General features: G+C 37.3%; 1 protein-coding gene across 2 annotated transcripts; it reads left to right on the plus strand.

Moving 5' to 3' along the window:
* Positions 1-4,479: 4,479 nt before the first annotated feature.
* On the plus strand, positions 4,480-13,722 carry LOC149246420 (cysteine-rich receptor-like protein kinase 43). 2 transcript variants are annotated; one of them, XM_089457911.1, is made up of 10 exons: positions 4,480-4,776; positions 4,816-4,966; positions 5,093-5,168; positions 5,286-5,921; positions 8,675-8,811; positions 8,926-9,133; positions 9,208-9,442; positions 11,086-11,221; positions 11,426-11,638; positions 13,320-13,722. In XM_089457911.1, exons 2-10 carry the CDS (start codon positions 4,928-4,930, stop codon positions 13,398-13,400), a joined length of 1,761 nt encoding a protein of 586 aa, XP_089314037.1. In that variant the 5' UTR covers positions 4,480-4,776; positions 4,816-4,927; the 3' UTR covers positions 13,401-13,722. The 2 variants fall into 2 exon arrangements, with proteins under 2 accessions (XP_089314037.1, XP_089314036.1); XM_089457910.1 differs by having other exon boundaries at positions 4,480-4,966.
* Positions 13,723-72,089: the final 58,367 nt, after the last annotated feature.

Raw genomic sequence — 72,089 nt, forward strand, 5'->3', positions numbered from 1 at the left:
CAGATACAAAGAAGTAATGTCTGTGGCCCGGGGGCTACTACAGTGCACATATCCTCTCTATGTTCTCAGCCTCCTATCTCTCGTGGCTATCTTTTCTCAACTATGGAACAAAATACTCTCGAAAGAATGGAATGCCTCTTCCTCCTAATGACTCGGTTATAATACAACTCGATAGCCTACTAGTGGTTAAGTTTGACTACATCAACTCTTAACTAGAGTTACAAAATAGACTCTTATAGATTCTTTTACATCAAAAACACGTGGTTAGCCCCTTTTCCATGAATAATGGGGGCTAACACGACATCTTCCCGAACTATAGTTGTGAAAATAGGAAGGTCAACTTCTGAGTGGCATAACTTTTGCATACAGACTCCGATTGACGTGATTCTTGCGCCATTGGAAAAATTTCTCTGTGTACAATAGCATTAAAAGGTGCTACATTTAAGAAGAACATTTTTATCCCTAAAAAACGTCTTTTGATGCCTCAAAACGCTCCAGGAAGGTTTCGAACCCAGTTTCGCCAAACTGGATCCCGCTAGTAGAAACGGTCTTGTGAGCTGATTCTTCCACCTTTTCCACTCCAAATGCATCGAGATGGATGAAAAATATATAATGATCCAATTAAGATCATGAAATTAAGGTACCATTTGGAGATCTAATACAAGATATATTGAGATTGGGATTGGAAAGCCGAAAACATTTTGAAAATGAGAAGCATGGCTTAAAGCATTAGGTTGCGATTGGATGTGAGAGATATTTCCAGATTTCTTGATTTTATTTTTGAATATTTGAACTCTTTGGTAGATCAATTTCACTAGTATGGATCCATTCTCATATATATCCCAACTTGCAAGTTTGTTTATTTTTTGCATTACATATGTTGTTTTCTCCTCGTACTTCTTATTAGTTGATATTTATTCTATGATATTTCTACATTCATTATACTAAATTTATTATCCCCAACTGGTTTGCTTTTTAATTTTTTTATAAAAAATAAATTAGTTAAATTTTTGCTTTTACAATAATTGTTCTAGTAGAATTTTCTTCTTAACATTTTGGGTGATTGCAAACTTTAATACCTAGTATATATATTTAATAGTTTGGGTGATTGCAAACTTTAATACCAAATATATATTTACCAGCTTTTTAAGTGTTCAATTATAACGATAATTATGGGGTACGTATACATTAAATAAAATCAAATGTAAATATAAAAATTGAGAAGTTTGTAAACAATGAATGTCTATAGTGTTATTCTAAAAGAAAGAAAATTGTTCATTACAATCTAACTATTTTTATTTTATTTTTCCTTTGTGAGTTTGTTTATTTTCATTTCAAAGGCCCCATTATAACAGGGTCAATTTTCTATGTAAATAAAACATAAACAATGTTTTGTTTATAACTATCTTCCTTGAATTGTTTAGGGGCTAGGGGATATATGATGAAAAATATGGGGTGGTGGGCGATATTATGCAAGGGATGATGAGGGATATTATGCAAAACAAATACTTTTCACACAATATCTCTCTCCACCCATGTTTTTCATCATATATCTTACACCCTCGAACGTGAGGTGGGGTGTGAGGAGATATTAAGAGAAACATGGGTAACAAGGATTTATTATACAAAACAAATATGCTTTGTATAATATTTTCCCCCACCCCAACCCATATGAAGGTAGGGGCAGGGTGAGATATTATCAAGATATTATACAAAACAAATATGTTTTGCACAATATCTCCTCCCATCCCATGTAGTGCATGATATCTTCCACCAACCCCACCCTCGTATTCTGCCCTCATATTATGAGGGTTGGGTTGGGGGGAAAATATTATGTGAAACATATTTGTTTTGCATAATATTTCCCCCTACCTCCACCTTCACCCTCATCCTCATATTATGAGGATGGGGTGGTGGGAGACATTAAGCGAAACATATTTGTTTTGCATGATATCTTTGCCACCCAACCCATTACTAATGGGTAATTTGCATAGATGTTGTTCTTGCTAAATTGAATTAAGTGATAAGAATACTAAAGGGATCAAAGCATGGAAGTAAACATAATTTTTTAGTAAATCCTTTTAGCAATTTTGGTTTATGCAATGAATTTCATAAATTAAATAAATTTTCATAAGAAAGTGTAAAACAACACATATGAATTGATATATCATCACATCTACGTGAATATGCACATACACATTTTGATCATTCAAACAATCGAAATCAAGCATACGTAGAAATATATTTTTCTAAACTTGAGGGAAATTAGTGCAATGTGGGATATGGATTCTAGTCGAGTACCCCTTGGACATGCGGAAATGCAACCAGAACACGCTCTGCATTCATGAATCAACATGTCTTTGGGCATATGGACATGTATCTTTTGATTGCTCAAAGAATGGAAATCAAGTATATGCAAAAATAAATAAATAAATTCTATAGCTAAGGGAAATTATTGTAAAATGGGAATTTCATTGTAGCTGAGAAACCCTTGGAGATGTGGATATGCAACAAAATTCCAGAATCAACTCAAACATGTAACAAATTAGAGCAAGACAAGGAGACACCCATAAATGTACCACCCATTCTCAATGTCAAATAAGATATTATTGATTAAATCTTAATCTACCTCTCTAAAATTGAGTATCAGGTTGGTTGACACTGTAAATATGCATTCCCCCCTTTCTTTCTTAGATCTTCAATCTATATGTGTGTGCATCATCCTCTTTTTTCATATCTTCAAGCTCTATACATTTGCATCCTCCCTTTTGATTTAAATTTTCAAACTCTATATGTATCCATCGTCCTTTTCTGTTCACATTTAAAAACTAAGAGCAGAGACAACTAGACAAGAAAATTGCATTTGTAGAGAGATGCCCATACCACTTTTAAGAAGAATTGAAATACCACTTGTTAGAAAATTATATATTACAAAGCAATGGAACACATAAAATATTGCAGAAATGTAAACACAAAAAACACATAAAACAAGAGAGACACATATATACGTGGTTCACCCAATTTGGGCTACGTCCACGGAGAACAACCAATCCTTCCTTTTATATTATCCAGCAAAATGAAGAGATACAAGCTACAACAGCTCTGTTGTAATTCCCTCTTCGCTCTCACACAATCTCCTCTCTCTTTCTCGCCCAGAAAACACATCTACACAGATGCAATACAATTCGCTCATATATAGCGAGGCGTTTGCCTTCTAGGGAAAAAAACTCTAAATTAAACATAATTTCTACCATCATATTTTCGCCTAATGAATGACCCAGGTTGACTATGAAATTACAACATTTTACAAGGCAATTTTACATTTGTTTTTAGCTTTAGGGGCGTTGCCTCTGATCCCCCGGTGTCGCCCCCCTTGGACCCCCCTGGCGGCGCACATTTACAGGCGGCGTTTCCGCCACATTACGAACTAGGGTCCAATGCAGCGATACCTTTGAATAAAGAAGATAATGAGGCTCCACACCCAACACCACTCCTCAAAAGGCTATTTTAAAATAGTTAATGGTATACTATATATGTTTTTAATAATTCAATATTTATTAAATATATAATGAGCTAAATAATGCATAAAGTTGTATCTTAAAACTAGATTAGATCCATCTTAATTTTAGATCTACCAAGCCTAGAGAGTGACTAAATCTCTTCTCACTTTAAAAGAAGTTTGCACCTCAGATTTGATCTCTCCCATGTCTTGGTTGATCTCTCTCATATCTTGGTAGATCTCACTAGGACTACCCCAAAACTTCGTGTGAGATTTCATTTCCACAACCATTGTCAATGAAGCTACCCCAAACAGAAAAACATTTATATTTATAATTAAATTAATTAAATTCATAAATACAAGTGAACAAATATTTATATTTATAATTAAATTAGTTAATTTCATAAATATATTTTCACGCCTAAATTAATAAAATAATATAATCAATCATACATTTCCAATCATAATATAACACCATACATTTTTCAAATTAATAAAAAATAGTTTTAAAAATTTCCCAACTTTTGAAGAGAGGAGAAAGTATTATAAAGTTTGTAGACTTTCTCACCAAGACAACTCTGATGAAAAAACATCTTGATACTTTGCTTCGCGTCCACGAAAGAAAGAGCGCACACCTTTACAGTTTGAGGATGGATGAGATGCTTTGCCACGTGGAGATATTAATCATGTGAGTTAGGTGAAGGAGAAGGCATCCAAAATGAACGAATGATTGAGACTGTCTAGAAAATTATAATTTTAAATTATTAAATTTGTATAATGTATACATTAAAAATAATAATTTAAATGACAAAAATCTAATCAGAATCCAATCACTGAAATATGACAGAAATGGCCAAAAACTCACCTAAGACCATCCAATTTTAAAATATTTAAAAGTTAAATATAATTAAATTAAAAAATTAAAAATAATAAAGTTTACTTTATAAATTTATTTTAGTTTACAAAGATGTATTAGAGTCAAGGAATTTCCAAAGGATGAAGACCAAACAACATTTTCTCTTTTTTTTTTTTAGCAGCACACCGGAAGCTTCCTCATGTCTAGTGAACTCACTTATTGGTGCCTGGCACTCATGGATTCAAAGCAGAATTGAACTCGCTTAGTTTGGCACAAGGCTTCAACCCACTGGACTACTCATCGAACTAATAATCTCAGACTGATTGTTATATTTCTCTACCTTGTAAAATCCCAAAAAAAAGAACTGAGACTCTCTCTGCATTGTTATTTTCTCTTACAAAAGTAGTTTTTTTCAGTGGAGGTGGATTCCCCTGTGACTCCAAGTATTTTTTCAGTGGAGGTGGATTCCCCTGTGACTCCAAGTACTTAAAGAGGGCTTGTGCCAAGCAGCCGCAGTGGTTTGGGGATTTACGATTCCCAGTCAAATTGGGAATCTCTGAGAGTCCGGAGGCATGGCAGAATACGAAGATTCGAAGCATCCTATAATCCAGGTGTTTTGAAAAAACAAACTATTTCATTCTGTATAGAATAAATTTCATGCTCGTAGATCTGCGCTTCATAGGGATCTGTTTGGGAGTTAATGGCATTTTTTCAATCGTCGTATTTCCTTTGTGCAGACTTGGACTCTGAAGATTTACTGTTCGTGCGTGGGATGCCAGAAAAAGGTCAAGAGAGTTCTCCGGGACATCGATGGTAAGAATCGTTGCGATACCGCATGTTTGCACATAATTAGTTTTGTCTTCTTTAGTGCAGGTCGCGTGTTCGAATCTGGTTATGAATATTTACTAACCATATGGCTCGTTGTTGCAGGTGTGCACACCGTCAGTATCGATCCTGGCGAGCAGAAGGCGACTGTTACAGGAACACTGGTGTCTGCTGATGTCTTGTTGAAGAAGTTGCAGAAGAAATGTGGGAAGTATACAGAGTTGTGGCCAGTGACTCAGAATAAACAGAAGAACGAGTCCAAGACACAGATTCAATGCAGAGAGCAGAATTCAGGCAAAGATGTCGGTGCTGATAAGAAAGAACATACAGCGATGGCTGAGAGAGAAATGCAGAGGAACGAGGCCAAGATACAAAATCAACTCACAGAGCACAATTCAGGCAAAGATGTCGGTCGTGATAAGAAAGAACATACAACGATGGCTGAGAGAGAAATGCAGAGGAACGAGGCCAAGACACAAAATCAACACAGAGAGCAGAATTCAGTCAAAGATGTCGGTGGTTATAAGAAAGAACAGACAGCGTTGGCTCAGAGAGAAATGCAGGGGAAGAAGCCCAACGATCCGAAGCAACAGACAGAGCAAAAACTGGGTAACGGTGGAGCTGGTAATGCGAGTAACGCTGGAGGTGGTAAGGCGAATGAAAATGCACCAGTGGCACAGAGCAAAATGCAGAACAAGACGCTGAAGACACAGAGAGAGCAGAATTCGGGCCGACACGAAGGTAAAAAAATACTTCTCACACAGCTGAAAAGGAGTTACTAAGTAATAGGGAAATAGAGTCTAGTACACAGCATTCCTCCCAGCATTATAATGGAGAAAAGATTTTCAGAGAATCTTGTTATTAGGATGATGATAAGATTAATATGGTTTATAGGATTTTAAGTAGGTAAAATATTAATGGGGATTTTTTAATAATTGAATTATTTTTATGTTTTAAAAGAAGTCAGAGAAGTTTTATTGTAAGAATTATTGTAAGAATTATGGTGAAGTTAAGAATGTTGGTAGCGGTAAATATTTTGAAATTTAAAATGGATGACAAATAAAAATGCAGTAGTTTAATAAGACTGTTTTTTACTTTGAAAGTCATGGAAATTTGGATCATATTTTGAGAAAATTTGGTAAGGATTTTTGTAAATCCAGGTTATAGTTCTTAAATTTCAAAATTTTAGGTGCCCTAAATGTTTTTAATGGTGCTGAATCTATTTCCACCATAAAAATATGATTCAAACACTGCCTCTACAATTTTTTTTTGATTTTTTTTATCCTGATTCCTGCCACTTTTGACTGCTAAGGCAATTCCTCAGCCTCCATTGACTACTCCAATAAAAAATGAACAATCCAACAAAAAAGACTTTTCATCTTCAATCTTCTTTATTTAATATGGCATAAATAAAAAATTCTTTCCTCCCATGACATTTTGGGATTTAACTTCATTTTCACTTTAAAACCCATTTGAATTAGTTCTTATCTTAGCTTTTTGAACAAATAAATAATTCTGGTTTTCAAAATTAAAGTTAATGAGAGATCCCATTGCACACCAATTACAATCAATCTACTCATTACCAATTACAATCAATCTACTCATTGACCCTAATTAGATCTAATCAAACCAGTAATAATCTATCTTTTCCCTACTCCCTGCGGTGAAATTACCAAAAGCCATTACTCTAAATTGGCACACAAAACCAAACGATGGCGTTCAACCCAGTTACAATACCTTCTGTCTTGTCTGCGCAGCAGTTCTGGGCGTATGGCTCCTCTGAGCAATACAATCCCTTGCCCAGTTACACAGAGAAGCTGGTCTCTTTATATACAAAGATCGAAACTAGTTACTGACCTAAATTCCTCAACATAAATGCATTATACCACTCAGTTTAGGCTAGTTCGAATGACATTATACCCCTATGTATAGGGATAGTTGGAATGACAACAGGAACATCCTAAATTCCTTCGGAAATACATTGAACCTCTAAATTTATGGCTAGTTGGATTGACAACTCTAACATGGAAGCTGCGTCGATGTTGGGTATTGGAGACTGGCCACAATCGCATCGTATTCTTGGCCTCGCTGATATTGGTCTTCACACCTCTTGGCATCAAAATCGGCATTTTGTTTCTTATAATGAGCAGATCCAACTCTCAAAAATCTCAGATTTGGGAATATCTTGAAATTCAAAATTTCAGACTTGAGAATATCCTAAAAATCTGATGGTCAAGAGAAAGGGAAATCAATATAAATTCACAGTATTCTGCTTTACAGTCAGAACATGGATATATGCCATCAATATAAATTCACAGCATTCTGCTTTACAGTCAGAACATGGATATCGCATATGACTATTGTCTAATTATATGAATTAAGTTTAAATATTCAGGTGCATATGATTACAGTTAGGTTTAGATAATATGTTTGAGTAACCATAAACCCCTACAGTTAGGTTTAGATAATATGTTTTAGTAACCATAAACCCCTATTTTATTAGGTAGGGTTCATATCCAATTTTTTATTAACATTTTTTATACTTATTTATATTTTCTATTAACTAATTTTTATACTTGTCAATATAAAAAATTTTAATCTCTATTATATGGTCAATATATTACGTCATTTTTTCCTCAATATATATCCCTAATATGAATGCATTTGGTATGCTCCTCTAGTATCACCATTGTGAGTGTTGTCTCTAGTTACAGCCAGGTTTAGATGATATGCCTCAATAACCATATTCTGGGCATTCTGTAAAATGATATTGTCTGAAACTATTAGTAAGTAAAGCAATTTTTGGTAAAATAATAGTGTTTTGTTATTTAAAATGTGTTTTTTTTTGAATATATACACATAAATTTAACACCCTGAAAATTCTTGAATTAACCACTCAAATTTATCATCTAACAAATCTCTATCCTATTTTAGACAAATTCAAATGAAAAATATACCCCAAAACTTTCATATACCCCAAAACTCTTAAATTAGGCAGACTACGGCCAGTAGAATTAATATACTGTTACATACTACGGCCTGTAGAATTAATACACTGTTACATGGGCGTACACAGAGTTGATTATATCACCCCAGTCCTTTTGGGGCTGTGGAATGGATCTCATTTATCTGGGACATAAAAATATAAACGATGAATCATCGCAGGTACAATACAGTAGATATTCAGGTTAGAATAATGGATACTCTGTTCGTTTTGGAGAACGGAACTTTACAGTGTTCTAAAAGAGATTTACCAAATGATTACAGATTCAAGTTAGAGCAGTTGAATGAATGATTATTTATACAATAAATTTTTGAACAAAATAAAAGCACACTGTTATATCAAAAATGTTTTCACCTAAATTGAAACGTCTTTGAAATAACTAAAACTCAAAACAAAAATATGTTTCTTACTTCATAAAGCGTATAATGTCTTCAAAAACTTCTGCCCCCATCTTTTCTGATGTAATTGTATATTTCATTGTATCGAACAGATAATGGGCAAGTGGTCGAAGACGCATTATTCACTATTTGTCCAATAGTGTTTACGATGGAAGCACTGGTAGCTGCTACTAAGAATTTTGACATTGATAACAAGATTGGAGAGGGAGGATTTGGACCTGTATACAAGGTAACACAGGCTAGCACAAGGCTTCTACTGGTTTACATATAAAACGGGCATATAATATAATTAAGCTTTATTTTACAAAATCTTTCATACTGAGCATTTGTCTGAATCTCTCAGGGAACTACCCAAGACGGAAAACAAATAGCTGTGAAGAAGCTGTCGTCAAATTCTAGGCAAGGAAGGAAGGAATTTATGAATGAAAAGCTGCTTGCAAAAATTCAGCATCGGAATGTAGTGAATCTACTCGGCTGCTGTGCACAGGGATCAGAAAAGTTCCTTGTTTACGAGTACTTACCGAATAAGAGCCTTGATAAATGGCTATCGGGTGAGTCACTTGCACTTAATATGTATCGATCTAGATAGTTCGGTGTTGAATTGGTCTCTTATGCATGGATACAGATCCGGAGAAACGCAAAGAACTTGATTGGCGCAAACGCTATACGATTATCCTGGGAACAGCTAGTGGGCTTCGCTATCTTCACGAAGATTCTCAACTGCGGATTGTTCATCGAGATATTAAAACCAGTAATATTTTGTTGGACGAGAAACTAATTCCTAAGATAGCAGATTTCGGCACTGCTAAAGTTTTCCCTGAAGATAGGACTGCTGTCAGCACAGGGATTGTTGGAACCCCGTAAGTTTTTAATACAATTCTCAAGAGAACAGACAGGCAAAAGCTAATTTCAATTAGAATGCATGCATCTGGAAAATGTTCACATTTTAAACTACCTGTACATATAAGGGAAATAGTTAATGGCTAATAAATGCTAATAGGACCAGTATCTAATTCTGAGTACCTTTTAGAATGCTAAGTGTGAATTTATGTGAATTCATTTATAGAGTTCGCGACACAGACCCCCTTTGTGAGCCTGTGTCACTGATGTCATGACCCTTTCATAGTTGATTTTTGCTCAAAAGGAACCCTCCCAAGACCTTGCCTACTGTAATTCTGAGTGCCTTTTAGCATGCTAAGTGTGAATTTATGTGAATTCATTTATAGATTTCATGACACAGACCCCCTTTGTGAGTTTGTGTCACTGATGTCATGGCCCTTTCATGGTTGATTTTTTCTCAAAAGCAACCCTTATGAGACACTGCCCATTGTATATCGACTGCTACCTGTTCGACCTTTACCTCACTTGCATGACTCTTGTTTACTGTCAGTGCAATACCATGCAGGTATGTGACATGATCTTGCATTCAGAACTCTAATTCGCCTATATTTTCACGAGTCTTTGATTGCTGGTTCATTATTATAACTTTTGTCACGCAATTTTTTTAGTTGTAAGTGACAAAAATCGAAAAGAAAAAGTGGAATGGTGATTGTTCTTTTCAATATTCCAAAACAGTGAAATAAGATTATATGGGAGATATCAGTTATAAATGACTATAGTAAGACTGAACTGAGCTCAACTTAATTAGAATAAACTAAAACAGACTGTGACACTTGTTAAAGTTAGATAGAGAAAACAAAAGTGAAATGGGAAAGTGGTGATCAATGGTGGGAGAATTTTAATTTGATTTTTTCCATGATTCTTTGATTGCTGGTACACTATTTTGACTGTTTGTTATGCTGTGTGTTAAATCAGATAAGTAAGATTAGACTTTTTGAGGACTTTAAGGTACTTATTTTTTAATCAAATTTGTCCATAATTTAGTCTGGATTTGTTGGAATCACAAATTTGAGTAGTGAACTCTCCAGAATTATAGTTCCTATAGATTTTTAAAGATGCTGAATTCATATATGTTGTCAAAAACAAAATTTAAACAATAAAAATGAAGATTTGAAAAATACAAGTTTGACAAAAAATAGTTAAACATCACGTAATAAAAATTAAAAAGAAAAATAGCAATTAATAGTTTTCCTATCATGTATATAAAAAATAGATAATTTAATAATTATAAAATCATAATAATTAAATAAAATGATTAATAATAATTTTTTTCATAATATTATCAAAAAAATGATAATTAATATTGTTTTATGATTCAATAGAGATTAAATGACCGATGATATTTAAAGATTAAATTTTCTCATTATTCTATGTAAACCTCTCTCCAATTTCAATATATAGCCTTCATCCCATTCCAATATAGATGCTTATGGACGTAATTACTTTTTCATTGTTGTTAAATTTTTGAATTTCCATTCTTGATTAGTTTTTAACTTCTAAGATCAAGCATTACATTTTCTTCTGCAATTAAATTTCACATAATCATCGCTGAACTCCTAAAAGTTCCCTCACAGATCTCTTCCATTGGAATTTGAATATGCAGAGGGTATATGGCACCAGAGTATGTTATGGAAGGGCAGTTATCTGCAAATACAGATGTCTATAGCTTTGGCATTGTTCTCCTGGAACTTCTCACGGGAAAAAAGATATCATCTGAACCGAGGGAGCTTTTAGGATGGGTGAGATGCTCTGATAATGTTGTTGTATTTTCCTCAGGGGATATCTTTAGCCGAAGCATGAGATAACGGATTTCACTGATCTATTTTGATACGAATTCCTGATTCCTCATCTGTTGAAATGTATACTTATTTTATCAATAAACTAAAATTAAGCCAAAATTATCCATATCTCTCTTTCATGTATATATTTTATGAAAAATGCAGGTGTGGAGTTCATACAAACCAGGCAAACCACACAATGTTTTGCGGACGATTGATCCAACAATAATTAAAACATGTGATAAGGAGAAGGCCTCGAGATGCATTCAGGTTGGTCTTTTGTGTACACAGGAGGATTCATTGCGTCGTCCACCAATGTCAGAAGTTATTGCGATGCTTTCAACTTCTTTGATACTACCAGTTCCAACAAATCCACCGGTATCACATTCTCCATCTAATCTATCATTTCTGACTCTTTTGGTTACAAATATCATTTCTGACTCTTTTGGTTACAAATATGAAATTTGATGGGTTATATTTATGTTTAAGAAAGCAAAGATAAAGATAATTTTCCTCGGACACCGATGGAGTTTTATTTACAGGGGTTGTTGTTTTTTTTTTCCTTAAAAGAAAGGAGTATGTTGTCAAGTGTGGAGTTAGCTGGAACTTTAATATGGGTAATTATTTTTTAAATTAGTTATGATCAAATTTACTGATTAAAACTTATAACTTCATACCCCAATTCAAACTTATAATTTATTTTTACAATTTTTATATCTGTAATAACATTTTTAATATTTACTAATCATTTATCTTTACAATTTTTATATGTAATAACATTTTTAATATTTACTAATATTAATTTCTTATTATTTTATTCTATAATTCATTTTATATATATATATATAAAACACTCATCAAAACCCCATAAAAAAATTTGAACTTAATCATTGCCCAACTCAAAACCCTAACGATGTGACATTGTGAAAGTGTATTTCATTGTTTTGTGTTTCCCACAACAGTCAAAATGGTGATAACACTGCGTTTTAACGAATTATCAGTTTCAAGCTTTTGGCGAAGGGGTTGGGCAAAAGGTAAAACTTAAGAGGGGTAAATAAAAGTAATAACTCTAAAAATTTAGTAATTCCGCATATCTTTATCAGGTTTAGTTAAGAGTTTTGGTTTTACGCAGTAAAGCATGGAGCAGTCATAAATTTAGGGATATATGCTGAATCTGTAGCAAATTTGTGTAGAGATTTTGCTTTTAAAAAACTAGTGGTCTAACCAGCAGATGATTTTGCTTTTAAAATACTAGTAGTCTAACCAGCAGATGATTTTTACCAGGAAAGCCATAGAAATTTCATTATGATTTTTGAAAAAATAAGGTTGGAATTTTTGGAATTAAGTTCTAAGATTTTGGGCAGTTATTTTTTAATGGTGCTGCATTTATTTCTAAGGTAAAAAGCAATTCAAACAATCATGGATTTTTGAAAAAAAATACTATTATAAAACAGAATTGTCACATGCTTAGTAAATTTAGCTAGAATTGCTTAAATTTATTAGCTCTTTTTTATTTTTCCTAAAAAATTTGATAGTAAAAATGTTTAAATCTTATTTATTTTACACCATCAAAAACCTTTGAGCACCCAAAATTTTGAAACTTCTATTACTATTTCCAAAAACTTCACATATATTTTAACAAAATACTTCCAGAATTTCCATGGTTTCCGGGCAAAAACTATCCTGGGTTAGAATACAGCTTTATAAAATATTTAAAGGTTTGCTGGTGTCCTCATAAATGAGGTTAATGAAGAACCAAAACGGCGGGAAGTTGTGAATGTCTACCACATGCAGGAGAAACTCCAGGCTTCAATGCAAACCCTGTTCTCTCATAGCCTTGCAGGTGAAATAAATTTATGATCACCAAGCAACTTTAGAATTCATCTGTTGAGCTTTTACATCTGCATTTTAATGCTTTTTCTCTTTTGAATGAAGAATGCTTTTCCGTTCCGCTGTTGTCATTGATTCTACAAGGAGAACTCTGTGCGTTCATGCTTGGATGGTTTATGGTTTGAATGGTGATCTGATTTCTTTCACCTCCAAATGTTTGTAAATCCAGGGCTCTAATGTGCGAAGGAGAAAAGTGAAGCGCTCTAATGTGCGAAGCAGAAAAGTGAACCCTGTGGATGGAGGCATGTGACAGCAAGGTGGTGGAAAATGGCGAGCCTAGAATGTGAAAATTGATGCTGTGTAATTGAATTAAGACTGAAAGATCCAGGAGTGAAGAGAATAAATGCAATTACATAAAACTGAACACTTCTGTTCAGGCTATTTTAGATGTTTACGAAGCCCTCTATTTATTATTTGTTGATAGTGATTTTATTGAACGGGCACGTTATAGAAAATCTGAACAGTTTCGTGAAATGGTTACATTTTAACGGTCGATTTCGTGCGTTTATTTGCATAAAGCATTTTATGGTTAGGTCTAAAATGTCTATCCAAGAAGAAGAGATTTTGGAACATACATATAATTTTAATTTAAATGCAAAATGGTGGTATATTAAGTTATTTGGGTTAATAGTTTAGATAAAATGAGAAAAGGTTTGCATAGGAAAAGAAAAATGTTGCTCCATATCTCTAGGAGGTTAGATATGGAGGGTGGCATTTACGGTTAGCTTTAGCGTTTAGTCAATTCTTTACATGTTTGTTACTAGTTTAAAGTGTTTAGCTAATATAGAGAATGGTATAGTTAATATAGAGAATGGTATGTTTGGTATTAGTGTTTAGCCAATATAGAGAATGACATGTTTGTTACTAGTTTAAAGTGTTTAGTTAATATAGAGAATGGTATGTTTAGTATTAACATTTAGGCAATATAGAGAATGGCATGTTTGTTACTAGTTTAAAGTGTTAGCCAAGGTAGAGAATGTATGTTTGGTATTAGTTTAAAGTGCTATTTTATTTTTTTCTCTCTCAGTGCATTAGTTATTGTAACTTTATAGATCTCCTTAATAATCGTAAAGTTGTTTTTTTTTATTCCAAAAGTTTAGCCAATATAGAGAATGGCATGTTTGTTACTAGTTTAAAGTGTTTAGTCAATATAGAGAATGGTATGTTTGGTATTAGCGTTTAGCCAATATAGAGAATGACATGTTTGTTACTTGTTTAAAGTCTTTAGCCAATGTAGAGAATGGTATGTTTGGTATTAGTTTAAAGTGCTATTTTTATTTTTTTCTCTTCTAGTGCATTACTTATTGTAGCTTTATAGATAATCTCCTTAATAATCATAAAGTTGTTTTTTAATTCCAAAAGTTGTTTATAGCTTTCATATCATCCAAAATTATTTTGGTTATCAATAAAGCAACTTTGTTTTATAAGGTCTCTACTTAGTTAAACTTATACCTGTGTTCATAGAATATTAAAAAGTATCTCTAATCGCTCTAAATATTGATAAAAGCTTCCCAAAATCTTTTTGTTGGACCCTTTCCTAATACATGTCTTTAATAAAAATAACTCTTGTTTTGAATGTATATTCCCTATTTTCACTGGATACCCATTTTTATAGCCTTTGATAATATATTGATTCTATTTTGCACAATTTAAAAACCCCCTTTATAAATGAATGCAATAAGATATTGGTCAACAAGGTGAAGCCCCTGTGGCGTTTAAAATTTATTGTAAAGTTGTTTTGAAGGGGGACCCTAATGAACTCCAACCCTCTCCACTTCACATGGTCAATGAAACTTTAGTGACATCTATTGCTATAACTAAGGACACAATAGAGCAAGCAACATTATAAAGAGATAATGGTTTGATATGCAAATTCATTGTTCTTTGGTCTAAGCTTACGGACCTTTGTTAGTGGATTTTCTAGTCCTTTTATGCTCTTAGAAACTAAATATTAAGGAAGAAGCTTAGAATCTATCCTTTTGTTAAGGGCTTCGTCATAGTAATATTTGACCTAACAAAGGATAGAGATAGGGTCATCAACTTTAGTCATTGATTTTAGGGAAAATTTGAACTCTATATGAAGCCTTGGACTCTGATCCCTCTTAGGACTCACTCTTTTCAACATCTATATGGGTAAAGATTATCTAACATTCCTTTATATTTTTAGGATTACTATTCCCTAAGTTATATGGGAAACACTCTAGAAATTTTTTGTCTTAGAAGTGATATAATAGAGCATTGACATATCACAAATATGTGGACATGGATTTTACTAAGGACTTTTTGGAAAAAAAAAAGCAAGTTATTTGTCAAAAACTACTCAAAATATGGTTATCAACTTGATGAGAACTATGACCTCAAAACGAGATTTATAACTCTAAAATCCCTTATGTTTGGGTCAAAAGTAGCAACATGAACATTTGAATGAAAAAATGGTGCTTCTAATAACACCACCTTTTGCAACCATACTCCTATGAACTTCATATTATCACCAACAAAGACATTAAAACCAACCGCTAAATAAAAATTCTACGCCAAAAAAATCACATTTTTTCTTTTTGAGGTCAAAATTACATATTTGAATGGATAACAACAACTTGCAGTGTAACATCAAAAACTTAAAATCAACCCTAGAATCAAACAGTGGCACTTCAAACAATTTTTCACATATTTTTCCATCATCAAAATTGCAACACTTTTGAGACCCACATACTTGATAACCAATACTTTTACAACAGAATATTAAAATCAACCGCTGAAATGGAAAATTACACTACCAATAACACCTCCCTCTATTTTTTGAGCTTAAAATTACAACAAATTTTAAACCATAGCATAGAAGCCTTAATTTTGTAAACAAAATCATAAAAAGAAAAAGGGGAAAAAGAACATAAAATACATTTCAAATATTAAAAGAATAAAAAGATATATATATATATATATGAATGACATATTCCTTTGCTTCATTGAATTTCTTTTTTAAAATACAAAATAAATATAAAAACAATTATAATTTTAAAAGAAATATTAAATATAATTATTTGATTAAAAAATTCTAGGGGTAGTTTAATTGGTGATCACCATGATATGAAGTATTGTGTAAACTAAGATATCCAAGATTCAAATCCCCCCTAGAGTAGTCTATGAAGAGGGGGATTGTCAAAGGCCTCATAGCTATATTTGTAGTGGTTGGCAATGTCACATGGATTGGGTTCGAGTTCAGGTTGGACAATGATTAGATTCAATTTGAGTTTGAGATTTTTGATGAGGTTCAGATGAGATTGGCATTAAGTTTGTCTATTTATATAATGAATTATAGGATAAAATAGTAAAATATCAACATCAGTAAAAATAAAAAATGTTATCACAGACATGGAAACTCCATGTCTCTCAGGATAAATTACAAGCTTGAGTTGTGACATGAGGCTATGAGTTTTGATCTATGGACTTGGTCAATGGTTATGAGGTTCGTCGAACCTCAAAATTTTTTCAAGGTTCGCCAAAATTCAAACCTCAAGGTTAAAGTTCGATGAACCTTGTGACATAGGTGGTCGGAATCAACATCATGTCACGTGAGTATGAACCTGACCCAATTGTTAATTTCTGAGATTAAAAAATTACTAAATAATTAAAAAATCAAAATACAAATTAAAAAAAAGACGACTGAACATAGCCTTTCCACCCTCGAACTCACCCATTTCATCCCACTGAACTAAATTTGAATCTAACATGAGCTAAAGTTTATATCAATCAAATTCAACATTTTAATGCATTACAAACATATATTGACTTTTTTAACGTGTTCTCACACACACAGAACATGGGTGAGACTATTACAATTCGATTCCAAACACCAAAACTCCAGAGGCCGGAGTTGGTGATGGGACTTGCTTTAATATTGCTTGTATCCTCCTACACTATGGGCAAATGAGTGACGCCTCAAAAGGTATTGGGAATGAATTTAAATAAATAAAACATATATATGATTTTATTTTGTGGCCATATTTTTTCCCAATAAGTACAATAATAATGATTATTATGAAACAAATATCTATTTAAAAATAATTGTTATATATATATATATATATATATAAAATAATGCTATAAAGAAATAGTATTGTCTAATTAATAGACATTTAAGGTAAAGTTTGTTTGAAATTTAGTAAATATTGTTTAGCATTGTAAGTTTGATTTGTGTAATCTACGAAATTTGAGTACTCTAACAAATTTTTAAAGCTCTGAATCTGTTTACATATTCTAAAATACATTATTCAGAATTTCTAAAATACATTATCCAGAATTTTTAAAGCTTTGAAACGATTTACATATTTTAAATACATTTTTCATTTTTAATAATAAGAAATCATAATTTCACCTGAAATTACATTGCCATATTTTCATGGGAAAAAAACAAAAATGTTTATTAATTAAACTATATGCAAAACAATAATTATGAAGGAATAATTCTCATAAAAAAGTAAGGCGTTGGTGAAAGGGTGATGTCAACCATCACACACAACGATTTAAGGCCGAAAACATTAAAAAGGGTGTCACAAGTAGCACCACGTTGTGATTTGAGTTGTAATTTTAAGGTTTGTATCATAGTGGCATTCGTTGTCAAGGTCACTATATTAAACATGTTACAATTTTAACCTTGAAATAAAAAAGTGGGTGTGATTAGAAGCACTATTTTTTTTATTCATAGATCAATTTTAAGGTATTTGTTCATAATGGTACCAATTGTCAAAGCCACAATTTCAAACAACCTTGCAAAAAAATGAGTTGTTACTAGTAGCACTGCTTTTTGTCTTGGGGGTCGATGTAAGGTTTTTATTTTTTCAACGTTATAGATGATAGTGCAAAATTTGGAGATTTTATGTTTGATAAAAAATGGTGCTACCTTTAGCACCATTTTTTAAAATAGAGGTAAAAACATCCATCAAATCAACCTCTTAAAAACAAGAACTCTAGAGAGTTCATGTTAAGTTGGTAACTATGTTTCAAAAGTTGGATTATGAACAAGTAACATTTAGATGCAAAGCATGATTTGAAATAGGGCACATCATTACTGATTGCGTCAATCTCTCAAACACTAAGTTTTCAAGGGAACATTATCGAAATACCACCTAGTGGTTGGAGTAATAGAGGCATACCATTTGATTGGCAAGGACTCTCGATTGACCACACTAACCCTAGTCTATCAAGTAATCACATAGGTACCTCCTTTGCTAATAGCTCTTTCTTATGAAGAAGAAAGATCTTAAGGAAGAAGATCTTAAGGAAGAAAGATCTTAAGGAAGAAGAAATTTTTTTCCTCCATCTGTGACACTCTAGGTCCAAACTCTTAAAGAAAAAGATGAAGACAAACCTACTCTAATCACTCCTCAATATAAGATGAGTTAGGCTGACTAGTAGCAGAAGAATAAATAACATTGGAGACTACAAAAGCCCCATCCAAATCCAATGAAGGAAGAGATGAAAGAGGTCATTTAAGAGAAACAAGATCACATAGAAGCTACGACTCCACTATAATCTCAAAAGGAGGACTGGATAGAAGAAGGAAAGAAGAAAAAATGCAAGTCACCTCCACTGATGGTGACATACCAAAGTCATAATTGAAACCAAAATCTCGTTTAGCGTTGTATTGGTTTTGTATTTAGTGATTTTCTTAATTTGTTTGTGTATACCCATGCAAGCTAAGATGTGGTGGTTTTTACTACTAAATTGGAAGATGCAGGGTAGAAATATAAAATTAACCCAAACTTTACAACATCAATAGGAAATAAAGGAACTAAAATACCACAAAATATTATACCTTTATTGATGAGTGCAATTTTCACTTGCTTCTTTAAGGGGGAAACCTCTAATGAGTATAACTCTGATTACAGTATACTTCAAAAGACATCATATTACATTTTGTATATTTCTTTATATAGTATTATCCACCTCTTAGGAACATTCTAGACAAGGAAATTTTTAGTAGGCGAATCCTTATAAAAATCCCCTTTACAATTATTTCTTTCACTACTACATGGGCCTTATTTACTATAGATGGTCTCCATACATAGCAAACTATCTATCTGCTTAGGGGGTTGGGTTTGAACCTTAACATGCCACCCACTATAAAGTGTCATTGTCATCAAGGATCAAGATGAGAGAAACATTGAAGGATCTCTTTAGTTCCTTTGGCATCCTTAGATGGTGTATCATTCCACTGTATCAAGATATTTTAGAAAGTGCACTAGTAGAGACGGCACTCTCTTTTCTCAAGTATGGCATCTAGTGGTAACCAAATGAAACAATTTTCATATAATTTTCAAATGTTAGTTTGAATATGAAAATTAGTTTTGACACTTGCCTTAATTAGTATATGTGAGAGATTGGATGAATTTTATAGTTTCATGGAATTCTAATTTGTAATTCATTAGCCCAATACATTTGAGGACCTTATAGGTCCATAAAACTCAAGAGCAAGCTTGTGGTGGATATTTTCTTTGAGGGAGGTCTTCTTATAAAGTTGCAAATGAAAGAAAACTTGATCCCCTACTTCAAAATGATGTTTGGAAGAAACAATGCTGATAAAACTGTGATTTCATCCTATTTGAGTCATGATCAAATTATCCTTGAGAGTGCAAAGAATGTTGGCCAAAGATATGACAGTTTTGTCTACCTTCTACATTGTAGATACTTTGTCTAAGAAAGAATGGGGTATTTTGGCCATAGACAACCTTAAAGGGGGTCATTTAAGTGGAACTATAATAACTTGTATTATACCATCATTGTACTAAAGATAACTATTGAACCCATTAGGATTGTTTTCCTAAAGTAAATCACCTCAAATATGCTTCAAAGATATTGTTTATAGCTTCAGTTTTACCATCAATGTAGGGGTGATAGGCCTAAGATTTAATTGAGGGCTCTAGAGTCGGAAACAAATTCTTGCCAGAAATTGGTAGTGAAAGTCGGGCCATGGTACTTCACAATATATTGTAGCATACTATGGAGCTTAAAGATATTATCTGTGAATACTTGAGCAATCATGGAGGCCTTCAATAGGTGTTGTATAGAAAAAAAATAAGCATATTTTGGATGGTGATCAACCATAGCCATGATGGATTATTTATTTCCATATATGGGTAAATCCCATAATGAAGTCCATAGATATGTCAATCCACACACATGGTAGAATGGGTAAATGTTGTAGTTTTCTTATAGGTTTCATTGTCTCTCCCTTATATTTTTGTCTAAGGTTGCATTTTTCCACAATGGTGCATATGTTCTTTGTCATTCCTTCCTAAGAAAATGAATGTTTAATTCTTTCATATGTTCAATGAAATTTTGAATGACTTGTTGTTGGAGAGTCATGGAGTTCAAATAATACCATTTATTTAAATTTTGTTTTCTTGCTAAGAAAACATGCCCTCTATATCAAAGTTCTTTATTTTTCCAAGTGCATCGTTGACATGCATAGGGTTCCATTTGAATTTGTATCGTGCAGGCAATATTTCAATCTATTAACCATTCTTTGTAGATGTCATTTAATTAGTCTATGACAACAAAGGAGAGTGAAAAGAGTGACCCATACCCTTCATACTTTTAAGCAAGAACATATGCTAGCATATTCTCCTTTCCCCTCTTATAAATAATCTCATAATTATATTCCAACATTTTAGTGAACCATTTTTATTGCTTAGGGGATGTAATCCTTCTCTCTAGGAAGTATTTTATGTTGGCTATGTGTTATATTCTTTGCACGACTACCTCAACATGAAATTTGTTGCATTAGGCACAATGGAGGTGTCACAAGGGGGTGGAAATCCCCTTTCCCATAAATTCAAAGGAAATTCTCTAAAAAAACAAATTTGGTAGTTTTTTGTGTCCATTTTTAGTGGTTTTCGAAACATGATTTTTACTTTGGCGATTTTGTGGCACTGGTGGTTTCATCCCATGGTTTTGAAATTCTTGTTAATGAAATACAAAGTTATTCTAATCTAGGGTAAATGGATTGGAAGTTCATGGATGCCACGGGATATACATATTGTAAAGAAAAAATATACTAAAAAATATTTTTGGTTTTCCTAGTTTGAGTTTCTATGGTAAAATCTCTATGTTAATAAGTGTGTGCACTTGTTGGAGGCTAGAAATTTTTGTAAAACTTTTGCTAAGTAGGTGACCACATAGAAGGATAGTGGAGTGTGGAAGAGAATCATATCGTTCACAACAAAGGGAGTAGGCATAGGAGGAAGAGACACAACACAAGGAGGCACCACATAAGGGAGAATATGGCAACATCTAGAGAGAGAAGGATGAGTTTGAATAAGATACGGTAGTTAGGATTTTGTAGCTTATGGTGAGAGAGGAGAGGGATGTCATCACTAGGGAGGTTAGATATATTTATAGGTAGAGAAAGGTCGACGTAGTGGAGTAAACAAGCAGAAGATATTTTCAGTGGATGGTTAAGGCAACCTATGCCAGCTAAGGGGTAATGTCAGAAAACATCCTAATGGCCAGTTAGCTGAGAGGACAATTGCATGAGTGGAAGAAAATTCCAAGAATATTTGAAGATTCATCGAGGATAGATAAAAGGAGATGCTCGAGACAGATCATAGGTTAGAAGGTTTGTCAAGAGACAAGATGACTAGACAACATGATGATGAATACTCAAACTATAGCTACTGAATATGAGAGTCTTTCTATGCACATATATTCCTTTTTTTGTCAGTAGTCTTAAGTGTCAGTGTATGAGTTTTTAGTTGCTCAACAACCCCACATGTAAAGGAAACCATTTATAGTAAGGGTGTATGCTTATGTGATATATTTTCTTTCCTTTTTGTACTATGATTAGGGATTGATGGATGGTGAGCCAAATTACATAATATTTGCATTGTAGCGCTTGGTGCCTTTACTTATTTATATTGAAGTACTAGAATGGATTGTTGGGTTGTCCCTGATATCTTGTTTAACGCATGTATGTGTTTCTATGGTTACGTTGTCTTGGTTCAATATATGTATAATGTCAAATTATATATCTAAGTATGTTTGAATGGATCGAATGATCATGCTAGTTGAAGGTCTGGTAACAAATGAAAAATTTATAGTGTCTGATGATGTTACTATCATCCCCAATGCTGAGAAGTGTAAGTCAAGTCAGCCTTTAGTGTACTTTCACTTGTGACTTGCATGTTAACTAGTGAACATAAGAGTTTAGAGTTCCTGTGTCATGAGCAGTCCCATGATGATGGTTAAATGTGTAATTAGTAGGTGTTTGAGTTGCATGTTGCAGGCTTAATTTTAGTGCCTTAGGATCTTAACAATCCCGTCAAGTTTGCGAAACCTGGTTCTGACAATCACCCATTAGCATCTCGGGTGACACCTCACCCACTTCGTCGGTGTTGCCAAAAGGGTCAATGTTGAGCGGATTTTTTGGCCAATTGTGCAAGAAATCATGGGTTCGTTAGAATCCCACGCGCCAACAACACCATTGCATATTTTATGTTTTATTAAGAATATATTTGCATAAATGAATTATATAGGTTTAGAACCTATAATTGGTATTAGAGAAATTTTTGCTCGACGAGGAAACTTTTGTGGCTAAGGTGTTTTTCTCAGGCCTATGGTAAACCTTGTTACAATGGGAGATCTATGAAATTTAATTATTTTGGGAAAGGAAATAGAAAGTAGTTCAAAGATAGAGATCCAAAAGTTAAATTGGTAGAGTTTTGACTTGTGTAAGCTCAAAACGAAATATTTGTTGGTGGAAAAACATGAATTGTTCATTGTGGATTTAGGTATTACATCGACGGGGATGTTGACAGAAGATTTAACCGTGTTGGATTGAAAGGAAAAGAGCACAATATGTTTGTGTCTCTCAAATTCAATATTAATGAATATTTTAGGAGAAGATACAATGAATGGATTTTGGAACAAGTTAGGGTCTTTCAATTGGTCTATGTCCCCAATGAAAAAAATATTCCTATAAAAAAAATGTATAAAGTGAGGATGAAGAATGGAGACTTGGTGATAGAGCATCCGAACACCTTCAACACTAGTTAAGTCAACTATTATTGATTGATATTAAGATTTCATACGAAGATAGGTATATTAGTTTGCTACGTTCTTTACTAGAATTGTGGGTTGGTCTAGTTGTTGCCATAGGTGGTAATGTAACTACTTTAGGTGTTGAAAAACTAGTCTTATCCTTGTTATTGGAGTAGAAGAGATACAAAAACATGGAAAGTGATAACATAGATTCCTTGATTGACACTCCCAAAAAAAATAAAAAAATTCGTCAAGTGGGAGATCTAAGTATAGAGGACTATCTAAATCTCCAGGAAAATTCATAAAGGTATGTTGGATATGTCGAAAAGAAGCACATTACAAGAAAGAATGATCCAAAATTATTGAGAAAGGGAATGGATTTTATGACGCTCTTTTCAGAGAAGAAAAAATATCCTAAGATGAAGGAGGGAATGTGTACTCAACTTCTTTAAGTACACATGTAGATAATGATGATTGATTCATCAAATTAGGTGTATCTTTTCATATGAGTCTATGACTCCTCACAAGGAGTTGTTTTGCGAGTATAAAAGATATGATCACGATGATCTATTCCTAGGTGATGACTCGACAGTCATAATCATAGGATTAGGAAAAATCAAGTTGAAGCTCATGGGTGGAAGGATTAGAACACTCCCTAGTATTTTGCACATCTTATGATTGGCCAAAAATCTCGTTTAAGTACGAAAGATAAGTGATCACTAGTAGAAAATGGGGAAATTAGTGACTAGGTAACTAAAAGCATTAGTCAAGGCAACTTTTCCAAGTGAAATACTACTAAAAATGAGCAATCTTAAGTGACTTAACTAAAAACAACTAACATGAATGACTAATTTAATGTCGGGTTGAAATATATGACTAGCTAGTAATAATACAACTAAAAATGACTAATGTGAATGACTAATTTAGTATAGGAACAAAAATACGACTACCTAACAAGTACTACAATAATACACATTAGTTGTTTGTGTTAGTTATTTTAATGTTACTTCAACAATCTAAACTTACAAGTGGTAACGAATTCAAAAGTTGTTATATATTGGTTGAAATGTTATACTTACTTAAACACTTATTTATTTGTTCAGTATATGATTAGAGTTGTGGAGCTAATTAGAATCTTCAAGGTTATATCCTTTGACCACATTCACAGAGAATTAAATTCACAGGCTAACAAATAATCCAAATGGGAGTGGGCCAACATCTCCTTTTGCAACGAAACATAACCACCTATATATGTTTTAAAAAGCTTTCCAACTTATTTAGTGGGTTTCACATCTATTTCAGATTTATTCTTTGTCTTGCAAAGTGGTAGTGCCAAGGAGAGGGTATTAACTTCGATCAAGGAATATTCACGTAGTACCACTACCAAGTTTCCTTTGTGCATCCTATAAAATGTCTTAAGTTTCCTTCACAAATTCTCATGGTGCTTAACTTACTTGTCTACACATCTAAGTGAGACTACGACCCCCCAACCTCTCTAACTATTCAACCTCTTCAAGCCTGTTAGTGTCTTCTTAGACATGCACGCATGCCTCAAGCAGAACATGAAACTAGCATCCCAAATGTGCATGCTTGTTCCCTCTTTTAATACCTTGTTGAAGCCACATTATCACAATATTTAAAATAAAATGTTCACATATTAATGCAAAGCACATACTTTGCTTATGAAAGCCTAAACTATCTTAGTGACTACGAGAGGACTCCTTTTTCTCAAGATAAAAACACATGGTCTCACAACCCCATTCACGTAACAATTCGAATATATTTAACCTAGAGAAGGATATGTACCTTACTCCTTCCAAATTTTACATATGACTTTTAGGAAACTAACACTTATTTCTAACTATTAAATGCACCTACTATATACTCTATTTTGTTTGCACCCACCTAATATACAAGAAACCCCAAATGTTTTCAATACAACCAAGTTATGAGCACTTGCTTCCTTTCTACATCTACAAAATTTAATAAAAAAATCATTGCATAGAAACCGTAACATTAAAATTAAATTATTATTATTATTATTAAGAAAGAATGATATGTTTGATATTAGTTTAAAGTGATATTTTTATTTTTTTTCTCTTCCAGTGCATTAGTTATTGTAACTTTATAGATCATCTCCTTAATAATATTAAAGTTTTTTTTTTATTCCAAAAGTTGTTTAGCTTTCATATCATCCAAAATTATTTTGGTTATCAATAAAGAAAGTTTGTTTTATAAGGTCTCAACTTAGTTAAACTTACACTTGTGTTCATGGAATATTAAAAAATATCTCTAATCGCACTAAATATTGATAAAAGCTTCCCAAAATATTTTTGTTGGACCCTTTCCTAATACATGTCTCTAATAAAAATAACTCTTATTTTGAATGTATATTCCCTATTTTCACTGGATACCCATTTTTATAGTCTTTGATAATATATTGATTCTATTTTTCACAATTTAAAAACCCCCTTTATCAATGAATGTGATAAGATATTGGTCAACAAGGTGAAGCCCCCGTGGCCTTTAAAATTTATTGTAAAATTGTTTTGAAGGGGGGACCTAATGAACTCCAACCCTCTCCACTTCACATGGTCAATGAAACTTTAGTCCTATCTATTGCTATAACTAAGGACCAATAGAGCAAGCAACATTATAAAGAGATATTGGTTTCATATGCAAATTCATTGGTCTTTGGTCTAAGCTTACAAATCGCCATTAGTGGATATTTTAGTGATTTTATTCTTTTAGAAGCTAAATATTAAGGAATAATCTTAGAATCTATCCTTCTGTTAAAGGCTTCGTCATAGTAATAATTGACCTAACAAAGGATAAAGATAGGGTCATCAACTTTAGTCATTGGTTTTGGGGAAAATTTGAACTCTGTATGAAGCCTTGGACTCCAACATATGATCCCTCTTAGGACTCACTATTTTCAACATCTATATGGATAAAGATTATCTAACATTCCTTTATATTTATAGGATTATTATTCCCTAAGTTATATTGGAAACGCTCTAGGAATTTTTTGTCTTAGAAGTGAAATAATAGAGCATTGACATATCACAAATATGTGGACATGGATTTTACTAAGGACTTTTTGGAAAAACAAAGCAATTTATTTGTCAAAAACTATATAAAGATTCAAAATGTGGTTATTGACTTGATGAGAACTATGACCTCAAAATGAGATTTGTAACTCTAAAATCCCTTAAGTTTGGGTCAAAAGTAGCGACTTCAACATTCAAATGAAATAATGGTGCTTCTAATAACACCACCTTTTGCAACCATACTCCTACGAACTTCATATTATCACCAACAAAGACATTAAAACCAACCGCTAAATAAAAATTTTACACCAATAAAATCACATTTTTCTTTTTGAGGTCAAAATTACATATTTGAAAGGATAACCTTAAAAACTTGCACTGTTATGTCAAAAAGCTTAAAATCAACCCTAGAATCAAACAATGGCACTCCAAACAGTTTTTCACATATTTGTCCATCATCAAAATTGTAACATTTTTGAGACCCGCATACTTGATACCAATACTTTTACAACAAAATATTAAAATCAACCATTGAAATGGAAAATTGCACTACCAATAACACCTCCCTCTATTTTTTGAACTTAAAATTACAACAAATTTTAAACCATAACATAGAAGCCTTAATTTTGTAAACAAAATCATAAAAAGAAAAAGGGGAAAAAGAACATAAAATACATTTCAAATATAAAAAGTATATATATATATATATATATATATATATATATATATATATATATATATATATATATATATATATATATATCCCTTTGCTTCATGCAATTTCTTTTTTATAAAACAAAATAAATAAATAAAAAATTATAATTAAAAAAAATAATTTAAATACTAATTATTTGATTAAAAAATGTCGAGGAAAGGTTTAATTGGCGATCACCATGATATGAATTATTGTGTAAACTACAATATCCAAGATTCAAATCCCCCCTAGAGTAGTTTACGAAGAGGGGGATTGTCAAAGGCCCCATAGCTATATTTGTAGTGGTCAGTAATGTCAAATGGTTTAGGTTCAAGTTCAGGTTCGACAATGATTAGGTTCAGTCTGAGTTTGAATTTTTGGATGAGGTTCAGATGAGGTTGGCATTAGGTTTGTCTATATATATGATGAATTATAGGATTAAATAGTAAAACATCACCATCAATAAAAATAAAAATTGTTATCACAGACATGGAAACTGCAAGGATAAATTACAAGCTTGAGTTGTGACATGAGGCTATGAGTTTTGATCTATGGACTTGGTCAATGGTTATGACGTTCGATGAGGTTTGTCGAACCTTCAATTTTTTCAAGGTTCGCCAAAATTCAAACCTCAAAGTTAAGGTTCGACGAACCTTGTGACATAGGTGGTTGATATCGACCTCATGTCTCGTGAATATGAACCTGACCCAATTGTTAATTTTTGAAATAAACAAATTACTCAATAATTAAAAAATCAAAATACAAATGAAAAAAAGACAACTGAACATAACCTTTCCACCATCGAACACCCCCATTTCATCCCACTCAACTAAACTTGAATCTAACATGAGCTAAAGTTTATATCAATAAAATTCAACATTTTAATGCATGTGTTATGAAACCAGCTCACAAAAAGATAGAAAATATATATCAACGCCTCAAAAATAATCCTCTTCAAGGGGGCAACCTCCTTTACATTACACACAAGAACAATTCTTGGATGATACAAATGACAATACCTCCTTTCTATATATAGGAGTCTAAGAGGCCATAATATAATTAGAGCCGACATAACAATAATAGTGTAAGGGCACAATAATAACAATATGGGGACTACATGGGCACAAAAATATAATAAGGGGGTTGCACTAATAACAATAAGGGGTTACGCTAGTAGTATAGGGACCTAACATGCCCCTCTCCTTCAAAAAGTGTTTTCCTCAATGATTGAGTAGTTCTCGATGCTTCTGTATAAAATTATTGTCCTCCCATGTGGAACCTTCAGCGGGTAAGTTATTCCACTTGATGAGATACGCTGAAATTGATTGATTTCGTAGATGTTCGGTTCTTGTTTCTATGATTGCTCCGAGTTCCAATATGATTTTTCCTTCCTCGTCAAGTTCTGGCAATATTTTTTGAACTGAGATCTTTTCATTATGTAAGGTCACCATTTCTTAAGTGCATGTAGTCTTGCCAACATTTCCTTCTCATAAATAGCTTTGTGTAAATACTTTCCTTTGATTGGACGACTTTCGAAAGCAATGGGTCTTTCTTCTTCCATTAAAACATCACCAATTCCGTTTCCTGATGCGTCATATTCCACAATAAAGGTTTTTGTGAAGTCTGGCGTAGCTAAGATCAGTGCTTGGCACATTGTCTCTTTAAGATGTTCAAAGGCCTTCGTTGCTTCCGGAGTCCATGAAAATGCATCTTTCTTCAATAATGTTGTTTTCAGAATGTCTTCAGTCTTCATTCTTATTTTATAATATCCTGAACGAAGATCGAACTTGGTGATGTAAATTAATCCATGCAATTCATCCAATCATTCATCAATGACAAGAATGGGAAATTTATCTTTAATAGTGAGTTTGTTGAGCTCTCTATAATCCAGACACATGCTCCATGACCAATCCTTCTTCTACATCAATACTACTGGAGTAGAGAAAGAAATTTGACTAGGTTGAATTATACTAGCCTCCAACATTTTTGCAACCATACGTTTAATTTCACTCTTTTGGGCATGGGGATATCTGTAAGGCCTGATATTTGGAGGAACACTTCCTGGAATCAAATGAATAGAATGATCATGATCACAAATAGGTGGGAGGCCTTTAGGAGTCTCCAATACCTTGGAATGATTGTTCAAGGCCTTTTGCAGATTTGGAGAAATAAATGATTTCAATGTGGGAACCTCTGGCGAACATAATTGTGAAATTATGCCTCATTTTTCTTTCTTGATGTGATATTTCACTTCTTTAACCTTTTTCTTCTTGGTATTTACTTCTATCTTGAGAGTTTGAGGAGTGGTAATTCTTGCCAATGGTTTACAAGATATGGTTGGATTCATTTCTTCTTTCTCTGGGGTTGGTTCCTAGTGTATATCCTATTCTTTTGATGTTTGTTGATCCTTTTCTTACTCCTCTTTATAATCTATGTAAAATAATTTCTTCTCAGCACACTTATGACCTTTAGTGCATTTGCTATCACAATTGTAACAAAGCCCTTTTTCTCTTTCTTCTTCCAATTGTTTTGGTGTAAACCTTGTAGGTTGTGGAAGGCTAGGAGAAAAAACACTTCCATAATTATAGTCTTGAGTGGTGGGATTCCTTGTTTCCATAATTTCGCTTTTAATTTTTTCTTCCCACCTGAATGCCTTCTCCAATGAATTAGGTTCCCAAAGAAAAACCTCATGTTGAATGTTATCCTTTAAAGTACCTATGAAGACATCAATCCATTGCCTCTCTGGAATATCATTTACCCTTATATTCAATTTTTGAAAGTCCTCAATGTGCTATGTCATTGAACCCTTTTGTTTGAGATTTTTCAATTAGCTAAAGAGGGTGTTTCTCTTTGTATCCTCATAATGTGCTATCATTTCCTCTATGAAAATTGGCCACGTGACAAGTGGTTTACAAGAACAAAGCCCTTCATACCATAAAAATTGATTCGATTCTAAATATAACGATGCAATACGTACCTTTTGTAACAGGTGCACCTCATGTAGATCAAAATATTGCTCCATCTGTAGTATCCAATTTACAGGATCCTTGCCATCAAAATTCCTCATATTGCCTTTTATTGATTTTAGGAGATCGATCTTGAAACAAATGTAACTCTGTAATTTTGGATCTCCCAGTTCTGAAATTTCGACCTGCGGTAGCACTCTATGTCCTCTTTCCAATTCCACTAGTCTTCTTGAAATTTGATTCTCCAAGAAAAGGTTATGCACAATGTTATAGACATTTTTGTGCCTTACAGCTCTAAGCATGAAATGTCCATAAACCAAGGGATCCTAAGTCCCTAAAAGTGTTGTTCCATCTCCTAAAGAAACAAGATCAACAAATTACAGCTTCTCCCAGAAGTTTTCCACCAGAAACTGCTCAGAACTAGTCAAATCAGGATCATTTCAGCTGCTCCACTAGCTAGCTGCGTTGCAAAGCACCCAAATACACTAGCTAGGTGCGTTGAAACGCACCTAAATGTGCTACCAAGGTGCGTTGAGCGGGAAATGACAAGTGGCAGAGTCATTCCACGAGGTGGAGAGACAATGGAAGCTTCCAGAATCTTCCCCAATGACACTTGCCTCACTGAATTCGACCAGTGATGAGTAAGAGGCTCTCAGTCTCCAAGTGGAAGCAAGAACTGACAGAGAGAAGCCACTAATCAATTCATGAGCTGACTCATCCTCTTTGCATACATCTATATATGGATCCCTCACCAAGAGATCCAGAGGCTGGAATTTTGTACATTGCAGAGAATTGCTGTTGGTTTTGAGATAGATATCAGAGTATTGGGTGATTTATGCTTTGTTGGAGGTGAAGAGGGGATTCTATGCTGGGAGGTTGATGCTGGATCAGGAATCATCGGTTGTAACTCCTCCTGGATCTTCTTGTTTTATCAATAAAACTATTTGAGTTTCTCCTACATGCTTGTGTATCATTGATGTTTGTTACATTTGTATGTTTAGCTTAAATCTGATCCTAAGCTATTTATGAATATAAATCCATGTCTTTGTGTAGTTTCCTTCTTCTGTGATCTTGCAGGAACTTGGTGACGCTGGGCAAGTAAGGGAGCAGGTAGCTAGAAGCTGTCAAAGAGGAGAGAGATTGGATCAAAGGACTAGCGCAAGACACAGGTTGGTTCATCCTATTCCTCTTCGTTTATAGTTCATAAAGAAGAATACGAAAGTAGTTTTCCCTGTTTTTTTCTGAGGTCACTGTCACACCTCAGTGGGATAGGGTCGTTCTGAATAGACACTTTTCCCGTTAACAAAATGGCGACTCCGCTGGGGATCGTGTCTAGTTAGTTTGTTTGTGTTTCTCTTGTTGTGTGTTTCATAAACTTAGAAGTAGCGAATCGAACTGAATTTGCCTTTAACAAATGCAAAGTAGACATCTGCTGCTTCAATCCATTCACTAGATTTGTTTATGATTTGAACAGGTGATTCACAAATGATCTGATTACCCTTTGTGATAGCTCTTAAACCTCTTTTAAATCAACCCTCTGATTGTGCATTACTGATTGCTTTTACTCGGCCAAAAACCATAGATTAAACTGCAAACCGTGACCCGGAACCCAGATAGAATTCTCGTTTCTGCCCCAGCGCAGGTGCTGTGAAGAGTTCCTGCATTTTAGCGCAGTTCCCGAGAGGGCAACCTGTGTTGCAATCCAGTTTCTCTGTGTAGCAGGTGCGTTGATCAGCCTAGCCTTGTGTAGCTGAGGTTCTTTGCTTAATTTTTTCAATTTTGTCTCCGATTTTTGCAGCCTGTGATCAGTGTGTGTGTCTGTTTAAAAGCCCCTTTTCTTTGCCTTAATTCCGCCTCAGTTGTATAAAAGACACTGTATATCTTTTTGTGTGTTTTTTGCGTCATTTACAGTTTCCCATTGCAAAATTAGAATAGCCATACTATCGTCCTTTGATTTAGATATGTCGTAAGTGTCGATTTTGATCTTAGGAGAAAGTTTATTTGCTGTTGACAGTTGATTATGCTTTTACTTTTGCCTTTGGCTTGAATTTGTGAATTTCTAGTGTCGAAACAAGTGTTTATTTCAAAATCATAAAGTTTCGTAATCGTCTCTACCTTTTGATTTCGAAAAGAAGCTTGTTTGTGTTTTTCACCTGAAAACGAATTCAAATTTGTACAACAACTTTCTTTTTAGGCATCAATATTAAGAAAGTGAAAAACAAATACATGCACATGTGCATTTGCATATTGACAGTCTCTTTGGCTTGATTTAGGAAAAGTGCATTTACAGTGTGCTCTTTGCTCTTTGAGAAACGATTGTGTCTTTCTTTTCCCCTTGTAGCTAGGATTTTCATTGCTGAAAAGAGATAAAAGCTTGCTTATCATCTTTAGATTTCATTTTAGGAATTACATCTACATCTCGTGGTGAACCCAAAAGGCAAACTTCATAAGAAAGATCAACCTAAAATAAATTCAATGAACTTAACAACGCTTTGTAACTTAACACACAACATTTAGAGGTCTAGGCTAGAGACGTATTCTGGCGTCGTAAAGCCTGGTAACTGTTGTCCTCACTGATGGTTGGGTGATTCCTCCACTTTGAGACGATAAGTGCCAGTACGGACTTGTGCTCCCATGTACCGTCGAGTATATATTGGGAGACCCCTATAGGTATAAAACCTTTATCCATAGAAAGCCGTGTCGGCCGCCCTACTGATCGCAATGCACCGAACATAGCATTCGGGAAGGTTGACTGCCGTACCGTAAAAAGTATTCTGCAGTTTTGCGATTGGTTTGGTACTCCCTCTACCTAGACCTCTAGAGCAGTCCCTTTCGTTCCTTTTCAGACTCCTTAACGGAAAAGGTCCATCTGAGCACTTGTCACTTCAGGCTCATTAAAAATCGAAGGAGACTAGAGTCATCTTTTGTTTTTTCTCGACTCTTTAAAACTGAAAAAACAAGTTGTGTCAAAGCGTGTTAAAATTTATTTTAAACGGAATATTCATCCCCTTTTCCTACGTTGATCTTTGGGTTGAGAAAATGGAGCCTACCAACCAAGGAATTCCCCTTGGTAGAAATCCTAGTCCCTTCTCCTCTTGGGGAGATGTTGGTGCGCCCCATATGGCCACATTGTCGCTTCCAGGACTGACAATTGGCTTGCCAGTATGGCTCTTCTCAACCAATGTCGTTCAGAACACCACTATTCCTGAACAATCGAATCAGCAATTAGACGAGTCCAGAGTTACCCACCAGCCTTCTACCTCGTCTAATTCTTCCTCTCCTCCTTCCTCTTCGCTTGACGGGATTGGGAAAACTAAAAGCCAAGTTCCTAAGGAGAAGAAGGAAAAGAAGAAGAAAGAGAAAAAGAAGAAGGAGCCAAAGGCGAATGGGGGAAAACAAGTGTCGTCTAATGAAAATCCACACACAGCACCGACCAAGCCTAAATTTCCATGTGTCATTTGTACAGGATACCACTTTCACAGAGATTGTCCTTGCATCCCTCAGATACTAAGGGACTGGTCTCCTCGTTTGCACAATCCGGTGTCATCAACCTCTGGAGATCATGTTGAAAGCACACCGTCAACTAGTGAAAGTGAAGCCCCAGGATGAAAAGGGAAAGTTAGATTTCCTTGTAAACTGTGCGAAGGTGACCATGCCCTCCACCGTTGTCCCTTCTTAGACAAGGCTAAAAGAGTTTTGGATGATCGTCCGGTTTCACCATTACGACTTCCTCCTGGATATAAAAAACTCTTGCCGAGTCCGTCACTAGTTGAGAACCCAGCTGGCCCGCTCAGGTGGTCGGCTGAAGCGCCTGTCATTGAAGATAAACCAACTGAATCCATACCAGACGAAAGTCAAACGGTCGAGGCGGAAGTTGACCCGGTCTTGCCTTCAGAGGTTTTATCTTCGGATGATACAGTCACTGAAGAGAACAAGGATGACACCGTCCAAATTCTCTTCATCAACGCAGACTCTGACGAACATGGGGGCAATCAACCCATTCCTTTATCGCAGGAAGGAAGTTCGTCAGAGCCATACTCGGCCGTCTACTCGGTCCCACCTCCAAGCAACATAGTTGTATCCTTCGACTGGAATCAACTAGGCAGACCCTGTTTGCCAGCAAGCATACCATTCCGAATTATCGTTCAAATATATAGAATGGTCATGGCTGGTACCATCATAGATGAGGGGGCTTCTGTGAGTATCCTTTCCTCCATTGCTTGGAAAGTGCTTGGTTCGCCATCGCTGTTGCCTGAAATGAGAAATCTGACAGGCTTTGATAAAGGAACCAGTCGACCTTTAGGGATCCTTCCCGATGTGCCCATAACATTGAGAGGGAAGACAGTTCGAATGAACGCCATGATAGTTCAAGGACCCTTGGATTATAACCTACTCCTTGGACGAGACTATATTTATTACATGGGAGCCATCGTCTCCTCACTCTTTAGAGTAATGTGTTTTCCGCACGAAGGAAGAGTGGTCAAGCTCGTGGGCCAGCTTTCATTTCCCGGATCACGCATAACAAATAGTCATATACCGTCCCTAAATGGTCTCTTCGCGCAAGAAATGTCTCAATACCCAGTCCGTCCTCCCAATGAGCGCGAGTAATTCGGAGGGATACGACTGAAACCCAGGGGGCATGCGTCCTGGTCTGCTTCGGCAGGAAAACTTCGGGTATAGGGTAGGTTTCCGTGGGAGAATATGACTAGTCTGTACCCCGTCCGTGGTTGGAAGAGGGGTTATTCTGGAATAAGATTCTCTTGTCAAGGTTATGTGAGTTGGTGGGCATCGTCGCTCACCTTTGTTTATTTCGAGAAACATCGCCGAAGAAGTTTTTTGTTTACGCCGTGAATAGAACAATCTTTGGGTAACCTGTAAGAGGTATACTCTTCCTGATAAAACAAATGTTTTGTTAGCTCGAATAGAGGGTGACCTTGAAACTCTGTTTTATACTTGGGGGCATGCAAACCTTTGGAGTGCAAGCAAAGAGCGATTATTTATTTGTTTTTTGGATTAGTTGTTTCCTAACTTGCATAAAGAAAGGATGTGGGGCAACACTCGAAAAGTTGCCATTTTTTATATGAGATATTCTTATCATATGACTGGATTAATCGAGCAGTTTTAGCGCATAGTTCAAGCTCGTTAAAAAATAAACATAAGACCGAGCAAATGTTTCCACCCGTGTTTAAGCTCGTTAAAAAATGAACTATCCCCCAGTAAATAACCACCGTGAATGAAGCATTTTTAGCCATTAAAGCCTTGGTCGTGTTTGCACCGTCACCTCCACTTTTCCATTGGCCGATCATTCACCTCCATTTGATTGTTTACCCATTTTGAGGAATAGCTGCGAAGAGTGATTTCACTAGCCATCCTTGTGACACTGCCGTGATTGAAAAATTCCAAACCTTACCTGGAATCAACTGCTACCCATTTTATCACTCGTTCCTCAAAAGACGAGTCTTCTTTAAGTTCTTTTCAACTGACTCATAAAATATGAAAAGATTGCCGAGTTTTGGCCTTCCAGCTCGTTAAAGCGACCAGAAGTGCTATCCCTCCTCTAGATTTTAATCTTTTTGGACCTGAGGGATTATTGCACAAAAAGATCGAGCGCTTGTTTTGTTCGGCTCGTTAAAGCTAATCGAAAATTCATCCCTTCTGTATTGTTTTATACTTTTTCGGACTTAAGGGATTAGATGACGAAAAAGGAATTTTGGAGTTACCTTTACGTACCTTTTCAGACTCTCTAAAAATGAAAAGGACCAAGTTATCTTTGTCGTTAGATACATTAAAAACATTAATAGCGACAAACTTGTCTTTAGACGAGAACGAGTTTCATTATCGCTAGGCTCGTTGAAACATAGCGATGGGTTTGCCCGAAGGGAAAATTATAGAACAAGAATATGTTATCCTCCTCAAGCTTGACAAAAATAAAGAGGTACTGGTCAGCAATGACTGGGGAAAAATTGGGAAGAAAACTCAAAGAAACTTTATTGGTAGCAATTCGCTCTTGAACATGACACTTCCACTCCATGCCTGAGTCGGGTTGGGTTGTTTCATTCACCGGTCACATCACCATGGTCACGCCACACCATCCATATTTGGGGTAAATGCTACCAATCCATCACATAAGTGTCGCCGACATGTTCAAGAGAAGTCATCCAAAGAAGTCACCTGTGTCCCATCCACTACCATACATTAGACTTCATTCTTTCATGACCGCCACCCTGAACCATATATCATCAGATCGTTTTCACCTCCATAAAAATCATTTGCTCCGTTCCGTGTCATTGATGTGGGATTCATTAAGGCCCTCCTTTGACGGATCGCTTCTTGTCGACATCAGCTCATTATCCAAGAAGTTGATCTAGGAACACTCCATTCAGTACTTTGAAGCTTGCATGCCTCAATGGCAAGTTTCTCACTTCCGGCGACAGGTATACATCAATGACCTTCGACCGAAAGATTTTTCGTGGTGTTCGACGCCAAGTCCTTTATTCACACCACGTGAATTGTACTGCAGTACCTTGAGGGTCATTATCATTATCGGTGATTCCTCTCGCGCTTGTTAACAATTTACATCATTTACTGGTAATCAAGCGATGTCTTTCCATGTTCGACTTCAAAACATTTCTCACATGGATCGACTTGTACTTCGAGTGAAAATTGGACGAGATTGAAGACCCTGGATCTAGTTTCATCCATCCGGGCTGCGATATATATTTAGGAAAAATAAAGACATTGAAATGTACAACATTGCAGCACAGATAATCATCCTACCAAAAGGATGATGACTCCATCAGAATCATCAGTCTACCATCAGACGATTGTCTGTCCTATGTACATGAAAATGAATTTATAAAGCTGAGCATGGGAATGCCCGCCTCAGCTAGATCATGAAAACAGTATGAAGATATTGTATTGTATTGTATCTTATTACAGGTCTCCTCCCAGCATTGAAAGAACTTCGGATCCTCCTAATAAAGCATTTCACCCGATAAACGGCCTCATACTTTAGGGGGCAACTGTTATAGACATTTTTGTGCCTTACAGCTCTAAGCATGAAATGTCCATAAACCAAGGGATCCTAAGTCCCTAAAAGTGTTGTTCCAGCTCCTAAAGAAACAAGGTCAACAAATTACAGCTTCTCCCAGAAGTTCTCCACTAGAAACTGCTCAGAACTAGTCAAATCAGGATCATTTCAGCTGCTCCACTAGCTAGCTGCGTTGCAAAGCACCCAAATACACTAGCTAGGTGCGTTGCAATGCACCTAAATGCACTACCAAGGTGCGTTGAGCGGGAAATGACAAGTGGCAAAGTCATTCCACGAGGTGGAGAGACAATGGAAGCTTCCAGAATCTTCCCCAATGACACTTGCCTCACTGAATTTGACCAGTGATGAGTAAGAGGCTCTCAGTCTCCAAGTGGAAGCAATAACTGACAGAGAGAAGCCACTAATCAATTCATGAGTTGACTCATCGTCTTTGCATACATCTATATATGGATCCCTCACCAAGAGATCCAGAGGCTGGAATTTTGTACATTGCATAGAATTGTTGTTGGTTTTGAGATAGATATCAGAGTATTGGGTGATTTATGCTTTGTTGGAGGTGAAGAGGGGATTCTATGCTGGGAGGTTGATGTTGGATCAGGAATCATCGGCTGTAACTCCTCCTGGATCTTCTTGTTTTATCAATAAAACTATTTGAGTTTCTCCTACATGCTTGTGTATCATTGATGTTTGTTACATTTGTATGTTTAGCTTAAATCTGATCCTAAGCTATTTATGAATATAAATCCATGTCTTTGTGTAGTTTCCTTCTTCGGTGATCTTGCAGGAACTTGGTGACGCTGGGCAAGTAAGGGAGCAGGTAGCTGGAAGCTGTCAAAGAGGAGAGAGATTGGATCAAAGGACTAGCGCAAGACACAGGTTGGTTCGTCCTATTCCTCTTCGTTTATAGTTCATAAAGAAGAATACGAAAGTAGTTTTCCCTGTTTGTTTCTGAGGTCACTGTCACACCTCAGTGGGATAGGGTCGTTCTGAATAGACACTTTTCCCGTTAACACACAATCTCCCAAGGTGACATGATTATATACCTTTTTATAAGATCAAACTTGTACGAAATTCCTCATGTCACTAGCTCAACCTTCAGATCTGAAAAAGATACAAAGAAAATTACAATTTGTCCTCTTTCTGTAACTTCTTACGAAATTGAAATCTGATGCTCAGAGAGACAGTTATCACGATTTTCCCCAGGTCACCTGTTTGGGATGTAATTCGAGAGCCTATGGACACCCTAAATGTCTTGGACTGTATCTCTGAAAATATAGTGAAAAAATATCTGAAATTAGGGCCCAACCTTCACCAAGTTTCTGGCTCAAACGGGTTTTAATTTCAGAGTCTGAAACTTTGTAGAAAAACCATTATAGCGAAAATTTCATGATGACCTGTTTGTGATGGAATTATGGATCTTACCAAAACCCTAACTTCCTAAGACCATATATCCGAAAATATAGCAAGACAAGATCTAAAATCCGGACCCGAGGTTCACCGAGATTTCGCCTCAAACGGTTTTTGTTTTTAGCTTTTGAAACATCGCCGAAAAAATGTTATAGTCAAAATTCCACAATGACATATTTGGAGTAGTGAAACCCTCAAATCCAAAGCTCTGATACCAAATGTTATGAAACCAGCTCACAAAAAGATAGAAAATATAGATCAACGCCTTAGAAATAAGCCTCTTCGAGGGGGCAACCTCCTTTACATTACACAAAAGAACAATTCTTGGATGATACAAATGACAATACCTCCTTTCTATATATAAGAGTCTAATGGGTCATAAAGTAATCAGAGCCGACATAACAATAATAATGTAAGGGCACAATAATAACAATAGTGGGCTTCTATGGGGCACAATAATAACAATATGGGGACTGCAAGGCACAACAATATAATAAAGGCATTGCATTAATAACAATAAGGGGTTACACTAGTAGTATAGGGACCTAACATCATCACACACATATATTGAATTTTTTAACGCGTGCCCACACACAGAGGTATGGGGAATGAATTTAAATAAATAAAACATCTATATGATTTTATTTTGTGGCCATATTTTTTTTTCCAACGAGTACAATAATAATGATTATTATGAAATAAATATCTATTTAAAAATAATGGTTATATTTCTTTTTTATAATTTTATAAAGAAATAATATAGCCTAATTAATAGACATTTAAAGTTTGTTTGAAATTTAGCAAATATTTTTTAAAATTGTAAACTTGATTTGTGTAATCTATGAAATTTGAGTACTTTAATGAATTTTTGAATATTAGAATTTATTTACATATTCTAAAATACATTTTGAATAATACGAAATTACAATTTCACGTGACATTACATTGCCATATTTTAAAGGGAAAGAAAACAAAAACATTTATTAATTAAACCATATGCAAAACAATAATTATGAATGAATAATTCTCATAAAAAAGTAAGGCGTTGGTGAAAGGGTAATGTCAACCATCATACAAAACAATTTAAGTCTGAAAACATAAAAAAGAAAAAGGTGTCACAAGTAGCATCACATTGTGATTTGAGTTGTAATTTAAAGTTTGGATCATAGTGGCATTGGTTGTCAAGGTTATTATATTAAACATGTTACAATTTTAACCTTGAAATAAAAAAGTGGGTGCGATTAGGAGCACTATTTTTTTATTCATACATCAATTTTAAGGTATTTTCTCACAATGGTACCAATTGTCAAGGCCACAATTTCAAACAACCTTGCAAAAAAAACGAGTTGTTACTAGTTGCATTGCTTTTTGTCTTGGGGCGTCGATTTAAGGTTTTTAATTTTTCAACGTTATAGATGATAGTTGCAAAATTTGGAAATTTATGTTTGATAAAAAATGGTGCTACCATTAGCACCATTTTTTAAAATAGAGGTAAAAAGATCCATCAAATGCAATGTCTTAAAAACAATAACTCTAGAGAGTTCTTGTTAAGTTGGTAACTATGTTTCAAAAGTTGGATTATGAACAAGTAACATTTAGATGCAAAGCATGATTTGAAATAGGTCACATCATTATTGATTGCATCAATCTCTCAAACACTAAGTGTTCAAGGAATGTTATCAAAATTCCACCTAGTGGGTTGGAGTAATGGAGGCATACCATTTGATTGGCAAGGACTCTCGATTGACCACACTAGCCCTAGTCTATCAAGCAATCACATAGGTACCTCCTTTGCTAATGGCTCTTGCTTAAAGTGAACTCCATTTAAGGAAGAAGAAAAAATTTCCCTCCATCTATGACACTCTAGGTCTAAACTCTTAAAGCAAAAGATGAAGACAAACCTACTCTAATCACTCCTCAATATAAGACGAGTTAGGCTGACTAGTAGTAGAAGAATAAATAACATTGGAGACTACAAAACCCCCATTCAAATCCAATTAAGGAAGTGATTAAATAGGTCACTTAAAAGGAACAAGATCACATAGAAGCTATGACTCCACTGTAATCTCAAAAGGAGGACTCGATAGAAGAAGGAAAGAAGAAAAAGTGCAATTCACCTCCACTGATGGTGACATACCAAAGTCATAATTGAAACCAAAATATCTTTTGGCATTGTATTGGTTTTGCATTTAGTGAATTTCTTAATTTGTTTGTGTATACCCATGTAAGCTAAGATGTGGTGGCTTTTACTACTAAATTGGAAGATGCAGAGTAGAAATATAAAATTAACCCAAAATAACAATGAAGTGATAGATTACAACATCAGTAGGAAATAAAGGAACTAAAATACCAGAAAATATTATACCTTTATTGATGAGTGAAATTTTCACGTGCTTCTTTAAAGGGGAAACCTCTAATGAGCATAGATTTGATTACAATCTACTTCACTAGACATCATATTACATTTTTATATTTCTTTATATAGTATTATCCACCTCCTAGGAACATTCTAGACAAGGAAATTTTTAGTAGGCAAAACTTTATAAAAATCCCCTTTACAATTATTTCTTTCAGTATTACATGGGCCTTATTTACTATCAAGGTCTCGATACATAGTAAGCTATCTATCTGCTTAGGGGGTTGGTTTGAACCTTAACATGCCACCCACTATAAAGTAGCATTGTTGTCAAGGATCAAGATGAGAGAAACACTTAAGGATCTCTTTAGTTCCTTTGGCATCCTTAGATGGTGTATCATTCTGCTATATCAAGATATTTTAGATAGTGCACTAGTAGAGATGGAACTCTCTTTTTCAAGGATGGAATCTAGTGGTAACCAAATGAAACATTTTTCATCTAGTTTTCAAATGTTAGTTTGAATACGAAAATTAGTTTTGACACTTGACTTAATTAGTATATGTGAAAGATTGAAAGAATTTTATAGTTTCATGGAATTCTAATTTGTATGTCATTAGCCCAATACATTTGAGGACCTTATAGGGTCCATAAAACTCGAGAGCAAGCTTGTGGTGGATTTATGAGCCTCATCATTGGGTAACTATATGGACCTTAATACATCTCCAAGCTTAATAAAATAAAATATTCTCATAATTCCTTACATATTTTAATTATATTTTTCTTATTGAGATGAGTAAAAGTAAGATGTTATGTCTTGTGGTCTAATGTGCATTGATTGTAGGTTTTTAGGAGAAAATCGTGGCAATTTTGGCTAGTTAAGGGTAGGAACTCGAATGAGACAAGGAGGAGAGATTATAGGAGATAGATACTCCTCATTAAATCCTCACTCATTCAAATATTCCTCAGTCAAATCACATTAGCTTGGAGTTGCAAGCATCTGAGTCATGGAGATCATGGGCAACTGAGCCAATAACAGTTAAGAACCAATTCATCTTGAGTTTGGGAGCCAAGCCTCCCTATATTTAAGGAAGTTGTTAGAGACTTCAGTGGTATAAATAAGGAGGCCTAAAGCCTCATTAGGATTCATATTTTTTATTTAAGAGCATTGTTGGGGAAAATTATAGACTTATAATTTGATAGACATAAATTATCAACCAGGGGTAGGTAAGCTTGTGAGATGCTGTGAAAAATATATGCAGGCTAATACCGTAAGTGTTGTTCTAAGTAAAATCACACACACACAACTTCAAGAACTCTTTTCTTTATCAACACTTAGCAGCAAAGGATATGGAGTAGATAATTCATCTCTATACAACACCTAGAATTACTGATGGAGATCCAAAAAGATACAAACCCAAACAACAGAAATTAACTCAATTCCTTCAAGAACTCTTTTATTCATCAACAATTAGCAGCAATGGATATGGAGTAGATAACTCATCTCTCTACATCACCTAGAATTGCTGATGCAGGTCCAAAAAAGATACAAACCCAAACAACAACAATTAACTCAATTCACACTTTGCATAATAGAAATGAAATCATATTCAACAATTCCAAATCATTTATCAAATGAGCTCACTTTTAACCATCATTCACAAGCCGTTAGAAATTAGAAAATATAACTGCAAAATGTGTACTAATTCTAGTAATGCATGAAAAAAATAAAAAAAAATTTGCAGCTACAGGAGTTGTGAGGGCCCCTTACTCACAACCCCTTCAACTATGAAAAGAGTTACTCAATGAAATTCAACAGACATAAAGTATTATATTAATCTAGAAATATACAGTCATACAGGTCTGATATATTCAATCTGTCCTTCTTCTCTCCAAATCCTCTCCCCCCATCCAAATAAACATAAAGTTCTTTTATACAAGTACATGGGCATAAATTTCCTCAAGCTAGAAAATATAACACCCTACAACTAATAACTAACAATAGATGATAAAGATAGCAAAAATAAGCATGATGAGGTCGATCCATGACTGAAAGTATGGATCGAACAGATTTCGTGAAGCTGTAAGAATTGCCTCTTAATACGGCCATCTGAAAATAGAATTAAGATATGGGAAGTTTCAATGGCAGTTCTGAGGTGACCAATAGGACAACATCCATATTAGTGTCTTTGTCAACAAAACCCATGTCTTCATTCTCCTTGAGGCTGACCGGAACATGCTCAACCATGGATATCGCTGCAGGAAATCAAGGTGGTTACAGGAAATCTCTGCGTCTACAAGAAATCGGTGAACTTTGTGAAAATATTTGTATTTACAGGAAACCAGTGACTATAGGAAATCGGGGAGTGGTTGCATGAATCTTGGAACCGTTTCAAAAAATGGTTGATCTGCACAAGATGTGGTCAACTTCTTTTAAATTGTAGGTGATTCGATTAGATAACATTTTGACTTCAAAAATACTTAGGAATTAAAGTAAAATGATACATTTTAGAATAATTTTCATACTTTCAAGTTCACAACAGCCTCTTGGTCAAAACACACAAAATGTAGTAAAAGAGGGTTTTTAAGGATAATAAGGGTTTAAAATAAGGGGGTTAAGGCCTTAGAAATATTATAAAAAATGAGAAAAATTGGGACTCAACATCTCCCCTACACCTAGCTTCTTGCATGTCCCTTATGCAAGCAAAAAAAGTTCCTCGTGAGGAAAATTCAGTCCTTGTTCTGGGCCGCAGCTACTGCAACAAGATGGTATAGGTGTGCCTTGCTAGATTCTTATTTCTGTACCCTATTCGAATACTCTTCATTCTTCTTCTGCGAATGACCAATCTAAACATGATGTTTCTTCATAATACGACATGCGTTATGATGTTTTTGCTTTCCATTCTTCCACCTCTTTCTGCAATCACAAGCTATTCTCCTTCAAGTTTTTTTTATTTTCCTTTTTTCTAGAGCACTCGTTCAGAAATGATGAGCTCATTAATTCCTTAGAGGTCCCCTCATCATCGTGCTATCCCTAGGAGAAATGTGGAAGACTTGGTTCCTCAATCTTGATGGCTTGTGCCCTTTCCTGTGAAGGTTATTTAATCACCATCCTTACTGCCTAGATCCTCGTAAAGTGTTCAACAGGTGCGAGGGTGCCCTTTCGGCTTCAGGTTTCACCCAACAGTTTCCCCTGTTACTAAAACTAGGTGGAAATAATTCGAACCAAATGAAAACAAGAAGGTTTAATTCGAAAATATTCGGGAGTAATGGGAAAATTTGAGTTATGGGGGAATGCGATCATTATTGTCATCATGATCCGTTCTACCAAATAAACATTAGGAAGATAACATCGTGAAAATCAGATAATAGGCGGGAATGGGAATTTGTGTAAGATAACAATGGTCAAGGACGTCTTTTCCACAAAGGTATCCATGACTTAAATTCATGCAAATTTAAAAAATTTAGTACCATTACTTTTACTACCCTAAGTATTCTGATGTCAAAACATACCTTCGATCTTACCTTACAACTGTTAATACATTTGATGACGCCTGTACTTAGTTTGAAATTATGAACCACTTTGAAATCATATTATATGGAAGATCATATAGCTACGTGGCCTCAAATAACAATGATTATAATTGATACTAATTAAAATTTTGTAGAATATGCTCTGCTTGAAATTCGTTCTTTAGGAAATAATTATTTTTTCTGCAGAAATGTTGCTACTAGAGTGCTCTAGAGGAAGTCGATCTGTAAGAAACCATATTCTCCCCCTCTTGTACAGTTCACTACAAGTGGACTCGGTGGATTACCAGCCCTTAAGGTCAGTTGTTAACCAATGTGAGGCCCATCACCGATGATGAGAGTGAGGACCAAGGTACATCTGATGCATCCTATCAGGTGTGAAAGTATGAGCTGATGTTGAACCCTCTGTTGGATCCGGGAGTCAAGGAGCCATAGTGATTCTCCATTGCTGCTGGCGAGATAGCCTTTCATTAGGGCATACAAGCTTCAAGGCATCATAAGACTTTGATCTTGCACCCAGATAACTTGCTGATATCGATGGTCCAAGATTGTTGGAAGGAGGGCCTTAAGAAATCCCACATCAGTCCAGCACGAGAAATCCAAGATTAACTGAAAACAAAATTTATTGAAAGGATGCTAAAGGACCTACTGACATGTAATTTTAACGAGCCTAGGGAAGTCCATGTTCACCAGATTTCAATTTTAGAAAGTTTGAAACACTTGTAAAGGAAGACTTTGGGGGGTCTCCTTTTCCATAATTAGTCTGTTGGGTCTGGAAAAAAGAATAAATCTGCACCCAATAGACGTTTCTCTCATGGTTTAATGAGCAGAAGAAGGAACAAAGTAAGCTCAGTTTATTGTAGCAGAAAATCAAGAAGAGGTAGTGAAAGGAATGACCCCCTTTCCCACCATTTCCAACTCTTTCTTCTTCAAAATCACTTCGATTTTTGTTGGGTCAACTTTAATTCTTGAAGTAGAAACATGATGATCTAAGACAATGCCTTCAGTCATGATTATAAAATATTTTTCAGTACTTTATGAAATATTAGTCTCTTTACATATTTTCAAAACCTTCCTAAGATTAAGTAAAGCATCTTCAAAAGTATCACCCACCACCATAAGATCATTCATATAAACCTCTATGCAATAATATAAAAGATCAGGGAATATACCAAGCATCATATCTGTATCTGCATATTCCCAAGCAAATGTTTCTGAAAAATATTTCAATATCTGAGTTAATTGATTTCCCTATTAATCAGTTAGGGATGAATTGATAATTAAAATTTTTCTGGGAAATATCTCAATTATGTTACTTCCACCTTCAGTCGTTGATTTTGTAGGAAATACAGATAGGAGCGATGAATTTAATTCAACTACTATACTATGGTCTTGGAAGTTATGCTCAGCAATGACATTTATCTCGTGACTTGAATGCCCCTCTAAGTGCTAGAAAAAATCAGGGTTTGAAATAGAGAAATCAACTAAATTATCCCCAGTGTTTCCCTTAAGGCCCATAGCTTGGAATATTGTCAAAAATAGTTGAATAATTTCTGAATTAAGTTCTTCCTTAGCGTAATGAATCTTTTCTGATTTCAAGAGGGGTTTAGGAGGGGGATATAGATTGATATGCTTAATTTCATCCTTATGAGTGATGGTCATGTTCCCCGACCTACACTTAATGAAGGCATCCATTGTGGCCAACCAAGGTATCCCTAAGATCAAAGGGCACCTCCCTAAATTAGTCTTAAGCTAAAGAACATCAGGGTCTGCATATTTTCCAATGGAAAAATCTGGTAGACACAAGGCTTACAATTTCCCCACCTACTTGAATTGTAGAGGGTTCTTTCTTTTGTCTCCCCAGCTTTTTGATACAGAGTTCCATAACTATTTTACCATAGATTTGAATATTCCTAATCTCTTGTTGTAAAGGAAACTTGATGCATAAATTTCTTAACTTGGATACTATATAAAATTCAGGCTGTTTTGTCATTTCTTCCACCCCCAACATCTCAAGAAAAGGAGGTTGGACAATTTGATATAAGGAAGGTTCTTGTGATCTTAGAATGTTTTGTTCTACTGTTTCTTGTACATTTCCTATTTTAGGTGTATCATGGGTTTCTTCCTCTATAATTCTTCAATATTTTCTGGTTGGGTCACCACTTTTCCTAACCTTAGTTTAATGTCCTGCAGAGGCGCAAGAAACTCCTGCAACAAAGGTACAAAAATTTCCTGCAGAGGCCGAGGTGAAATGTAATCGGTAGGTAGGTGGGATAAATTACAATTCCAATATTCTGAGTAGATTGGATGGATTTATTGTTGAGATTTGATATTGGATGGGCAGGAAGTTGTTTCCGTACCATTTGCTGTAAATAAAAATTTTGAGGGGAATAATTTGGTGCAGCGGGGTAAGGGAAATTCCCTTGTCAAGACTAGGGCTGCCAAGGCATTAGAATGTTCCACATCCAATTTTGGGCATAAGGAAATTGAAAATGTTGTTGTAACATACCTGTAGGACATGGTTTCCATGGCCTTTGAGGTGCCATTGCAAATTCTGAATGAGAAGCAACAGAGGATTTTCTAGTAGAGGAAGTTGTTGTGGGATTATTAGTCCACTTATGATCAACTATCAAACTCTGCTGTAAACCTCTTGTTGGATTCCTCTGTTTCCTTTGCCTTGTTCTTTACAAACTTCCTCTCCCTTACTAGTTTATTACTGGATGAAGTGGTGCTCACATCATTGTTGGGAACAGGTTCCCCCAAGAGCATTTTTGGGGCTAAAAACCCATGTTTTGGGGCAATTTTGTAATAAAGTTGTAAAGTCTCCACATTTTGTGGTCGTGGAGTGTGAAGGTGTCAAGAGTCATAAAGGGTTGTCCAATCTTATTTTGTAAAGTGTTATGTGAGCTTTAGGAGATCTACACATGGTCCACAGACCATGGGATTGTATAAAAATAGCTAAGTAAGTAAGCTCTAAGTAGCTTTTGGGGTGAAGTATGGATAGATTTTGGATGTAAGGAGTCTGTGAGAGCTAAGAATGAGGGTCTTAGCATAGGGGAAAGGCTCCGCAGTTGAGTGCGTATAGGTGTACCCCTGCAACTGTGTGCGCAAGGTGGTTGGAGTCTGTATTACACTGAAGATATAAATAAAGAGAAGTATTCTGCAAATTACTTTGTATTTAGTCTCTGTTAATGCATCTGATTCTGTTGTGTTATGATTTGGGTTTATATTATGATGTTTTTATGCGTGAATGTATGTAATTATATCTATTGATGGAATGCAAGTAGCGATATTTGTTTACACAACAATAATTGTAATCGACTGTAGGATAAGTAATGACTAAGATAACTAAGGAACTTATATAATATATCGTCATAGAGTCACGAAAGTAGAGGAACCACGGGTTAAGGCTTCGTGAAGGTCAGTCACATACCTTCACAAAGGGATTGGAGGATGGGATAAGAGGTAGATTGACATAACCTAAGGGCTTAGTGACCTGTGCGAGGGCAGGGATAAGAACTATAAAATGACATCATGACCATCTCAGGGTGTGGAAAATTGGTTCCAGAATCCTCCCATACTGTTTCGAGTGAGACTTCGGTTGGTGCTCCACGGGCTGATGCTGAAAGGGCCAATAGTGTAGGGATTTGTTTGGCTGACTAATGCTGAACCCGGGTGAGGGCCCACAAAGCCAACAAATGGTTTTGTTGCTGGGACCAGGATCTGCATAAAATATGTGTGATGTCATATCACTGGAATCCAACTAAGAAAGAGATCGAAGGCTGGTTGGATAGAAGGATCTTCAAATTCATGGCGCAAGAGAATAGAAATCCATGACTGACAAAGGAACAGTGGCTAGACAGGTACCTATATACAGAAATCCATGAGATCTCTTTCTGCTCCTTCCTAGTTGAGTTATACGAGTGGATCGCAAAGCTAGTGGATAGCCAAGGAAAGTGGAGGCTCGACAGTCCTATTATCTGGACCCTAGAGTGAGTATGACGACTGGAAGCCTCTAAGGATAAGATCTCCTGCACTGTCGATCATTGGCTTAATCGTATCCTAGGAGGGTTTGTGACTAAATTCATGGTCAACACCTCAGTCAGTTACAGCGAGTCAGAGTGACGCTTCTTCTAGGGCCCATGAGGTAAGTAGTTGAAGTCTTTAAATACTTGGATTAAGACGTTGTTGTGTGAAAAGCGGGTTATGCAGTTACCTTGACGTTGGGAGTTATGCTAAGTGGAAAAACTTATTGGAACGAAGGAAGAAGGGGTCTTGAATATAGCCCATTGATTTCACCTCCTCTGATCGACAATGAAGGGGTAGCACAGGCTTCTCCACGAAGTGCAGTTCAGTTAATAAAATAGGGGTTCCTGCGAATACCACCTCCACCTACACCACCTCTGCCCTCACCACCGACGCCTGCGACTTCACCCACACCACCACTGCCTCCACTGCATTTCAACATGAAAATTCAGTAAAGGTGTCATTGTTTAAGGGATTAGTGAATGAGGACCTGGACCAATTCTGGTTCATCATAAAAGCTGTACGGGAAGCTCAAGGCGTCACGGATGATCACATGAAGAAGGTGATGTTGGTTAGTTCTTTGCAAGATCACGTGCTAACCTAGTACATCAAGTACTCTAGTGATAACCCAAACACCGAGTTGGCCGAAGTCTAGACAACACTAAATAAAGAGTTCAGTAGGCCTAAATCCAAGGCGCAGTCGATTATAGGATTCAAGGAAATCGTGATGAAACTAAGTGAGACACCTTGGGAGTTGGATCAGAGATTAAAATGTATGATCCACGAAGCTAACATGAATTTAACAGATGGGTAGCACCGCAAATGGTTCATGGCTTCGCTCATACCTCACTTAAGGGTGGCGTTGTCACAACAAAAGATTACAATTAGGCAGAGGCCTTGGAAATTTCAATAAGAATGAATGAAACACCAATGCAAGATCTGAGTCTGTGGGTTCAATAGATCCATGCAGAGTTGAGAAACATTTACCTAGAGATGCAGAGTTCGAAGCAGGAAAGAACAGTTCTGCCTGAGGTGCACGAGGAGTTATGATGCCTGAAATATAAAGGTCAGGGGCATGACAAAGACCACTACCCGATCTTTGCGAAAAATATTGCAGGAGGAGGATTGATGCCTTTAAGACTAGAAGCCCAAGCAAGACCGAGTGCGGGGCCTGCATTATGGTGCACTATATGTCAGGTAGCAGGGAAAGATATGACTGATAATTATCATCTGCTGCAGAAGTTTGTACAAACATCGCAACAACTATTCTGCAACTTTTGTAAGTCGGTAGGGCATGATGAGCACAATTGCAGGAGTTACGAATTGATGATGGATAGAACATCTGCCTATAGAGTTCAAGCAAAAACGCGACCTCCTGACCAGGCTGTGGAGATGGTGTGGACAGGATTTTAGGGGCGCGGATGAGGCCGAGGTGGAGGAGGACCTGGCAGAGGTCGGGGACAACTGATTTGTTACAATTGTGGGGACCAGGGCACTATGCCCGCGAGTGCACTAACCCAATGCATTTGTTATGAAAATATTGTGCTCACTTTGATCATGGGACTGAGGAATACCCCACATTGATAGCAAGGATATGCGACAAAGGGGTGCTACCTTCGACGCCGACTCAAAACCTATAGATGATGAGGGCTGAGCCTCGCGAAGAAAATCCGAATGTGAATATAGTGCTACAAAGTGGAATTTCAATAGGCGACAATAAGGGGAAACAACCTTAGGATAGTGCGGGGTTCATAAAGATCCAGAGAAGGGTGCTAGATTTGATTTGGAGTGTGTGTGCAAAACGTTCATGGAAGCAAAGAAGAACTTTTTTGAGGCCTCTACTTCAGGAAGCCAGGATAACCCTGTTAAAGAAGTGTACCCTTCTATGCTTACGACCTTTCTAGAAACCTGCCTAAAGCTCTTGTGCGATAGCAAGGCTATAAAGGGGTTACATGAACTCATAAATAGATGTGCTAGAAGTACTCCCGGTGAACCATGTCTCGTACAGAAGATTGGTAAGCATAAGGCAAGGACAGGATGTGAGATGAGACTCACTACATAGATAGGAGACTACGAAATGGATCAAGTTATTCTGGATTTGGGGTCAGACGCGAATTTCCTGCCAAAGCAGCCTTGGGAGCAGATGGGGAGACCTATGCTACAGTGGTGTCCAATTCAGTTAAGGATGGCGAACCAACAGAAGATCATCGCCATGGGATGGTTGTAGGGAGTAACTATAGATATTGAAGGCGTGAGCACATTGGTTGATTTTGAAGTAATAGAAATTGTGGATGACAACAACCCCTACCCTGCGCTCCTTGGCATTGATTAGGCTACTAACATGAATGGGGTAATCAACCTGAAGAATCAGAAGATGACATTTGAAAAGAAATCGCTTCACATAGTAGTACCCATAGATCCTGCGGAAGGATCGCGCTATACAGAACCAGTTCACGATTAAAAAAGCGATGACGATTTGGACTGCATATATAAGATAACAACGTGAGACCAAGACAGGGTGAATCCAATGGCTGATGGATGAATTACATGGGATCGCAAGAGTTCCTGCACCTGAGACTTTGATGAAGAATTAAAGCGCTGGTAGAATTGGTAACATGAAGTAAACACGCTGAGATGTAACATGATGACCAAGTCGCTACGCTGTGTGTTGTTGGAAATAAGAAATATGCCCATGCATGATGGCTTGAACAATGTGGATGTCTTTCTGGATGCATTTGAGAGGGAAGTACTAGAGAAGCAGCTCTTCTAGGCTTTGGACTAGGTACTGTGCGCGACGCCTGTGAGATGTTGGGGTACGCACAAGGGTAGTTTTGATGACTGGAGTGAATATAGAAGGATGATGAGAACACACTTTGGGAAGCTGAAGGTACGAATGACATACAAGTATGACAGGAAAGATGATCCGTGCGAACATCTGGCCAAATGGGCTAAGGCTTATGGAGTGAAGCCCCAACCTAAATGGGTGAACTTGTTCTGTCACACCCTGGATGTCATCCTGATGAATTGGTACTTAGAGACAGAGCTCCGCCACGACATAGGAGAATGAAGGGTTTATAATGATGTTTAGCTTCGAAGACAGCTTTGATTGTATTGAAGAAGCACTACAAGAAGTTAAAGCAACGATCTTTAGGGTACCACATGATCCTTTATGTTTGATTCAACCCGATTGGACTACTTAGCTGAGTCGTGCACTCAAATGCTATAATGTGACTCTTGAAGAAGAAGATGAGGATCCCCGAAAGATTAAAATTCCTGAAACCGAGGGACACCACGAGGTCAAGGGACCGTCGATCGAGAATCCTGATATAACCGTGCCGCTAAAGACTAAACAGATAAATATTGGCACAACAACTTAGCCCAAATTCACGAAGATTGGAGATTACTGGGATGACACGACAGTAGATAAGGTCGCCGAATTGCTCCGTGAGTACCATGATTTGTTCCCTACCAAGTTTACAGAGTTAAAGGGGATAATAGGAGAGTTGAGTGTTATGAAGATCATGCTAAAACCTGACACGAAGCCAGTTAAGAAAAGACCTTACCATCTCAATCCGAAGTATAAGGAGAAGGTCAACTTGGAGTTAGATAAGATGCTCGCAGCACACATCATTGAGCCCATAGAGGAATCTGATTGGGTGAGCCTAATGGTGGTACAGGAAAAGAAGCAGTAGGATGAAGTAAGGATATGTGTAGATCTCAGGGAGTTGAATGACGCTTGTGTGCATGATCCTTTCCTAACTCCTTTCACTGATGAGGTATTGGATAATGTAGGTGGTCAGGAAGTGTACTCCTTCACTAATGGGTTCTATGGGTACCATCAGATCAAAATCATGCCTGAAGATAGAAGTAAGACGACCTTCGTGACAGAATGGGGATGTTTCCAGTACACCGTAATTCCTTTCAGATTAAAAATTCGCCTGCGATTTTTTCGCGCGTAGTCATTGCTGCATTCAAAGAATTCATTCATAAGTTTCTAGAGGTTGAATTTGATGACTGGACTATATTTGGATTGGTAAAACACCATTTGGCAAGTTTACGCTTGATGCTAGATACCTGTCGGAGGTACCAGATTGCGCTCAATCTGAAAAAATGTTTGTTTTATTTCCCTTTTGGTATATTGCTAGGTCATGTAGTATGCAAACAGGGATTGATGGTAGACCCCATGAAGATCACAATGATAATTAACCTGGAGGCACCAAGGAGCGCGAAACAGCTGTGCGCAACACTAGGCATACTCGGTACTATAGGAAGTTTATCAAGGGCTATGCCCAGATCACCGTGCCTATGGAGAAGTTGTTGCAAAAGGATGTCACATTCTGTTTGAATGAGGAATGTCAAAAGAGCTTGGATGTGCTGAAAGGAAAAATGGTCATTGCGCTGATTCTAGTCTTCCCAGATTGGGGGAAGGAGTTTCATGTACATGTAGACGTGTCATGTATAGCATTGGGAGTAGTACCGATACAGGCTCGCGAAGGAGAATTGGACCATCCTATTGCATTCTCAAGTAGGAAGCTATCCAAGGCTGAGAAGAACTATTCCACCACCGAACGCGAAGGATTAGCCATGGTATACGTGCTCCAGAATTTTAGGAACTACTTGCCGGGTGGATGGTTTAAGATGTAAATAGATCATTCTGCATTGAAGTACCTAGTCAATAAGCCTATGTTGGGGGGGAGAATCTGCAGGTGGTTGTTATTATTCTAGAAGTATGATTTTGAAGTTATTGTGAAGCCTAAATGACTGAACGCGGGACCAGATCATCTGTCGCACATCGAAACGGGGGAAGAGCCCATGAATTTGGAGGAAGGATTGTCTAACGCGTAGCTATTTGTGGTGCATGTCGCGGATGGTCATTTGAAGACATCATACACTTCCTCATGACAGGAACTTCCCCTGAAGGATATACCACCCAACGAAAAAGGAGTTAGTGGTGCACGCTACAGAATTTTATGTCATTGCCAGACATCTGTACAAATTGGGGTCTGATGAAGTATTGTAGCGATATGTACCAGAGTTTGAAATAAGAAGTATCCTCACAGATTCTCACGGGGGTGCTTCAGGAGGGCATTACGCAGGTAAGGCGACCACGCAGAAGATTCTACATGCAGGGTTGTGGTGGCCAACCCTCCACAAGGATTCAAAAGCCTATTGCAGGGCCTGCGACGCGTGTTAAAGGACTAGCAGGCCCTCACAATGAGATGAGCTACCTCTGAACCCGTAGATGACGTTATAACCTTTTGAGAAATGGGCAATAGATTTTGAGGGACCCATTCAGCCTCAACAAAAGAAGACAGGTGCACGATACATTATCACTGCGACGATGTATTTAACTTGATGGGCAGAGGCACAAACTATGAAGGACTGCACAGGTGCGACATCTGTGAATTTTCTCCTTGAGTATGTACTAACGCGATTTGGGTGTCCAAAGGTTTTGATGAGTGATCACGGTACACACTTTCTAAATGAAATGATCAGTGTGCTGATAGAGGAATTCCAGGTATATCACCAGAAAATCATGCCTTATCACCCACAGGCTAATGGTATGGTGGAAGCATTCAATAAGGTACTGGAGAATGCGCTGACCAAGCTTTGCAACGCTTAGTGAAATTATTGGGACCTACACATACCCAGAGTACTATGAGCCTATCAAACGACATGCAAAACGTTGACTAGACAGACACCCTTCAGGGTTGTATATGGTGTCGAAGCAGTGATGCCGCTAGAATACATTGTGCCTAGTCTGCGCATTGCGGCATTCACAGGTATGGAGGATCATGGAGCCATGGAAGAGAGGCTCGTGCAGCTTGATGAGCTTGAGGAAGAAAGGTTTCTAGCTGGATCTCACCAACAGGTGCAAAAGAAGCGCGAAAAAGAATGGCATGATCGACACATTAAAATATGCACCTTTAAGGTAAATGATCTGGTTTTGTTATATGACAACAAGTTGGATAAATTTCCAGGGAAATTTAGGATGCATTGGTTGGGGCCCTATGTCATCAAAGAGATTATCGATGGTGGAGCAGTCCAATTGGTTAAATTGAATGGAGATCCCTTCCTCGGAAAGGTGAATGGCAGCCGATTGAAATCATACACCAATGATTCGGCCAGGTGACTATATGAAGGTAGCATAGTATTAGTGCTCCAGGCAGCTGAAAGGAGGCATGGGACTATAAACTACACTGCTTGGGTTTGGGAACTGCACGATTGGGGGACTGCATAGAATGAAAAGGTGTCACAGGGTTCGCAACATCGTAGAGTGAGCTGCGCTACCTAGGTAAAAATCACGCAGGTCAGCTGGAAAGTGACTGTTAAAGTCATTTTTCATGATTTGATGATAGGAATGCGGCCAAATGGAGCGGGCGATCGGCATTTAAGACAAAATTTATGGGTAAGATCCTCATAAATATGCCGCCAATTCGGAACTAGTGAACCAAATGTGGGGGGGACGGTCGGATTTGAATTCAAAATGGCCTATAAATTACAGGTGGTTGTCCAACGAGAAACACTTGCAATTTTGAGTATTGCATTGGTGAGCTCTCAGTCATGCATGAATTGCGCATTCTTTGAAGAACTGCTTGATAGCCCAGTGTTCGATCGATTTCCAAAATGTAACCGTAATCTCTTCCATGACATTATTCGAGGATTAGGAGCTATGGACGCCGAAGTAGTGACAGCCGAGGGGGTTGTACCAGAGGTTGTTATGGAGGTAGAGGAAGCTACTCCAGAGGTTGCCGAGGTATTAGATGAAGTCCCCAAGCCACCAAGGATGCCTAGACCGAAGCCTACCCCGACCAAGGAGAGTGCGAAGGATAAGAAGGGCAAATAGGATATGATACCAGCGCGCGCGTCGCATAAAAGAAATCCATTGAAGGATAAGCCCACCGCATAGGAAATGGGAAAAGCCATTAACTTGGAGCCGAAGGAGGAAGAGATTGAGGACATCCCGAAGGATGATGAGGAATTGGGGGTGGAAGTGTAGGACGTTGAAGTTGACGGATCTGATCCTGTCACTAAGTTGCCCAAATACGTCCCTCCATGCAAAGGAAAGACCAAGGTGCCAAAAGACATCGATGAAAGCAAGGTCGCCCTGCACATACCTCTACTGTCAGACGAGATTGTTTTTGAAGGACCACGCTTGGGGCAGGTTCCGCTGTTGAAACTCGAAGATTGGGACTTAGTTGACACTGAGAAGTTCCTACACTTGGTGATAGAATAGCTGATACACCACGTTGTTCACACAACTACCGGGATGACAATATTAGAACCGCGGAAGTGGCTCAGAGGAGTAGACAAGGTCAGTCTACTCAACCTACTATGGGCGTCGCACTATAATCGCACACCCATTACATTGTTGGTAATCAAGACGCTGCTATGCTTGGTGCACGATGGGTGCCTATGACTGGAGGAGCCGATACCCATCACAGACATGTTGATCCATCAAATCACACAACTCCCATATACAGTGGAAAATTTGGCCATGGTGCTTGGCGGAAAAGGGGGCGAGCAAACCCTCACGGAGACCATGAAGGAGAAATTCAAGCTCGCGAAGAAGCTACGAGGATATGCCATCTCCAGTATCTGTGACCCTGTGGTCAAGGTGGCCACATAGATCTTAGTAGGGAAAGTTATGCGGAAGTGTCGCACAGATGAAGTGTCGACACCTATCATTACTCTAGCGGCCCAATGCACAGAAGGAGATAAGTTTAATTGGGCACGCTATCTATGTAGTGAGTTCCTCACGAAATTTCGTGAGGCGCAGGAGCTCAGCAAGACCTTCCACTATGTTTGGCTCTTTCTGTCTATTATGTTGGTATCCTAGGAGCTGCCTGAAGATAGTCAATTCCCCTCAATTGCGCTGGACTTGCTAGAAGAAGTGAAGTACGCTTCGCTATGGGTGACCAAGGATGCTCACCAGATCAAGGATGGCAAGATCTTTTGGATCTTGATGCAGATGAATATCTGCATGGCCATCAACCACAAACCACGATTCTCACCTACGGTGTTTGAAAACCTGCAGGAGTACGTAGAGTTCAAAGCATATTTTCACCGCGTATCGATCAGGGCATGGAAGGACGCTGAGCAGAAGTGGCATGACTTGCCTTATTTGACAACCGATGACGTGATTGATGCATTTCTAGATCGCTTGCTGACAGAATGGCGCACTGCCTTAGACTCGACGGTGGGCTCAAGCAAGTCCGTCACGTAATGCAAAGAGGAGGAGGCCAAGATCAAGATGGTGCCGCTAGCTGAGAAGAGAAGGAAGGAGGCAGATGACAAGGCCCAGGTGGAGCACGATGTTGCACAACAGGTGAAAAAGAAGACAGGTGGAACAAGGCACGACTCTGATGAAGGTGCGCGATCACCTTAGCTAGAAATAGAGAAAGAAAGAGACAAGAAGATAGAGCAGCATGGAATGGACTTGCAGACGACGTTGCACCACATCAAACGCCCAAGAGAACATGAAAAAGTGGGGCTATGAAAGAAATCCAAGGTAGGTAAGATGTTGCTGGACCCAATCACTCTCACAAAGGAAGATTCGGATGACATCAGGGATACTGTGCGGGATGCCACCGCGGAGGTCCTATAGCAGTTCGAATAGCAACAACGAAAAGCATTGGGGGCCATCCAGACAAGTCTGCAGGAGCTGCAGATCCGCGCATCACAGGCTGGCATGTTGTCCACTAGCCTCGCTATTGGTACCTCATAAGCTTCCGAGATGCTGTGTGAGAAGGACTCCTGAGTGATAATGCTGTCGGAAGGCGCACTGGCCACAAAGAAAGATGCTGACAGGCCCGCTGTTAGCGCCCTCAAGGGAGTAAGGCTGAACTTGGCTGCACTTCCTGCCGAGGCACTTCACCTATTGCACGATGGGGTGGTTGCGGAGTTGAGGGCTCGCGAACAACGAGCTTTACAGGTAATCAGTGAGTAGAAGATTAATAATGTATAAATGGCCCTGCAGTGAGACACATCCATCACTTCCATGGTGGAACTTACTAACACAAATATGTGCATGGGTGCGGTCATGAAGGAAGCTTGCTGAATGGTCTCCGAATTGGCCATTCCTGAGGATGCGAAGGTAGATAAACATGTTTGTAAACTTGCTACGGGGGTGCGTGACACTCGCATAGAGTTGGCTAAGGTTCAGTTGGAGATAAACCTCCAAATTTCAGAGTTACAGTTGAAGGCCTAGCCTTCAACTCTACCCGAAGTCAAGGAGAAATGCGTAACCACTATCACAGAGGCGATAGCGGCAGTAGACAGTGTAGTAGCAGACTGCACACGGCTTTTTGAACAATCCTTCAAGGTCTTGATGAGTCTGCAGGAGGATCCTAATGTAAAAATGCTGGAGACAGAGGCGTGAGAACTGCAGCAGCGCTATGACGAGGTGAAAGGAACAACGCACACTGTCGCTCTCACATAGAGACTAGCGAAGCTGCAAGAGGCCAAAACATTGAAGGAACAGGTAAATACAACGCAACACAAAGAGGTAGTTCGATGAAGCTTATTTAATCATGACCTCCATTGAAGGCAAGCTTTCTAGTTTGGAAGCAACTCAACAGAAGCTTTAGGCTGACAGTTCAGGACCAGCGATAGAGCAATTGGTTGAAGAAGTGAAGAAGGCAGCTGCGCAGTGCACAGCCGACGTTGTTATCATACAGGTCAAGCTGGGAGGTCTTCGCACCAAGATCTCCATGCCCATAGAGTGACTCGAGGGCGAGTCACCATGTTTTTGTTGGGGGCCTATTGGGAATGGGTTCCCCCAAGAGAAGTTTTGGGGCTAAAAACCCATGTTTTGGGCAATTTTTTAATAAAGTTCTAAAGTCTTTGCATTTTGTGGTCACGGAGTGTGAAGGTGTCAAGAGTCATAAAGGGTTGTCCACCCTTATTTTGTAAAGTGTTATGTCAGCTTTAGAAGATCTACCCATAGTCTGCAGACCATGGGATTGTATAAAAAGAGCTAAGTAAGTAAGCTCTAAGTAGCTTTTGGGGTGTAGTCTGGATAGATTTTGGATGTAAGGAGTCTGTGAGAGCTAAGAGTGATAGTCTTAGCTTAGGGGAAAGGCTTTGTAGCTGAGTGCGTAGAGGGCTAGAGTTGAAGTCCACAGCTAAGTGCACGGGCCCCTGCAGCTGTGTGTGCAGGGTGGATAGAGTTTATATTACACTGAATATATCAATAAAGAGAAGTATTCTACAAATTATTGTGTATTTAGTCTCTATTAATGCATCTGATTTTGTTGTGTTATGATCTGAGTTTATATTATGATGTTTTGATGCACGAATGTATGTAATTATATCTGTTGATGGAATGTAAGTAGAAATATCTATTTACGCAACAATAATTGTAATCTGCTGTAGGATAAGTAACAACTAAGATAACTAAGGAAATTATACAATATATTGTCATAGAGCTGCGAAAGTAGAGGAATTGTGAGTTAAGGTTGCGCGAAGGTCAGTCGCATACCTTCGTGAAGGGACTGAAGGATGGTATAAGAGGTAGATTAACAGAACCGAAGGGCTTAGCGACATGCGTGAATGAAGGGGTAAGAACTATAAAATGACATCACGACCATCTCAGGGTGTGGAAACTTGGTTCCAACATCCTCCCATACTGATTTGGGTGATACTTCGGTCCTTGCTTCGCAGGTTGATGCCGAAAGGGCCAGTAGTGTAGGTATTTTTTTGACTGACTAATGGTGAACCTGGGTCAGGGCCCATAAAGCCAATAATAACCACTAAAAATATTTGAAAATATTGGACCATATTCATATATTATGCAAAAAATTTAAAAACTTCTACTTACCAAACAATCAGGGCACGACTTTGGCGAATTCTGATCTCTGCAGGTGCATAGGTGTTATAGACATTTTTGGGCACTGCAACCCCAATCATAAATGTCCATAAACCAAGGGCTCCTAAGTCCCTAAAAGTTTTGTTCCAACCCCTAAAAGAACAAGGTCAGCTGATTACATCATCTCCCGGAAGTTCTACATAAAAAACTACTCAGAACTGGTCAAAACTGGACCATCTCACCTACTCCATGGTCAAAGTGCGATGCATCCCACCTAATTTACACGGGAGGTGTGATGCATACTGAAAATCCCTTCTATAGGGTGCGATGGACGAGAATAGACAAGTGGCGGAGACAATTTTCGAGGTGGATGATCATGGAATCTTCCAGAAACTTCTCTTGTGACACTTGCCTCTCAGAATTGCCTAAGGATGAGTAAGAGATCAATGAGATCTCTAATTGGAATCAAGAAATATTAGAGAGAACACACTAATCAAAAACCCAGAGCTGACTCACACCTCTGCAAATATCTATATATAGATCTCTCATCCCAGAGATCCAGAGGTTAGAGGCTAGAATTTTGTATCTTATAAGGAAGTGTTACTGGTTTCTTGGTGTAACATCATAGTGTTGGGTGATCTAAGCTTTTCATGAGGTGAAGAAGGGCTTTCTTGCGGAGAGGATGACGCTGGGTCAGAAAAATTGGTTGTAATCCTCTTTGCTATTCTTGATTATTAATAAAGCTATTCGAGTTTTCCTCCACATTCTTGTATGATTTATGATATATGCATTTGTGTGGTCAATATATATCTGGTCCTATGTTTTTATGATAGTAGATCTTTGTTCTTGGATAGTGTTATATTGCTTTGATTCTACAGGTACTCTTTGAAGCTGGGTAAACGAGGAAGCAAGTGGCAAAGATCTACCAGAAGGGAGAGGAATCAAGCAAGGAACCAAGCGCAAGACAGATGTTGGTCTCCTTCTTTCCCCTCTCATCTATCTCTCATAAAGGAAAACAAAAGTGGTTTTAGTTTGTTTGTTTCTAAGGTAGCTACCAGCCTTAGTGGGACTAGCAGCTCTGCATAGACACTAGATTTCCCGATAACAAAATGGTGACTCTGCTAGGGAGCGAATAGATTTTTTGTTTGTCTATATTTGTTTGCTTTATAAACTTACAGACAGAGCCTGAAGTCAAGCCAGCTAGCCTTCGAACTACATTTTCTATGCAAGTGCAAAGTAGATCAATGCTACTTCAGTCTATCTCCGGGTTTTGTTTATGAACTGAACAATCGATTTACAAGCTCTCTAATTGCCCTTGTGGTGGCTCTAGTAACCTCCTTAGATCTACCCCTGTGATTTATTTACTGATTATCACTTGCTCGACCAAAATCCCTGAACTGTGCTGCAAACTTTGATCAAGAACTGGATCAAAAGTCTCACACTGTACCATCGCACCCTCCCTTCACAGTTATCAGCATGCATCGCAATTCCCATGTGCTGTAGGTGGGATGCATACTGAAATCCTTGTGTAATAGGTGCGCTGATCGGAAAGGGCTAATTTTGCCTTCAGACTTTGGTTTTTCACTCTTTTTAGCTCTATTCAGAAGTTTTGTTGTCTGTAGTCAGTATACCTCTGTTGGAAACCCCCTTCCTTGCCATTATTCTACCTCCATTTTGCAAAGAACTGTAAATATTTTTATGTATTATGAGCCATTTTCAGTTCTCTTTTACAAAGAAGTAGCGTAATTGAACTGTCGTTTCTTGATTTGGAAGTGTCGCAAGTGTCGTTTTCAGTCATAGAAGAGAATCAGATTGTTCTTGATAGTCGATTACGGTTACTCTTGTATTTGATTTGAATTAATAGTTTTTCAAGTGTCGAAAGCAAGTTTTCAAATCCAAATCACAAAGTGTCGTCATTGTCTTCATTTTGTCTTGAAAAGAAATTTGTTAGTAATGTCGCTTTGAAAAATAATTCAAATTTGCGCTTAGCTTTCTTTTTATCACTCATACATTAAGAAGGCTGAAAAAAAATACATGCATGTGCATTTCCATTTAGACTGTTTGTTGGTTTGATTTAGGACAGTGCATATAGTGTGTGATCTCTGCTCTATGTTGAAAGAATATCATCTCTCTTTCCTTAGTAGCTAGGATTTTCATTGCAAAAAGAAGATTAAACGATTGTTTATCATCTTAGATTGCATTTTGTGAATTGTATATCTACATCACGTGGTGAACCTGAAAGGCAAATTTCTTAAGCAAGATCAACAGTAAAATAAATCTAATGAGTCTAAAAACGCTTTGGAACCTAACACACAACATTTAGAAGTCTAGGCTAGAGACGTATTCCAGCGTCGTAAAGCCTGGTAACTGTTGTTCTCATTGTTGGTTGGGTGATTCCTCCACTTTGAGATGACAAGTGCCAGTACAGACTTGTGCTCCCACATACCATCGAGTATATATTGGGAGACCACAATAGGCTATATCCTTTATCCATAGGAAGCCGTGTCTTCCGCCCTATTGATCGCAATGCACTGAACATAGCATTCGGGAAGATTGACTGTCGTACCGTAAAAAGTATTCTGCAGTTTTGCGATTGGTTTGGTAATCCCTCTGTTTAGATTTCCAGAGTAATCTCTTTCGTTCCTTTTCAGACTCCTTAAAGGAAAAGGTCCATCTGAGCACTTGTCACTTCAAGCTCATTAAAAATCGAAGGCGACTAGAGTCATCTTTTGTTTTTTCTCGACTCTTAAAAATTGAAAAAACAAGTTGTGTCAAAGCGTCTAAAATTCATTTAATTCGAAAACAGATTTCCCCTTTATTTTGAGTTGATCGAGTAATCCTCAATCGAGGAAGAAAGTCAATCAAAATCGCTAGAAAATCTTTTGGATAGACTAGATATGTCTGAACAATCGTCGACATCCAGGACTATGTCATCTGATGCAGCAGCGGCAGAGCCTCCTGCTGCTACTCCAACGATGTTCGTCAGTATACCATCTGTCCTGGCAAGTTATCAACAACAAGCCAGAGTCCAATCAGGGACTGTTTCGACGACATGGTCAGTTCCTATTTCTTCATCCAGATTATCATCTGGTATTTCTTATGTTGAAACTCAACAAATTGATCCAATATGTATTCAAAGGCCAATCTACCCTTTAAGTACTGGATTGCCACCATATGGAGGGGAGTATGCCTTTTCATTGTTCCCTCCCAGAGAACAACCATATGAGAGTTTACAACAAAGTTCAGGTCAAAATGGAATTACATCCAGCGGTTGGGTACCAATACTGCCTCAGCAACCAAGGGTTGTATGTTCAATGCAACCAGTCCACCCTGTGTCGAATATTCCCACTATACTTGCTATACTGACTGCATCGCAAGTACAAGCGTTGCCTATTGTATGCAAACCTCAGGTTTCTCAGGTTGTAATGCAACAACCTCTTGTCCCTACGACTCAACCACAATCGCCAACTAGTGGAATGACACAAGCCCAAACGGGTACAATTACCCCTCATCTTGGTCAAACAGCCAGTATTGGACAACAGCACATGGCTTCACAACCATGGCTGGTGTAATATCAACAACCGCAATTCCAACAAGTTTACCAAGTATCTGAGCAACAAATCTTTGCAAATGATGGGTAGTCGTATATTCAAAACAGTCAAAATCAACCATTCTACAATGGTTATGCCCATCAACCTTACCAAAGTTACCAGCATCAAATGCATTATGCTGATATGAAAAGATCAACTGCTCAGGCAATTCCATCTTATCCTGGGTATGCTTCACCAAACCTGAATCAACAATTACCCTTCGTGGCAACTTTAGAGTTACGGATCTAAATCGGCTAACGAGCAATCCAATTGCTTACGCCCCTTGGTGGCCAGCGATTCCGCATAAAATTACGTCAGATATTCCTAAATTTAATGGAAATCTGGGTGAAGACCCGTCGAATCATGTGATGACCTTTCATTTGTGGTGTTCATCAAACACCCTAAATGATGATTCGATTAGGCTTCGCCTTTTTGAGAGAAAGTTAACTGGTTCGGCAGCAAAATAGTATATCAAACTACGTAGAGTTTCATTTGATAACTTCAGTACCCTAGCCACAACCTTTTTAACCCATTTTCAGTTACCCATAAGGTACGAAACAGGAACAGAACTCCTTACCAATTTCAAACAAACGACGGCCACTCACATATCCGATCATATTCATGAGTGGCGACGTCATCGTAGAATGGTAAAAACGTATGTTCCTGATCAGCTTTTAGCTGAATGGTTTATTAAGTCATTATTACCTTCCATTACAGAAGATGTGGCAAAAGGAGGAGTCGTCACCGAAGAGCAAGTTATTGCTCGTGTGCAATATTTAGACTTGATTTATACTCAGTTTGGCACGCTCTACGATAAAATCCCTGACACTCCTAGACCGGAATTTTCCGTTCCTCCCCCTCCTAAATCAAACAATGACTCTCATGCTGGCGATGGCGTGATTGGTACGACAAACACGAAATCAACAAAGGCTACATCTAAAAATGCCTGTAATATTTCTAGTCAAAATGCAAAAGAAGAACTTCTCGCCTCGGAAGTAAATGCCGTCTCAACTGATAAAGGCAAAGAAACCAAGCAACCAGGAGGCAAGAATAAAAACAAAGGGAAGAAGAAGAAAAACGAGGAATCATCACCCGAAAAACCTTCTGCAAACCCTTCTGGGCAAAGGAAACCCCCTGCGGGGTGTCAGATATGCGATGAGGATCATCGGACGAGAGATTGTCCACATAAAGTTGAAGTTATGAAACTCTTTAAGAGTTCAAAAACCTCAGCAGTATTGACTGATCTGTTTCCAAACCTGGGAACCAAATTGGTTGCTAATCAAAATGCTTCCCGATCCCAAGTGCTTATGTTGTCTATCTCAAAGCAGCAAAATGATGCTTTTACAAGGAATAAAGATTACGGTAATCCACAACTGTTGAATAACAAGGCTAATGAACAACCTAGTAGTTCGACAACAACTTTGACCAAAGTTGTGCCACCCATCATTCCTAAACCAATGAGAAAGCCGACAAAGGGAGTAGTACACAAATCGACATTTAATCCTCGTGCCAAAGTAGCACAAAATTATAATATAGTAGAGGACCTGGCCCAATCGCCGTCTGCTATGTCGACACTTGAGGTACCGCAAAATTGCCCCTCCCAAAAGCGGGATCTATTATCAGTAATAGGTGGGATTGACCCAAAGGATTCCAATCTTGTATCCTTTAATCACAAAGGATATGACCCTCAGTTACCAGCTCAACTAGCTTTCCTTATTCAAGTGAAAGCCCTCAAAAAAACTGTTCATCGAACAATTATTGATGAGGGGGCATCTATATGTACTATGTCGATGAGTTGCTGGAAAAATTTAGGCTCACCACCCTTGTCGCGATCGTCAACGATGTTAAAAGCATTTGATGGACGATCATACACTCCATACGAGATTTTAAGTAACTTGCAAGTTGAACTTGGGGGCAAAACAGTAGAAATTGATGTTGAAGTAATCGACGAAAACCTCAATTACAACATCCTACTGGGAAGACCCTGGATATATGTCATGGCCGCAGTTGTGTCGACCTACTTCAGGAAGATTGCATTTCCCTTCCAAGGAGGAATTATAATCGTCGACAAACAAACATTTCTCCCCAACAGTTCACAAGTTACGAGAAGCATTCTAATGATCCATGGAAGCATTCGCTTCAAAATATTGGAGTAGGCCTCCTAAAACGCCCTGCCTTAATGGGTACTTTTGCCCTACCGCCTCCGAGTAATCTAGCAGAAGTGGCCACAGTGGAAACCTGCAATATGAAATCCTCTATATCTAATGGATTCGGAAGATTCCTAAACATTTTGATAGCATGTATCATCGCCATTTTAGAAATATTGTAGCAATCAATTTTCTTGGCCTGGGGGGCAAACCCAAATCAACGCTCATCGAGTGTTTGGATAGATAGGTCTAAGGAATATGGCACCTCTTCAGATCCTTGGTCGCATGTACATTCTACAGACGAAGGAATCATTCAATCAATGATGATAGGAGAGGCACCATGGGAAGATTACCACCATCGCTCCCATCTTCCGGATTACCATGAAGATTATTCCAGCAACCTTAATCATCCTTCAGTTTTTGATTTTCTATCAAATACTGTAAATATGGTGGATTTCGAGGATGGTTCTTATCTCGTGTCGACCTCGTTAAAAAATGAAACAAGGAGTCATGAGGATAGTTCTTTTACTATGTCAACCTCATTAAAAAATGAAACGACTCCCTTTCCAAATCGAGTCTTTGATTACGATCTCGTAAAATCAAAGTCGAGTCTTTCGAAGATCTCGAAGGTAAACCTTCATTCCAACCACCGAGATGAATTTAATGAAGCTTGGAGGTCATGCACCTCAATTTGCATTATTATGCTGGGGGCATGCAAAATTATCACGAGCAATGTTACTGTAGGGTTCAAGCTCGTTAAAAAATAAACCTGCATCGAGCAGTTTTAACGCTGAATTCAAGCTCGTTAAAAAATAAACATAAGCAATGAGCAAATGTTCCCCCAGAGTTTAAGCTCATTAAAAAATGAACCAATTTCCAGTAAATAACCATCGTGAATGTATTATCATCAGCCTTTGAAGCCTTGGTCGTGTTCTCATCATCACCTCCACTCTATTTTGGCCGATCATTCACCTCCATTTGATTGTTTACCCTTTTTGAGGAATAGATGCGAAGAGTGATCCTGTTAGCCATCCTTGTGACACTGTTATGATTGGAAAATTCCAAACCTTACCTGGAATTATCTGCTACCCAAATTTATCACTCATTCCTCAAAAAACGAGTCTTCTTTAAGCTCTTTTCAACTGACTCGTAAAATATGAAAATATTTCTAAGTAATTGGCCTCTCTAGCTCGTTAAAATGACCGGAAATGCTATCCCTCCTTTAGATTTTAATCTTTTTCGACTTGAGGGATTATTACACAAAAAGATCGAGTGCTTGTTTTGTTCGGCTCGTTAAAAGTATCGAAAATTCATCCCTTTCATATTGTTTTATACTTTTTCGGACTCAAGGGATTATATGACGAAAAAGGATTATTGGAGTTTTCTTTACGTCCCTTTTCAGACTCTCTAAAGAGAAATGACCAAGTTATCTTTGTTGTTAAACTCGTTAAAACCGAAAAGCGACAAACTTATCCATCAGACAAGAACAAGTTTCACTATCACTAGGTAAGTTAAAACATAGCGATGGGTTTGCCCGAAGGGTAAATTATAGAACAAGCATATGTTTTCCTCCTCAAGCTTGACAAAAATAAAGAGGTACTGGTCAGTATGACTGGGGAAAAATTGGGAAGAAAACTTGAAAAAATTTATGGTAGCAAGTCGCTCTTGAACATGACACTTTCACTCCGCATCCGAGTCAGGTTGAGTTGTTCCGTTCACTGGTCATATCACCATGGGTCCGTCACACCATCCACATTTGGGGTTAACACTACCAATCCATCATGTCAGTGTCGCCGATATGTTCAAGAGAAGTTGCTCAGAGAATTCACCTGTGTCTCATCCACTACAATACATTTACACTCCATTCTTTCATGACCGCCACCCTGAACCTTATATCATCAAATCGTTTTCACCTCCATTAAAATCATTTGCTCTGTTCTGTGTCGTAGATGTGGGATTCATTAAGGCCCTCCTATGATGGATCGCTTCTTGTCGACATTAGCTCATCATCCAAGAAGTGTATCTAGGAACACCCCTTTCAATACTTTGAAGCTTGCATGCCTCAATGGCAAGTTTCTCACTTCCGGCAACAGGTTTACATCAATGGCCTTCAAACGAAAGATTTTGCGTGGTGTTCGGCGCCAAGTCCCTTATTCACACCACGTGAATTGTACTGTAGTACCTTGAGGGTAATCATCATTATCGGTGATTCCTCTCACGACTGTTAACAACTTACATCATTGGTTGGTAATCAGGCAATGTCTTTCCATGTTCGACTCCAGAACATCTCTCACATGGATCGACTTGTACTTTGAGTGAAGATCGAACGAGATTGAAGACCCTGGATCTAGTTTCATCCATCCGGACTGCGATATATATTCAGGAAAATAAATACATCAAATGTACATCATTACTGCACAAATAATCATCCAATCCAAGGGATGATGGCTCTACCAGAATCATCAGTCTGCACCCAGATGATTGTCTGTCTTATATACATGAAAATGAATTTATAAAGCTGAGCATGGGAATGCCCGCCTTAGCTAGATCATGAAAATATTATGAAGATAATGTATTGTATTGTATCTTATTACAGGTCGCCTTCCAGCTTGAAAAAACTTCGGATCCTCATGATAAAGCATTTCACCTGACATCAAAAGATTAACGACATCATTCTTTAGGGGGCAACTGTTATAGACATTTTTGGTCACTGCAACCCCAATCATAAATGTCCATAAACCAAGGGCTCCTAAGTCCCTAAAAGTGTTGTTCCAACCCCTAAAAGAACAAGGTCAGCTGATTACATCATCTCCCAGAAGTTCTCCATAAACAACTACTCAGAACTGGTCAAAACTGGACCATCTCATCTGCTCCATGGTCAGAGTGCGATGCATCCCACCTAATGCACACGGGAGGTGCGATTCATACTAAAAATCCCTTCTATAGGGTGCGATGGACGAGAATAGACAAGTGGCGGAGACAATTTGCGAGGTGGATGATCATGGAATCTTCCAGAAACTTCTCCTGTGACACTTGCCTCTCAGAATCGCCCAAGGATGAGTAAGAGATCAATGAGATATCCAAGTGGAATCAAGAACTATCAGAGAGAAGACACTAATCAAAAACCCGGAGCTGACTCACATCTCTGCAAATATCTATATATAGATCTCTCATCCCAGAGATCCAGAGATTAGAGGCTGGAATTTTGTATCTTGTAAGGAAGTGCTGCTGGTTTCTTGGTGTAACATCATAGTGTTGGGTGATCTAAGCTTTTCATGAGGTGAAGAAGGGCTTTCTTGGGGAGAGGATGATGCTGGGCCAGAACAATTGGTTGTAATCCTCTTTGCTATTCTTGATTATTAATAAAGCTATTCAAGTTTTCCTCCACATTCATGTATGATTGATGATATATGCATTTGTGTGGTCAATATATATCTGGTCCTATATTATTTATGATAGTAGATATCTATTCTTGGATAGTGTTATTCTGATTTGATTCTACGGGTACTCTTTGAAGTTGGGTAAACGAGGAAGCAAGTGGAAAAGATCTACCAGAAGGGAGAGGAATCAAGCAAGGAACCAAGCGCAAGACAGAGGTTGGTCTCCTTCTTTCCCCTCTCATCTATCTCTCATAAAGGAAAACGAAATTAGTTTTAGTTTGTTTGTTTCTAAGGTAGCTACCAGCCTTAGTGGGACTAGCAGCTCTGCATAGACACTAGATTTCTCGATAACAATAGGCATTACCCCACATCTTACCACTTCGACTCCATCAGTCCTGAAAAATTAAAACAAAAGAAATCATACTAAAAAACTTCTAGTATCATCCCTTAGAACCTCTCTGGCAATGATGCCAAAATGTTGGGGCAAATTATAGACCTATAAATTGACAGACATATATTATCAACTAGGGGTAGGTAACATTGTGAGATGTTGTGCAAAATATATGCAGGCTAATACCGTAAGTGTTTTTCTAAGTAAAGTCACACACATAGAGCTTCAAGAACTCTTTTCATTATAAACACTTAGCAACAAAGGATATGGAGTAGATAATTCATCTCTCTACAACACCTAAAATTGCTGATGGAGATCTAGAAAAGATACAAACTCAAACAACAACAATTAACTCAATTCCTTCAAGAAATCTTTTCTTCATCAACGCTTAGCAGCAATGGATATGGAGTAGATAACTCATCTGTCTACATCACCTAGAATTGTTGATGCAGATCCAGAAAAGATACAAACCCAAACAACAACAATTAACTCAATTCACACTTTGCATAATAGAAATGAAAGCATATTCAAAATTCCAAATCCTTCATCAAATGAGCTCACTTTTAACCATCATTCACAAGCTGTTACAAATTAGAAAAGAGAACTGCAAACTGTGTACTAATTCTAGTAATGCATGAAAAAATAAATAAAAATAAAATAAATCTGCAGCTACAAGAGTTGTGAGTAAAGGGGGCCCTTCCTTACTCACAACCCCTTCAACTACGAAAAGAGTTACTCAATGAAATTCAGCAAAACATAAAGTATGATATTAATATGGAAAATATACAGTCATACAGGTCTAATATATTCAATCTATCCTTCTTCTCTCCAGATCCTCTCCCCCCCATCCGAATAAACATAAAGTTCTTTTACACAAATACATGGGCATAACTTGCCTCAAGTTAGAAAATCTAACACCCTACAACTAATAAGAATGATGAGGTAGACCAATGAATGAAAGCATGGATCGAACAGATTTCGTAAAGCTACAGGAACTGCCTCTTAATACGACCATATAAAAAGGGAATGAAGATATGGGAAGTTTCAATGGCAGTTATGAGGTGACCAATAGGACAACATCCATAGTAGTGTCTTTCTCTACAAAACCCATGTCTTCATTCTCCTCGAGGCTAACCGAAACATGCACAACCATGGATATCACTGCAGGAAATCGGGGTGGTTACAGGAAATCTCGACGTCTATAGGAAATCCGCAAAGTTGCCAGAAATTGTGAAGCAGTTGCAAGAAATCGGGGCGGTTACAGGAAATCTCAGCATCTATAGGAAAATGGTGAACTTTGCAGAAATATTCGTATTTATAGGAAATTGGCTACCGCAGGAAATCGTGGAGTAGTTGCAGGAATATTGGAATTGCTTTAGAAAATGGTTGTTTCGCACAAGATGTGGTCAACTTCTTTGACATCGTAGGTGATTCGATTAGATAACATTTTAACTTCAAAAATACTTAGGAATTAAAGTAAAATTATACATTTTAGAATAATTTTCATTCTTTCGAGTTCACAACACCCTCTTGGTCAAAACACACATAATGTAATAAAAGAGGGTTTTTAAGGATAAGAAGGTTTCAAAATAAGGGGGTTAAGGCCTCATAAATATTATAAAAAATGAGAAAAAATAGGACTCAACAAACACTAAGCATTTTAGAATCAAAGTTGTGTGGAAAAACACTGTTATCTAATTTTTTATATGATAATAAGAATGAGCATTTCCTTGATCCAACACTAAGTTGACTTGGAGGGCTTAAGCTCTTGGGTTAGGGCCCAACCCTAGCAGAAAAGGCTCCTCTTTTTGTACTTGTATGCTTAGGTTATTTCATAGATTAATTTTTGAATTGATTTTAGCATTGTTTCATTGCAAATAGTGGTGAAGTTAATTAGTTTGCTTCCATTTGAGAATAGATTTAGCAATAGCTTTAGAGAGATAAAAGAATACTAAAAGGGGTGATAGCAGGTGGATTTGGGCTCACTCCTCCCTTCAGGGACCATGGTTTGAGGAAAAAATCCTATTCAACCCCAAAAAGACAGAATTGTGATTTCTTATGGAATTTATGGTTTCTGCTACTTAGGTCAACATCTGTTTAGTTTTCAAGAATAGGTTTCAGTTGTTATTTATGATATTTCCAACTTTGTATTAGATCTCATGGTGTTTCACAATATTCTTCAAGTATTTCCATGCATGAACTAGTCAACTAAATATTGGAATTCTATTTCTTATGTTGATTAGAAATCTTCCTTGTTTGACATGATTCATGGGTAAATGCCAGTGATGTATGTATTACAGGAACCTTGAATAATGCAAGGAGATCTCATGTCAGCAGCCTCAACCTATCTATCCATGATCACCAAAAGCCACTAAGTCCATCAACCAATTGATCATTCCATAAGAACAACATTCCAGGTTTGTTGAGCAAATCTAACCATCTTACAAATTGTGGTTTGAGCTCTGAGGAAGTCCTAGCCACTCCCTTGCCTTATTTATTCCATCATTAACCTTCCCTAGGCCCTATACCACCTTCCAAATCAGTCCTATTTCTCTCGGTCGGATCTTGTAGGAGCATTAGGACTCCAGTAGGAAGCATTAGGACATCATGTAGGATGACCTGTAGTGGCCGGTTTGAGGCCGATTTGTGGAAAAACCATACAGGAAGATAGGAGAAGACCCTCACTTTCCTCCTAAGCCATCTGAACTTTCACAACCATCTCTAACCCACCTGCGATATCCCCAAGAATATTTAGCATTCACATTTTCACAAAAAAAAAAGGACATAAAGGAAAAAAAGAGTTATTGTGTTCATTCATATGCACAACAGTAAAATTTTTTGCTATTTCAGATTGCATGCCTAGGATAGTTAGGATTACACACATGTTAGCTTAGAATTCTTCTAAAGCAAGATATCTTAACAAATATTTAGATGAATGGTGTGTTTAAAGCATTTATTTTAGTATTTCATTACTGCAGTAGACAATATACCCATTCTTCCAATTAGGGTAAAATTCCCCTTTCGTCATTGGTAATCAAACTTCTTCTGAATCAATAGAAGGTTGGTTTGAGAAACCATAGTGGTCTATTGCCAGCTCAGAAGTGACAAAGAGTGGACCCATCCCATCTTCTTGTGTATACAACACTGTCACCTCCAAGTTTGTACGAACCTCGGGTTTATAAAGTAAAGTTGGTAGCCCAGGAGTTGCAACATTCTTGCTGCAATACTGGTGCTCATCACTTTTTGGCACCGTTGCTGGGGAGGTGTCTGAGTAAGATGTGATTTCTTCTTTCTTTCTTCCATTTATTATCTCTTTCATTCACTATTAGCTTCATTTTTGCAAAAGTAATTGTAAGTTGGTTTGCTTTCCTTTCAATTCTGCAAGTAAGATTTCACTCACCAATTAGTTTCCATTCAGTTTGTTATTTCAATTATGCAATTAGTCTTAAAGCTTGAAAAACAAAACAAAACAAAAACACTTCTTTCATGCCTTGTAGGAATAGG

This window comes from Pinus tabuliformis, chromosome 7, assembly GCF_031772625.1.
Source record: "Pinus tabuliformis cultivar Carrire ecotype Pingquan chromosome 7, CPIR1, whole genome shotgun sequence".
In the NCBI taxonomy this organism is placed as follows: Eukaryota; Viridiplantae; Streptophyta; class Pinopsida; order Pinales; family Pinaceae; genus Pinus; species Pinus tabuliformis.

What these genes read in the sequence shown, in the direction of transcription:
- LOC149246420 (XM_089457910.1), top strand. Translation starts at nt 4,928, where the DNA reads ATGGCAGAATACGAAGATTCGAAGCATCCTATAATCCAG. An exon ending in ACAGGGATTGTTGGAACCCC is followed by an intron (nt 9,443 to 11,085) that starts GTAAGTTTTTAA and finishes TTGAATATGCAG; the next exon opens with AGGGTATATGGCACCAGAGT. An exon ending in CGAGGGAGCTTTTAGGATGG is followed by an intron (nt 11,222 to 11,425) that starts GTGAGATGCTCT and finishes TGAAAAATGCAG; the next exon opens with GTGTGGAGTTCATACAAACC.